The sequence below is a fragment of the Nicotiana tabacum genome, chromosome 21, assembly GCF_000715075.1.
Source record: "Nicotiana tabacum cultivar K326 chromosome 21, ASM71507v2, whole genome shotgun sequence".
Lineage (NCBI taxonomy): Eukaryota > Viridiplantae > Streptophyta > Magnoliopsida > Solanales > Solanaceae > Nicotiana > Nicotiana tabacum.
In genome coordinates, this window is record NC_134100.1 from 41,175,194 (window position 1) to 41,247,282 (window position 72,089).

Consider the following 72,089-nt stretch of genomic DNA (forward strand, 5'->3'; position numbering starts at 1 on the left):
CTGCGGGCAACTACCCGCTCCTGTGCGCTCGCAGATGCGCACACCCACTCGCACCTGCGGGTTTCCCTAATCCAACACACTTCCGCACCTATGTCAATCCCACCGCACCTGCGGCGATACCCACGCAGGTGCGATTACACCAGCAATAGGCTAACTTCAGCAATTCTCCAAACTTTAAACTTGATCCGTTAACCACCAGAAACACACCTGAGGCCCTAGGGACCTCAACAAAACATGCCAACAAGTCATATAACCTCATACGAACTTAGTCGAACCTTTGAATCACTCAAAACAACATCAAAACACCAAATTACACTCGGATTCAAGCCTAAGAATTTCTAAACTTCCAAGTTCCGCAAACGACGCCGAAACCCACCAAACCACGTCTGAATGACCTTAAATTTTATACACACGTCACAAATGACACTACGAACCTACTCCAACTTCCGAAAATCCATTTCGACTCCGATATCAAATTTTCCACTGTCGACCAAAATCGCCAAATTTTTAACTTTCGCCAATTCAAGCCTAATTCTACTACGGACCTCCAAATCACATTTCGGATGTGCTCCAAAGTACAAAATCACCTAACGGAGCTAATGGAACCATCAAAATTTAAATCCAGGATCGTTTACATATAAGTCAACATCCGATTGACTTTTCCAACTTAAGCTTCTAAATAAGAGACTAAGCGTCTCAATTCACTCCGAAACCGCTCCGGACCCAAACCGACTAACCTGGTATAAGACAATACAGATGAATAATATAAAAAGAAGTAGAAATGGGGGAAACGGGTCTATAACTCTCAAAACAAAAGTTGCCTCAGCGTCGACCTGTGATGATATTGGGTGTTTTATTTTGACAATGGGGGTTCGAATTTCCTACACACCCCATGTCAAATGGGACATAAGAATGATACTTGGGGATATGTCGCCGATTGTTGATGGAAAGCTCCACATCCGTCCTCAGAATCTGCCCCAGTTTATTTGCTTGAAGATAGTTCCACATTGTGTCGCGTCTTTTATCAGTTGAATTGATGATGTGATCGGAGCACTTTGAATGAAAAAAGGAAATATGTGCTGAGTACCGATCTGAAGTGATCGGAGCACTTGGATTTTATTAAGGAAATTCGGACTGTGTACCGGTCCGAAGCGATATCGGAGCATTTAAATCTAAGATAACCGTATTAGAAGGTGGGCATCTGTGAAATTGATCTTGAAATAAAATGCCCATTGTTCAGGAGGGCGCCTGGAAAATTGGCTTTGAAAGGAAATGCCCATTGTTTAGGAGGGCGCCTGAAAATTTTGACTTAAAATAAAATGCCCATTGTTCAGGAGGGCACCTGGAAAAGCATGAAGCTATTTTTTCTATGTGAGAAGATTGATGAATGGGGTTCTGTTATTAATGATTCAGGCAAGCAATAGATGCAAAAAGATAGAATTTGAAATGATATGTCCGAGTCTGACACAGACTACCGACGTACCCCAATGGAATCAGACCAAGATGTAGTTCAATTGCCAAAATGACTGAATCCGATGTGGATTGCCTACGTATTCCTACCAAAGGAAATCAAGTCGCGGCGTAGTTCCGAATATATGAAAATGATAATTTTTTTGGTTTTCTATTACAAGAGTGGGATCGGACCCTACGTGGGTTGCCTACGTTTCCCCCGGTGGGAAGTCAGGTCAGACATAGTTCTATTATGACAAAACCTAACCCTATTGTCAACAAAACTTGACTCTTTTTGGGTTATGTATTTTTGTTGTTTTGTAGATTTTGTAGAGAGTATTTGAAAGTTTACAGAGTGAAGAAAGACTGCAATTTATTGATCGATCATTATTTTTTACTTGACTTTGGTTGGTACTAACAATTAGTTTTTTGCATAAGAATTTCCATCATATACTTTCCAACAAACCGTGATCAGCTTATGGGTAATTCTTATAGCTTCAAGTGGTACCTCAAGTATACCTACGTATCGACAAGATTTGTTCGTCTTGCTTCAATCAAAGGTTTGAATTCTGCCTAACTCATATTTCAAGTTCCCTCACCACAAAGAAAGTCCTAATTTTCACACATATTTGAAGTATTTTGTATTTTGGCTTTAAGACGTTTTGCGGAGCACACTCACACTCAGAAAGATGTTCAATGCATGTAATTAAGATACCATATGCTTGGCCTTTATGTGAGTACCCACTAATGTGAGAACACTTAAAATAAGATCATGTAGGGCTTTGTTATCGGCTTGTAATATAGGCTTGAGGTGGGTAGGATATTCATTTGGGTTAAAAGTGACTAATTCCTCCATAAGCACTGCACTACATCCGTGTCTTCAGAGTTCAAACCTTGCTTTGGCGCTTGATCTTGTTTGGCTCGACGTCCCTTTCTTTGCTTTGACTTCTTTTGAACTTTTAGGAGGTTCTTCTTCCGTTTTTGGAGGATTTGTTTTCTTTTGTTTTGAGGTTTCTACTGCTTTGCAAGAGTTTTTCCCTTCTTTTTTCGTCGGGGTTCCTCCTCTTTGAATTTGTGGAGTTTTTCCCTTTTTCTTCTTATTTATTTATTTTTTATTTGAATTTGTGGAAGTTTTCTCCTTCTTGTTGGATTCTCCTTTTGAATGGTGGAGTTTCCGCCTTCTTTTCTTGAAGTCATGTCTCTGATTGTCTTAGACTTTGCATCTTTTTACTTTTCATGCTTGTCGCCTTCACTTTGGTATTCATCCAAAGTTACACGTTTTTAGTGCGCGCAGGGAGGTTGGGCCAAGAGAGAGGTCGTGCATTTGAGTATAAAAAGGGTATAGGATAAGATATATGGTTGTCCAAAAAAAGGCTTTAGGCACAAAGGGGGAATGCTACAGATTGGTGTCATTTGGCAGGCTAGAAAGGCTCAAATGAGTCAAAGAAGGCCTACGATCCTTTCCCAAACCAAGCGTTACTCAGGATTTTGCCTCAACAGACATTCAGGCAAAGTTCTAGATCTACAATGCAATGCAATGAATTTTGATCTAGGCTCACCACACAATGCACATGAAATGATAAGGTCGGCTTTGTTCTTGCCCTAACTGTAAGCACGAGATTTTTCAAGCATCACTAAGGTATAATTAAGAGATACCATAAGAGTCTATGGCTAACCCGAAGTTGATCCTCTCTATCATACCAATTAATATTTGTTCTTTCTCATGCACACTGCTAACTATTTTGGTACTAACCATTGTCGCGCCCTATTTTCTCGCAAAAGCGGGTTTTGACATATGACAACTCTTTTAAATGGAGGATAGGTATTAAAAGAGAAGAGTCACCACCTAACAGTTTTTAAGGTGCGTTAGGGCACTATTATGCAAATAACTCTATTTGACTAGTCAGCGTCACCAAAGATTGGGTAAGGGCTCAAATTACCTCAAAGAGAAGGTGTTAGGCACTCTTCGAGGTCCACAACTGTGGGTCCCGACCGAACTTAAGATTATGTGGATTACAATTAGGCTAAGTGATCAAATAAACAAAGCAAATGTAAAGGTCAAGGAATTTCATTACAACATGATTAGTACAGATCTTAGTACGAATATAGGGATACAACTATTTGGATCTAATAACAACATATAAAAGAGGGAGAGGAGGGGTCCTAAAGATTTTTAGCCTAAAGGATCACTCCGTGCAACATAAATAATACTTCACAACTCCCTTGAAATAGGGAGTTACATATATTATTCAGCGGGCATAGACTATCATCTCATTCTACCCGATTACTATGTTAAAGTTGTTTACCTTAAGCGCGCTAATTTAATTCTAAGTCGTGCTCTATGCGTGCACTACCGTCCCATTCCTATGGTCCAGGAGGTATTGGACCTCTGCTAGGGTGGTTCTAGACCTTACTTAGGTGGCTCAGAAATGTCAAAACTAGGAAATATACAAAACACATATTGGACTTCAAATATGGGCAGTTAAGGGCTCAAGTTAACCTCCACACTTAAGCAACAAATGCGCGTGAAACAGGTTTTCATGTTAAGCCGTTTCAGAATTAAGAACCTTAAGCCCTATAGACATGATTTCTATGTGACTATGCATTAAAACATACAAGCAGTTTCAGAGGCTAGGCGCTGCTTATCTCCAAATAGTTATATGATTGTTGCATGTTGATTTGAGATTGCAGATTTCCAGTTATGTAACCTATAGATACTGTGTCTAGGTGATTTACGCACTAAGTGACAATGAAATCTATTGGAGGAAAGCCTAGAATTATTCATGCTTTTCGAGCAGCAAACAGCGTTTAGAAAATTAACACTTTTTGGCGAGTAGTAATACCCTATAGGTAGGATCTCTAACAATTGGTGATCCGAACCAATTCTATTGCTATATTTTAACCTTATAGGCATGTTTTCTAGGTGAACAGTGCAATACAGTAGTGAATGAAATGACTAAAATCCTATAGGCATGATTTCTAGTGGATATGCTGCAGCGATGCAAATTGAAGGAAAATTCAATGATATTTATTTCCTATGGGCAGGTTTTCTAATAACATGTAGCAGCAGGGATAATTGAAGCATTTGAACTCATGCTTTGCTAGTAGACAAGTAGTGTGAGTGTGTGCTTTTCTTAATGCCATGATTTCTACAGTGCACATAGAGATTGAATGGCATATATAGAAGACGAATCATTGAATCCTATAGGCATATTTTCTACCCTTGCATGCAAACATCAGAATTTACCATCCCCCATTTTTACTAACACCCCAATTATTTATTACAAAGTTATTACAGACCCAATAATGAATATGATTATAAATAGTATACAAATAATGATAGTAGGCCCACAGCAGGCCCAAAAGAAATACCCAGCACTGTTGGGCCTTCAACAATTCTCCCGTGGTATACCCAGATTTTCAATAAGGAACCATATTCATCAGCAAAACTCATAATCCATAGAAGAGCTCAAAGCCAAATCACACAACCATAGATCAACCATATTACCCAAGCATTAAATCACTTAAACCAACCAGCTTACATGTTCATTAGACAATAGGAAGAGGGAATTGGGTGGGGTAGTTTAGGTCTCAGTAGTAGAGAAAGTGGCTAAAAGATCCCAAACCTTAGTGTGTCAGAGTTCACAAGAGTCTCAAATGGACCCCGAGCAGTGCTCACACTAGGGAGGTCAATAGCAAGAGTCTTTATGGCCTTGGCTTTTAGCCAGCCAAAAATGATAGGTTCAGAATAGCGTAGGTAACAAATGAGAGAGCATGGACAACGGTTAAGGGATAGAAGTTGAGGAAATGCACTTATAGCTTAAACTAGACATAGCAAAGTTGAGCATACAGAGCGGCTAATCAAGCAGATCACAAGACTTAGAAGCAGGTTCAGCAGGACTTCAGCACTTAGCAAAGTAGCACATAAGCAGCCACATATTGAAAGAGTTGAGGGAGAAACAAGTTTGCAGGATTGACAAAAGTTATCATATACAGGTTCATAATACCAAACAAGTTTAAGTAAGGCACTGACTTAGAGATTTGAAGCCTAAAGGTCCTAATTATGCCAAACATGATATGGAAACACAAACTAAGATGGCCATTCTAAAGGTTTCAAACAGTCATTAAGGATATAAGACTAAGCAAAACAGAAACATGCTGTGAGGAAGTAGATCATAGTTGATAGAAAAGGTCTTAGCACAGACTAGAACACATTACATATGCAAGACTATCATTACAGAGATTCAGAACAGAGCAGGTAAGCATATTCATTAACAGTCAGGCCCCAATACACTAGTTAAACGAGCTTAGGAGGGTTCAGATTATCCAAGTTAGACATAGACAATCTCAGAACTAGCAGCATTAGGAGAAGTTAAATGCTAAAGAGATTTAAAACGAGTGTAAAACTAACAGAGTTGTGCATAAAGTAGCCCAGAAACACATTAAGCCATAGATTTCAGAAGCGAGAGCACATGCAAATCAAAGACACATAAAAATAAAATTGCAAAAGGTAAAGCGACTTACCAGTTAAACGGACAATAATAAAGAACAAAAATTCCACAAGAACTCAGAATCTCAATGTGTCAAAGTTCCCAAGAGCTTCAAAAGAACCCTAGGCAATGCTCGCACCAAGAGAAAGTTCAAATAATAGAATCTCAGTGGCCTTGGCTTTTAGCCAGCCAAAAATAAAGTACAGAATAAGAGAATGAGGGAATCACAGAACAAAGCTCTAATTTTTAGTGAAAAGTTTATATAGTGACAGAAATCGAACAAGTAAACAAGAAAACACTGTAAAATCAAACATAAATATGGAAAGAAAGTACCACATGCTATCAGTAATGGAACGGGTAAAAGGAAAAGTATAAAATTCTGAACCCTAATTCAACAGAAATCAAGGAATCGACCAAAGGTTTTGGTGAATCGGCTTCATATCGCCTTGCCATGAATGTATATAGACGGAATACCGTCTAGATCTTGAAGATTGAAGACGGTTTTCACATGATTCAAGCTTGGTAATTATATAAAATGAAATAAAAGTATTTGAAACATGTATTATAGGTGCAAATAATAATTTTAGATAATTAAGTCATCACAAATTAATTTGAAGGAGTAATTAATAAGTATTCAAGTAATTTAAATGCAAGAAAATCGATTCTAAAGTTCTAAAAAATATGGCAAATTATAGAAAATTCTTGTATAGATTTTCGTAAACTAAATAATGATGTAAAAATAATGTTTTGAAAGTATATATATTATTTGTAAAAAATATGAGGGCAAAATTGGGTATCAACAACCATGTCAATATTTGGTGATTTTTCCTCCTTTTGTTTTTGATTTTTTTTTTATAAAAGGGACTAATCCCGAGGAAGGGTTCCTCCTTTTTTGGATTTTGAATTTTGGCCTAACAATTTTTTTTTACTTTTTGACTTAATCATTTTTTTTGTGATTTTTGAAAAATGAGACTGAACCTGAAGGTTGCCTACGTATTTTGTGGAAATGAGAATTAAGTCAAACGTAGTTCAGGAAGGGTGGAAAGAACATATTTTTAGATTTTTATTTTATTTCTTTTATCAAATTTTTGAATTAAATAAATTTTGTGATTTTTGATGGAGAGAATTAAATATAAAACGGGCTTTGTAGTTATCGTACCGAGGCTATATCAAAGCATTGAAAGTTAGTACGGGGCTGGGTACCATTCCGTTTAGGAGAGCTAACAGGAAAGTAAAATAATGGGCTATATACCGTTCCGTGTAGGAGCATTGTTAGTACGGGACTGGGTACCGTCCCGTTTAGGAGCGCTGACATGGAAATAAAATTACAGGCTATATACCGTTACGTATAGGAGCATTGTTAGTATGGGGCTGGGTACCGTTCCGTTTAGGACTGCTGACAGAAAAGTAAAATGATGGATTGTATACCGTTCCGTATAGGAGCATTGTATAGGAAAGTAAAATCTCCGCACGATGGGAGCATTTTTTGATGTTTTGAAAAATGAGATCGAACCCGAGAAGGGTCCTCGATTGATGATTTTTTGAAGAAATGGGATCGAATCTAGAAAAGGTCCTTGATTGATGATTTTCTGATTTGTTTTTGAAAAATATGATCGAACCCGGGAAGGGTTCTTGACTGATGATATTTTTTAATTTTTTTGAAGAAATGATATTGAACCCGGGAAGGGTCCTTGATTGATTGTTTTTTGATTTTTTTGAAAAATGTGACCGAACCCGCATAGTTTGGGAGATTGGAGATAAAAGGGAGATATTTTGAATTTGTTTTTGAAGTTCCTCAAGGAAAGAGGATGGTATTTTGGATTTTAATGTCTCACAGAGAGACTTCTGGAGACGAAATTGTGTAGGTCTTTATATATATATATATATATATATATATATATATATATATATATATATATATATATATATATATATATATGTTTAATTTTTAATTTTTTGGAGATGATCCTTTCGTCATATCTTCCGATTATATATATATATATATATATATATATATATATATATATATATATATATATATATATATATATATATATATATATATATATATATATATATGTTTAATTTTTAATTTTTTGGAGATGATCCTTTCGTAAGGATCTCCGGTCAACCATGACCCAAGTGCCCAGGCTTGACCGATTCGTCCAGTAAAGAATGAGAAAAACTGGACCCATGACAGGTTGCCTACGTATCTTGACACGAGATCAAGAATCAGGCACGCGTAGTCCGTGAAGATTAAGGACAGAGGAAGATGTTTCGGATTTTTAAATTTCCTCAAGGAGGAATTATGCAGGAATATGTTTTTGGATTTTGATTTTCCTTTGATGTCTACAGAAAGACTTCGAAGCACCAGGGGAAGACATATACATTTTATTTTATTTTTCAGAGATGACCCTTTCACAAGGATCTTCAGTCAACAGTGACCCAAGTGGCCAGACTTGATCAGCTTGTCCAATTAAGGGTGAGGAAAATCGGACCCATGACGGGTTGCCTACGTATCTTGACACAAGGTCAAGAATCAGGTACGCGTAGTTCGTGAAGGTTGGAGAGTATGAGATGTATGAGTTTCAACACTTATTTTACTCTCCTATTTCAAGGCGTTGCAACTAACTATATTAATTGCGTCAAAGATATGTATGAAATGCAAGGGTATAGACAAAATCAGAGTGATACCTCATTGTACCCATGATTGGGTGTTGTGTCTCTGTAGTTGAAGAATGTCTCCCTCCAGAAGATCTGTCACAGCTGCTCCTTTGAATAGTTTCTTCAATGCCCCTCACTGTTTGCGAGACAGTTGTTGTGGTTGTCTTCCAATTGACTGGAGGGATGTTTTGTTGTGACCTTCCAGTTGTCCACAGGAACCTTTTGGTGATCGTCCCCGCCTATTAGCCGGGGCGATAATCTGATCAAGATATAAAAATATTGTGAGAGTAGTGCCGTCATAAATAATGGAATCAAGAATTGTAACTAACACTCCCCTTATTGTTCTGTTGATGTTCTACAGTGTCTGATGTCAGATGCTATTTCCCGTGCAGTCCCAGGATGATGCTCCTTTCGGCCATCCACATGAACCATTTGATGATCATCCCTAGTTGACAACCGGGAACGATGTTATGATCTGAATATAGAAAGGTGGTGAGAGCAGTGAAATCATAAAAATTGATGTAGTTCATTGTAAAACTACTACTCCCCTGATTATATGACTAATGCTCCACCAAGTCTGAGACCAGATGTTATCTCCCGTGAAGTGTCCGAGATGATGTACCTACAAAACTCAAAGGAGAAAATGCTAGAGTCCCTCTCAGGTGAATTTATAACATTAAAAGGGTGTAGAGTTAAGTCGTGTGGCCAGTGATGTAGTTGATGGTGGATGAAAACTTGATGTTGACATTCCGTGACATTTCCAGAGATGGTGTTGTCCTTCTTACGTACCAAGAAAAATTCTTAGTTCAAGGGAAGGGAATTGATTCATGTTGCCTTGACACTTTGCTTGTCTTTCTTCGTTTGTCCAAGTCGTGCGAGCATGACACTTCTCGAAGGTTGACTAACAACTTGCCCCTGCAACAAAAGTGGGTTGACTTGTATCGAATCCCTGAATTTGGAAAGTGGTACTGAACACCACGGCTCTATAGCCAGGTGTTCGAAGAAAGGATTTACATCCCATATGTTGGGATTTAAGTCAAGTGAGGGTTAGAGTAAGGTTGATGTGATATTTTGATGTTTGGATTTTTGGGTGAAATTTGGTTGACGCTCTCGGAGATATCTGGGTTGAGAGCATCATTACACTATTCCAAAAGAACTGCCCCAGTTTCCAATATTGATGAAATTCATTTGAAATAGTGGGGAGACCGAATCCTTATGTAGGGTTGCCTACGAATCCTGGCAGGGCAGGAATCAGGTCAAAACATAGTTCGGGCCAACTACTGAAATTATGTGATTTGTATGATTGTCATGGATGAGTTATTATTCCTTGAGAAGGAATGTGATTATGAATGAGAATTCTTGGGTGGATGGGTGGAGACTAGTAACCTTTAAATAAGAGATAGACGATAGCATAGCGTATGGATCTGTCTCAAACGACGAAGTCAGCGAAAATATGAGATGTATGATTGAGAAGAATACATCAAATTAGTGGAAAATGGAAGAAGCTAGATTGACGTATCTTTGAAAAAGATGGTATAGTCCAAATAATGGTAGGATTATGGGAATGGTCATGAAGACCGGAATGGACATGTGTATTTGAAAAGTCAAGGTTCAACACAAGTCAACCAGAATTTAGTCAGACAAAGCGAACCCGATAGTGGATAACAAATATAATATACATGCAATAGATAAAGAATATATAAAAATAGCAGACAAATAATATATAACAAATATACAAAGAATTTGTAGCAAGTAAATTATGCAAGGATTAATTCAGCTAAAGCAAGCTGCAAGATTGTGTGTACAGTGACCTAGGAATTCTAAGAGTAGATTTACCTAGATTCGGACATGAATTAAGGACAACTGCAAGATGGTACGTAGTTAACCTCGTATGCCAATCTCTGAAACTAGAGAGTTTTGAAAGAAAATTTGTAGGGGTGAAAAAACAACCCTCGCGTGACTTGTGTGTGATTGTGTACGACCAAGTGTCGACAGAAAAATGATGACAATTCAATAAAGCAGCACGAAAGCATGTGACGACGAATATACGACATGGGCATCTGTGAAAGCATAAATAACATGAGCATGACAAAGAATATACGGCCTGAAGTATGTAACAGAGAATACACGACTTGAAGCACGCAACAGAGACTATGCGGCTTGAAGCACACGATAGAGAATATACAACTCGAGGCAAATGACAACGAATATACCGCTTGAAACGCATGACAAGCAATAGACTAATTGAGGCATGCGACAAAGCATATGCAACTTGAAGCAAAGAATATACAGCTTGAAATAAAGAGTATACAACATGAAACAAAGAATATACGAGTTGAAACATGTGACAGAATAAATAGAAGTTGGAGTATTGGAGAACCTGTAATCCCTCAAATAATTGATCGAATCCGCTGTGGTTGGAACCTGAAGTATCCCCAGCAGAGTTGCCATGTTGTTGCACCCTATTTTGCACAAGACAAAATAAACTACAACTTATAGTATTCGACAAGGTTAATTAAAGTTTAGAATCGCCACCTAGTATTTAAGGTATATTAGGATACCTATACTACACTATGTAATGTACATTTGATTATGGTCTACGAAACCGTTGAGATTCTGAATAACGGTTCAAGTTATCTCGAGGGAAAGGTGTCAGACATCCCTCAAGATCCACAAAATATGATTCCTGCGGACTCAATCAAATAAGGGAGGAAAGATTCAAAAGAATGATTAACTACGTCACAAAGGATTTCTATCAAAGAATAGTCAATACAATTGTTACGTAGTGGAAAAAATATACAAAGCAATATTATTTCATTTATGGCAAAATATATACAACAAGATATGCAAAGCAAAGTAATAAACAAAAATTTTTGGGATTTGATTGAAAGAATTGGGTTCAGAATAGAGTATAAAGAAACTTTGACTTGCAATTAAAGCCAAACAATTTAACTATACAAGATTAGTTTTAATTGAACTCGTGTAATAAAAGGATAAAGAATTATCTTTGAATAAAACAACTATCAATTAGCTTAAAGAAATGATAAACTAAAGTAGGGAAAGTTGTCGTAAATAGGGGAGTATAAAAGGAAAATTATCCACATAAATCTTACATATAACAATGGAGTAATTAAATTAAATATAAGTAATGTATGTCAACAAGTGAAATGTTCTACAAGAGTTTGAATAAACTTGAAAAGGTTAATTTATGGTTATAGTCAAATGGTTGCTACAAGCCTACAATGAGTTGTATTAAATATATAAGAAAAATCTGTTAAAAAAATGAATAAATAATAGAGAAAATTATCTTCAAAAATGAGTAAGTATTTTGTAATTCACTAAAATGCTTGACTAGAAGTTAAAGAGTATAAAGGTTTGTCAAGATGTCGAATTATAAAGGAATATTAATTTTTATGGCAAAAGAAAATTAAGACCATATAAGAAAGACATTAAAGTTTGTTTTAAAGGATTGAATAAACAAGTAAATACTAATAAAATGCATATATATACAATCAAACAAATATACAAAGAGGCTAAGGATATTATAAACCCTGTATAAGAAAATCATAAAAGCTTATGAAGAATGTTGGCAATTATCAAGTTGGACCTAATATGTATGCAACAACTGAATTAATCCTAACATGGTAGACCCAATTATGATTTTCACAAGTCATAGCTACTTTAAGTAATATAATCAAAATAATTTACAAAGAATTTAGTTTAAAAGAAAGATCATGCTACTGTAGTTATAAAAGGTAAGGTTATCTATTTTGAAAAGGAAATGATATGCCTTTCATTTATTCATGTAGGCATCTAATTCACATAAGTATTTGCATAACAATCCTAATTAATCGACTAATATATATTTTGACATTCTAAATTCGTATATACAACCTTGCAAGAAATACGTAACGCACAATATTATAGGCTAACCAGATTATTAACTAAATGCAATCCACCCTAAGTATTTAGCAAGTAGGTAAATATCCAACCAGGCAAGCAAACACAACTTCTGTCTATAATTTTATTTTACTTTATGTTTTGGGTACATCCGAGAACGGGAAGTACGAAGCGGGGATTTTGACGGGGTTCGTCTTCGTCTCCGAGCGTCATCTTTCCAAAGCGTTTCAAATAAAATACCTCGCAAGATAAGAGAAATAAGATTGTTAGCGAAATAATGTAACGAAAAAGACGAACCAATAAAATGACATGTTTTTGAAATGGTTTTTAAAAAAATATTTTTTGGAAAATTACTTTTGAAAATGATTTGAAATTGTTTTTATTTTCGAAAGAGTATTTTTAAAAAAATGTTTTTGGGAAATTGTTTGAAAATATTTTTGGGAAATTATTTTTAAGAAATAATTTTGAAAAATAGTTTAAAAGATAATATAGGAAAATACTCTTTTGAAAATGATTTAAAAAATATTTTTGGAGGCTCGGATAATGTATGTCATATAGCAATAAGACATTAGAATGCGAACGCCGACTTGGTAGCAACTCTGGTGGCCAATCGTGTTGCCTCCTGAAGTACAGACATTCACATTCTCGTCATTTATTTTTCCTTTGGTTTTCGACATCGCCTAATAAAATATATTTGTTCCATTTGCGAGGGACGGTGTAGTATCTTGTCCTTTATCAGTCAAAACATCATCACAAGGCCTCAAAATTTTTAAATCTTTTCACAAGCCTAATTGCTCAAACCAGCCAAATCCTACACAAAGAAGGATTAGAAGAGGTAGTGGTACTTCTTGCCAAGATCATACACAAAAGGCGTTAACATCTCAGAATCGGCATTTTGCAAACTAAGTAACCCCAACTTGTGAAATAAGCTCATCACAAATCAAGTGGTAGACGGGCAACAGCAGCAGGATTTAAATGGAGTAATAAACTCCAACATGTCAAAATACATGAAATGACATGCCCAAATTGGCATAGGCAGTGTAACATTCCCTTAAACGCCACAAACAAACGAGTAAGTGATCTCAACGTACAAACGGCCTAATAATCCAAACCTTCCAGATTTTAACAAAATAACAAGAAAACAGTCAAAACAACACTAAAATGTCACAAAACTTCAGGAAAACAATTGGCGATTTCACCAGGCGAGTAACAGTAAACTTACGATATGCGTTCCACTTCTCGGGGAATGGCATGAGTTTGGAGGGAACCAAGTCTTCAGTCTTCACTCAAACGAAACGCCCCTGCCAGCCCTGGTCCTCATCGATGCTCGAGAATGGGACTTTGCTGGCCCGGCATGTGAGCTTTATTAGTCACCCTCGGAAGATTCGGGGACTATATAGGCGGAGTAAGTAATCGATGGTGAATTGACGGGATTCGGTCTTGTTCACAAAAAATGAAGGAGGATCACGATCCTCCACAGCGACAGATAGATTTGACAGAGTCATACTTCGTACCTCTTACAGAAATTCAAGATAACCGGATCCACCGGGCCCAAGGTGAAGGGATAAGTGTAAACACTTAGATACCCCCCCACGTGGGTAGTGATGGTGTCTGCAGGCCCGGGGACTACTGCATCCCCACCGTCCAATTACAGTCCTCTCGGACCACGAGGAGGACGTCTTCGGTAATGGAGCATATATATATTGATACTCCTTCACCCTGGCCCTGCACCGACGAGAGCTTCTCAACCTTAAAGTCATCGGCAATCGAACAACCCTCGGGAACGAACATTTTTAATGGAGGCTCGGCAGCCGGTTCATCAGTAGCTGTGCCAGGAGCAGACCTCTCGAGGACGACCACATCGGGAGTGATCTCCTCGATTTCAGCGGTCGGCTGCGAAGAAGAAGAAGCGGCATGTTGGGGAACAAATTCGAAAGTTTTAGCCATTATTATCTAGAAAAAGCTTGAAAAATATGAAGAAAGGTTGAAAGATGAAAATTCAGGTGCGTTGATTTGGATAAAAATTAGGTAAAAGCTTGCAACTTACTGAGTAGTCTTGAGAAACAGAGATAAAAATATTAGAGTGTGAAGAAGGGTAGTGGTATCGTGAAAACCTGAAGGTAGAAGCTTGGCCAAAAGGTAAAAAATGAACAAAGGAGGAAAGTATTTATAGAGGTTTCATGCTGTTTCGCATTCAGGGATGACCCGCCGATGGCTGATGCATGTTTGAAATCATGACGATATGACTGACGGGACGTTTTAGATTCTTTGTCATTTCTGTCATGGCGTATTGAAGAAGAGATCGAAGTGCATATATCGTTTCTCATCGTTTCCGTAAACTTTCTCTCCGAGAAATGAGGGGAATATCTGTATACGGGTAAACCGAGCCCGTTGGACACCTCGGTTCTCGATGGGGTAAATGGAGCAGAGACATGATCATAAAAAACTGGAATCTGAGCCACATTCCCCAGATCCGATTCGAACCCCAAAACTTCGGAGAGCATTACCAGATAATCGAGCACGACTAGCAAAGGGTCGTGATACCCACACCCAGCCGAATGTCACGGCGTGAATCTCGGCACGTATCGGCACAAAATCTGTAATTAGCAAAACGGAAGATTTTTATCTTTTATGGAATTGTACTTAGGGTAAAACTCCCCTACTATATAAAGGGGAGTCTGACTATTTATTAGACACATTGTAATACGCATATCAATGTAATATATTATTATTTTCTCTATTATTCAAAGTTCTTACTTTTGTTCATCAGTTCTTCATTGTTGTGAGTCCGGGATCGAAGGCAGGCATTAAATTAAAATGTTGCTGAGTCCGAGATCACTCTCCTTAATTGTTTGACAATTTAATACATCCTTATCTATTTAATCTAACGCTTTTTATTATTTGTATTAAATTAATTCGCATATCCTTAAAATCATATATAAATTCAATTGTTATCCTTTTTAGAGTAAACATCAACGGTGTAATATCTGTACAAAAGAAGCGACATTAGTAACGAAAATAAAAGCAAAGAGAGTAAGGGTCGCCAGAGTTCATGGAGGTCGCCGAAAAAGTCAACGTTGCCGAAAATTTGAATCTGGCCAGATCTGACTCCTCAATCTAAGTCCTTTAAAAAAATGAGAAAGGGATGAGTGGGGTAAGTAAGGAAACAATAGCGTCAGTATCTTGCCAAGCCATCGTCGGTGGTCAAATATGGCGGGTGGCAGAGACAAAAGGACCGAAGCAGCAACTGCTATGATAGGGGATAGAGAGACATCGCCGATGGCATTGTGAGAGATGAGAGGGAGCAGACATGGTCTCTCAAAAATGGGAGATTGAGGAAGCCCCAAAAATGGGGTGTGCGACTATGAGTTCTCTCAATGGAGAGTGAGAGATTATTTAGGGTTTGGGTTATAAAAAATCTGATGTTGTCGTGTTGTGGTATGTGTAGTATTATTTTATGATAGTGTGTATTTAAAAATACGTGGACTACATTTAGCTAAATATAAAAGACAATATAAAAGAATAAGATGTGGTAAAAAATAAGGGAAGGTCATGTCACATCAATCACATCAAGTCACATCATGATGTCATGTCGCGTCGATGTCCTGTCGCGTCAATGTCTTGTCACACCAGATGTTGACGGAATATTGAATTTAACCAGACCTGATCCGTATTTTGAAATCAATTCTACTGGCTTCCATATAATTAATATACTGTATTATAAATTAGAAAAATAATTATTTAATTGGAAAATCATGTAGTATTTATTTGAAAACGTAACTACTACAATTGTGTCGTAGTAATTATTATATTTATTTTTATTTTTATTTTTTGAAAAAATAATAAATTGATAGAATATCCTGATATTTGAAAAATAGGATAATAACTAAATGAATACATGATTACTGAACTACTAAGATACCGAACTAAATTGGTACTGAACTGAATGACTACTGAACTGACTGAATACTGAGCTGACTGAATACTGAAAGACATGGAGATTAAAATATAAGGTTTAAATGAAAAGGTTAGTTATCTTCAATATTTCTCCAAAACAACTACCAGCGAACAGAGCGTAACACAAGCCTCACAAGGCATCATAATACGCGTAACATGAAACAAATACTGAACTAATGTGGATATATGAATACTGAACTAGCACTAATATCTGAGTACTGAACTGACATCAATATCCGAGCACATAGCTGGCATGAATATCTAAGTATTGGACTGGCATGAGTATTTGAGTACTGAACTGATATGTGCATATGAGTACTGAACTAACATGAGTATCTAAGTACTAAACTGACGTGAACATCTGAATACTGAAAACTTGAATGTTATAATATGACACGTGAAAAATTGGGTGTACATCCGCCAATTATGGTGTCAAATCTACCTCATAAGCTACTTGCCTGATCTTTCATAGGATCATATACGGCCCGATGTATCTAGGTCTGAGCTTTCTTTTCTTCCCAAATCGTATAACACTTTTCATAGGCGAAACTTTCAGAAACACCCAATCATCAACTTAAAACTCTAGGTCTCTATGCCACACATCCGAATAGGACTTTTTGCAACTCTGAGCCGTATTCAAATACTCTTGGTTCAGCTTGACATTCTCTATAGCCTGATAGACCAAATCTGGTCCCAACAACTCTGTTTCGCCAACTTCAAACCAACTAATTGGCGATCTACACCTTCGCATATACAGAGCTTCGTACGGTTCTATTTTGATACTAGAATGGTATATGTTATTATAAGCAAACTCAATGAGAGGTATGTGATCACCCCAATTAACTTTTAAATCGAGGACATATCCTCAAGTGTCTGAATAGTGCACTCTGCCTGGCCATTTATCTGAGAATGAAAAATTGTGTTGCGGTTTACTCTTGCGCCTAATCCTTTCTGAAAAGATTTCCAAAAGTTCACTATGAACTGAACACCACGATCTGAGATGATGGACAAAGGAGTCCCAAGAAATCTGACATTTTCCAGGATATAAAACGTGGCATAATCCTCTGCTTAATCTGTAGTCTTTACTGTCAAAAAGTTCGTTGACTGGGTAAGTCGATCTACAATCACCCAATCAAATCATGCTTTCAAAATGAGTGAGATAATCTTGTTATAAAATCAATATTTACCATCTCCACTCAAAAATATATGTAGTCTGTGATAAAAAAACTGGGCTTTCTGCTGTTCGAATTTCACTTGTTGATAATTCGGACACTTGGCCACAAGGTCTGCTACGTTCTTTTTTATGTTGTTCCGCCAATAAATCTTCTTGAGCATGATACATTTTTGGGGAACCTGGGTGAATAAAATACCTAGAATTATGGGCTTCTAACATGATCCTCCCTTTTTAAGTCCATCTATGTGTGGAACACACAATCCATCTTGGTACCTCAAAGTACCATCACCCCCCTCCCCTGTTCGAAAGTCGTCGTCTTATGTTTGTAAATATCCTCTTTCAGCTGCAACAAGTAGGGATCATCAAACTATTTCTCCTTCACTTCGGCTATTAAGTAGGAACAAGTCATGTTCTAGACAACAACACCACCATCTTCAGATTTCAAAAGTCGAACTCCTAGCTTGGTTAAGAGGTGAACTTCTTTCACCGCAATTCTATTGTCTGCCTCAATCATGAGCTATACATTCAATACTTAATTATCTTTTTAAGTTACTTCCTAAAAATACTTATAGTATTGTTGTGAGCTAAGTCTTTGACTAGTACTCCGAAGATTAGAGTTTCATGCAATGGCACTACACTCGTGACACATAACTGGCATGATTTTATAGTTTTTCCGTGATCTATTTATCAACAATAACTTGTCTCGATGATCATTCTACTCACTTCATGTTTCTTACACACGCTAGGCACATTCCTTGGGGTAATTATATCATTCTTCCCTCATTACTGAACTGATTTTTTTATATCCCATGCTAACTATTTGGGTTTCAAATCTCCAACTGGACTTACTGGCAATTTGCACATCTCCCCCTTATATAAAAGTTTAAGGTCTTGTACTTGCGGATCCTTCTCTTTTATTGGGATCCAAACAACCTTCTTTATCTTCTACAATTATTTGTACTTTACGTCAATGAAGACTCATCTTCCGACTTACTTCTGAACAATATTTCTTACTAGGAAAAACTAAATTACTTACATAACCAGAAAGCTAATGTATTCACAACTATAATATACAATCTTAATAATTTAACTCTGCTCACACTACTAATCTTAGGGAAACCCCTTTTTGATAACTTTTAAAGGCTATTTTTCTGTAGCTTACTCTCTTACTGCCTAGCTAATTTTTTTTCTTCCACTATTACTGTACTTTGGGTTTAACTTAAACTCTTTGGGTTCTAACACGTGTTCGATATTTTAAACTTTTAACCATTGACTAGTGTTAACCTAGCTAAGTAAATTAACTCATAGCTCTACTAGCTCTACTGAAATTGCTAATTCACTATATCTACTAAAGTGAAGCATAAGGTTATTCATAACTTCCCTCACCAACAGACCCTACTCTACGGTGGCATACTATTTTTTTTGAACTATGTACATGGATCACACTTAGGAAAATTTCATCTGTTATAAACAAAGATGGAATATCTAACCCCCAACTTTCTATACACTTCAAAATAATATGAGATTATAAACATCCGGAGTAAATATTTAGTCATATAACCTAAGGGGGGAGTGTCATATCTTTTATCTCACAATAATAGTTGCTTCTTATAGTAACTTATTAATGTGGTACTTTCTAGTTCTGATTTGAATAAATCTGAATAACTTAAAATCATCCCCTAAAATTCAATATCGCCTTCTCTTGGTTCTCATTTTGTACTTCACATCACCTTATTTATTTTGCCCTTAGGCTCTTTTCTGTCCAAAACTATAGTGATCAATTCTATGCCCGCTGCGATTAATTCTTAACCTATTATACCGTGGGGTCTAACATCTGAACAATCATCATCCAACCTGTGTCTCCATTTCCAAGAATTAAAATAAAATTATTTTGTGAGTTAAAACATATACGGATACACTACCATACACAAACTTATCCTTCAGAGTATACCATCATCTGATAAGTCACTTCCTGCACCATCCGACTAGTCTTGGGTCATAAACTGGACCTAAAACATGCGAAGATTTTGCTATAACCAATGTTACTTACATTTTCTTTTAGCACCCATAGGCATCATTGTATACTCACAAGTCACCAGAATTTGGATACATTGAAAATTAGAAATCTGGTAACTAAATAACTGAATACTGGCATATTGAATAACCATAAACTTGCTAGCTAAAAGACTGTATAATTGGTAACTGAGGTAAACTGATAACCATAAAATATGATAATTACTTTTGTAAATTCTGATAAGGTTATGCTCTAATCTGTACTACTATCCATTGTATCTCACTTTCAATATCCTCTCAAGTCTCATTTGCTACCAACATATACTCCATAATTATACCCAAATGGGTAATCATCCTCTCTAGGACCTTGGTATTTTCTTGCATGTTGCTTGGGCATTTGATACGTCTGGAATTCGATAGGAAGAGAAGGTTACCTATTTCTCTAAGATTCATGGCGCAATCTAGAGTATAAAGAAATGAGACAATCCTGAATATCTTGGTAGTTAACCATTTATATGCATGGCTGGCACACACAAATAAAGGAAACTCCACTGGACACGGCTTCATAGACTCCCTATAATACTTAAACCTAGTGCTCTAATACCAAGCTTTTTCACGTCCCGAACCTGGGCCTAGATGTAACACGACACCCGGTGCCTGACTACATGTGACCGAGCGAACAACCTGGCTGGCTGAATCAACATGTGATATCATAACATACTGAATGCGGAAGATAAACCAACACATGCTGATACACTGAAAGTCTGAATGATATAAATCAAGTGCTAAAACACTAATATAAGTCTGAAACATATCTATAGCCAACATTGCTTAACATGAAAAGTCTGCGACTCTGTCTAACTATTACTCTACTCTATGAAGCCTCAAATGAAGTACTGAAAACTCTAACTATCTGAAAATACTGAAAAATTGTGAAGTAATGATAATTCCCCAAAATAACTAGGGCTCACCAAATAGTTGGTACGATAATCCTAGCATTCTGAATTGTCAACCTGTAGGTCGTTACCTCCATCGCAAAATGCAGGCCCCAGGCAAAAGGGACGTCAATACATTTGAATTGCACTGGTATGTAAAGAAACTAAAACAAAGAACTGTAAACGCTGAAACTAAAACTAAACTGATAACGTATAACTGAGAACTGATAACTGAACTGAACAAAGGAAGTAAGGATATGAATACTCCCTCTTCTGAATGATGAACCACCTATTTATCTAAATAAATAAATTGCCTCATGCCCAATATATGTACACAAGATGCGCCCTCGGGTCCGAGTATACGTATACATAACTACGACTTTAGGCCCAAATATGCATAAAGCATAAACTGCACCGCCAGGCCCAAATACAGGTGTTCAACATTCAGGGATTTAAAATCAAGAACTGAGAATCATACTACGATAAATGATGCTGAAATACTGAACCATACTGAGTTACATGATACTAGAATGCTGAATGGAACTAGACTGAGACATGTATTCATGAACTGATTAGAAAACTGATACTTTAATTGTTTATGACATGCTGAGTAATCTAGACTAAGATTCATGGACATCAAACACAAGTTTATATTGATTATGTACTGAGCTCACAATGTTCAGAATGAAGGTCATGAACGAGTTATGAAGCTAGAGAATAGAAGTTTTGTAATTATTTAAGGAACTAAACTTACTTATATTTCTGAGGCAATTAGTAATGTTGTAGAAGAAACGTAATGTATGGAGAATCATTAACATTCACAATCATAGAGAGATAGCCTCACATATCTTGACTCTGTCCTTTTTAAACGTATCACAATGTTTGTCACCTCTTTCAATAACAATCTATGACAATATATATCAAGAGGAGCCAATATTAGCACTAATGCTCATGTTTTAGTCACTTAGGCATTTTATCAAATACTTGGTGGGAATAAAGCTTCATAGCCCTTATTAATGGTGTTTTTACACCCAACAACTCATTCTCTTGCTCCTAGATAATTCTAAGATCTCAATTTTCTATAATCAATACCAATCACCCATAAGATAAACAATACCCTTAATCAATAATCAATAATTAACAAACCAAACCTATAACCGTTCATACTTTTCTATCAAACCCATTAACTCATATCTCATGAACTTAGAGTCTATAATCTTTAATCCAATGCTTTAATCAATTAGAGGGTGAAGATATTACCTTTTTTTTATGTCCAATCCTCTTGAATTCGAGTTCTAGGGTTTCTTTCTTAACCATGATATCTCCCATAGAATTTCTAATAGTTTTAAGTGTTTTCTCATGTTAATAAGGTATTGGAGAATTGAAATTAACTTAGAATAATTATTAGAACTTACCTTGAACGATGGAGGGACCTTAGAGGAAGTTGGGTTCTTGAGATCTTTTCTTCCTAGAGCAAATTTTTGTGTTTTGGGGTGTAGGGGACGAGGTAGGGATTTTAAAATGACATCCTGGGTGCGCTTCCATGCAGATGAAGGCCCAACTGCACACATGGATGCATATCAAAGGAAGTGGCACTTCCACAAGTGCGCTGCCGCACACGAGATAACTGGGTGCGCACTTGAACGCACAGACTGCACATTGTCCCGTAAAATACACATATAATTTTGCACAGAGATCCGTTCAGTCTCCACAATATATCATTGGAAAGTTATTTCAAAGAGATACAACTTTAATATTTTATATTTTCTCCAATTCCTAACAGATTTTCAATAACTCAGGCTGGAAGATAGACCTTCCGAAATCTTAGTCGATTCTATAGAATCGTATGCACCTCATTCTCTGTTTTGATTCCAATACAACTATTTCTATCCATACATTTCCCGGTAGGACTTCACATATTTAAAATTTCACATTAATACTCATCTAATACATTCACACCTAATCCAAATTTACGGAATGTTACAAACATACAATCATTTGGACAAACATGTATCTTGATATAATTAAGGCCAAGTTTGTTGATGGTTTTCTTGGCCTTTTCAAAAGAAACAGGATCTTGGCATCTTCAAAGGCATCTTTTAACAATTCTAGTATCATGCCCATTGCTTTAATAGTCATTCATATGTGATACAATTTGACTAGAAAAGATAATTTGGAATACTTTGTGCACCCTTCATATAATGGTAAATTTCCATCTTCAACCAGTTCATAGAACTTTGCATATTCTTCATTATAGCGATTAATGTGATCTTCATTAAATATTTTTTTCTCTATTTATAGGCTCACAAGAAACTAGGCTCCTTGGCATTGTTTTCTGTGAACCAAAATGCATCATTGATCATTATTTCCATTGGATCATGGTGCTGCAGATTTTCTTCTTTTATATGTGTGCTGTGAGAAGTTTGTGGCATAGTTGCATTTGATTCTTCACCATGAAAATACCAAACTTTAAAATTTTTAGGAAAAGGCTTACAAGACAGGTGCTCTTCAACTATATTTCTTCTCTGCCACATATTAAAACCACATTCTGGATATGGACATTTAATTACGCGCCCATCGATAGAACCATGTTCAAAAGCAAAATTCAAAAATCTTCTTAGTAAACATGCATGTTCAGGTATGTTTCTTGATTTGCTAATCCAAGACTTATCAATTGGCATATCTAGAAATAAAGGCATAAAATAACATCAAAATATCAAAACGAAAAAAGTTAGTTCATAGATTTTGAAGAATCTGTAAATGGAAACCAAAGCGAGAAATAAACAATGAAGGGAACAACTTATTCAGGGAAAAATAAAAAATACAGCATGCAAGAACTACCTAAAAGAAAGGACAAATTTACACTAATAAGTGCTATACCTATTAAATTGTTTACTAGACGTCGATCCCAGTAGCTTCATCTACATATCAAGCGCTCATATAATAATTTAGGTTAGTTTTAGACTGAACAACAACTAAAAATAACAAAATGTGCATGCAATATGAATACAATCTAAATATCAAACTAATTTAATAGAAAAATAACAAAAAATAGACTCAAAACTAATAGAAAGAAGAAATAAAACCATTAGCACAGAAATTGAGGAAAATCACTACACTCCTAAACATGCATGAACCTAGCAAATAGAAAAGAGAAATCAACAGCTAAAATAGTGAAATTGACGACTAAATCAGTGAAATCGGCTGCCAAATCGGTAAAATTGACGGCTAAACCAATGAAATCAACAGCTAAAATCAGTGATTTAAACTGATCTTTATCCAATACACACACATGCACGCCTTAAATCATTAAAATCAATGGCTAAAGCAGTGAAATTGAAAGCTAAATCAGTAAAATTGACGGCTAAAATTAGTACTTTAAATTGATCTCCATCCAATACACATATATGCACGCCTTAAGTCAGTAAAATCGGCAGCTAATATAGCATTTTGAAAGGAATTACACAAACAAATTGAAACAGAAAATAAATATTTATCAAAAAAAGGCTATATATAAATGAATTACCATGTTTAAATGAATCGAAATCTAATTTCCTTACCAAACGCTAAATGAATCCCATGACCTCAAACGATTTGGGAGAATAGCCTTTTTAGAGAGAGATAGATAGAGAGAAGGCGTATAGAGAGAGAGAGAGAGAGAGAGAGAGAAAAGAGATGTGTTTTTGATATTATAATAGCGGAAGTTCTAAATATGTCGAGGGAAAAGAATTATTTAAAACTGATAGATTTAGCGATGGTTCACTAATGGCGTTGATGTTCGGCCAAAAGTATGTATTTTTGTATATGAATCGCCTCATATTTTGCTCTATTCTGAATTTAATGTGTTATATCAATGGGTTGAGCTAATATTTGGTGTTTATATGTGTAAGAATCAATTGGGAGTGAAATGGTATGAATAAGCATGAGTTTGAGCTAAAGAAGATGAAAAATAGACAAGTACCGAATTCTAGCATCCAGGGTAGTGCATCGCGCTACCCGTGGCGCAAATTACAAACCTGAAATATTTGGCCAACAGGCTAGCGCTACCCTGGACACTAAGTGACAAGATTGTTTTCCCCCTTCGCTCGGGAAAAGGTTATCAGTCCTACACCCTCCCTCCCCCTCCCCCCCAACTCGTATAAAAAGAAGTCTAAACCTCTTTTGAAGGGAGGGACTCCACTTTGAGAGGAAAACACACACACGCAATACTCAGGAGCAAGGATTCTCAGTTTTTCTTTATTTTTCTTAGTATTTTCAACTATTCAAACACATGTGAAATTATCTAACTTTATCATGAGTGGCTAAAACCCATAAGTTCTGGGTTATGATTTAATCATGAATATTGTTGTTCGAAATTGAATTTACCTTGATCATAATTCCCTAATATATGGTTATTTCTTTAATTCTATGAATAATTGCTTAATTGTCTGGCCAACAGTTAGGTTCTATTTACTATCTATGCTATGCTTGGGAAAGCTATGTCTAGATTAGAAAAGAATTAAAGAGAGCATGATCTTAACTCTGAATGGGAGAGGGGAGGGGGGGAGGGTTGTGGTTAGGATAGGAATATAGCTAGCCACCATGCTTAATTTAATATCATAATCTTAATGCGTTTTTAATAGGTTGATTCCATAGGAATATAGGCATTAATCTATTTTGAATAGGTGAGTAGTAATTCGAGAGAATTTACTTGATTAATTAGCAACCATGAGCGAATCGTATGAAAGGGAGAGTTAATTAGAAAGCAATAGGATTGGTAAAACGATCACAACTCTGGAATGTTGGGGCTGAGACCAAGAGAGAAGTTTAACCTCAAGAAACTTGTACATGGCACTGTATCTATTGTACGAGTCGGCGTCTGGGTACGCATTGTTCTTGGCTCATGGAATTGATGAAATTGGGCAAAACACGGAGGCAGTTCGTAGCTCCATTACTGATCTCAGTCGGTTCGTGAAGGTCGTAAAGATTGAAGCTTTTATCCCATTTGAGTCAGCCCTGGACGCCCTCAATCAATGCAATGTTGTTTCTGAAGAGCAAATGACTGAGAAACTAAGGAATTTCTTAGAGCGAAGTCTCCCAAAATTCAAGGAGGGTAACAAGGCTAAGTTCAGTTTAGGATAGCCTAAGCTTGGGTCTCATATCCATGAAGTAACTAAGATTTCCTGTCAAAACAATGAGTTTATTCTTGAGCTTCTGCGTGGAGTGCGCTTGCATTTTGAGAAGTTTATTGAAAAGCTAAAGCCCGGAGATCTGGAGAAAGCTGTCACGACCCAAAACTCAACTTGTCGTGATGACGCCTATCATGGCACTAGGCAAGTCGACTACTCAGACATTTCCAACACTTCAAATTTGAAATATACTAAAACAGGTTTAGATAAGTAAAAATCTCATAAAAACTAATAAAAAACGTCACAACTCGATACAGGAGTTTCCCAAAACCCGGTTGTCACTGAGTTCATGAGAATCTATACAAATACAAAGTTTGATACTCCGTCTAAGCAAGCAAAAACTGAATAAATAAAACTGAGGGATAGGGGAGGAGAGTCAAGGTCTGCGGACGCTAGAGCAGCTACCTCGAAAATCTTCGAATGACTGAGCAACTCTGAGAATCACCAACCACCGTGTCCGAAAATACTTGAATCTGCACATAAAGTGTAGGGTGTAGCGTGAGTACAACCAACTCAGTAAGTAACAAGTCTAACTATTGGGATGATAGCAGTGACAAACTTCACATGGTACAATTCAATTACGGAAATACAATACAGAAAGGTAGACATGCTTTCAAATTTAACAGATAAAGCCCGAACAGATAGGATACGCCAAATACAACTGAGATAAGAAATGATACATCTCGATATCTCAAACAATAATGAAATCATATGCATACTCTCAGAGTATCAATCACTTAGTCCTCCCATTCACTCCATCCTCACGGTCACTCATTCCTCACAGTCACTCCATCCTCACAGTCACTCAATCCTCCCAATCGCTCGACACTCGCGCTCGACACTCAGTAGGTACCTGTGCTCACTGTGGGTGTGTAGACTCCGGAGGGGCAAATCCAGCCCAAGCACTATAATAAGCCAATCATGGCATGAATCAATAAAACATGATGCGGCGTGCAACCCGATCCTACAAATATCCTCACAATCAGGCCCTTGACCTCACTCAGTCATCAATCTCTCCAGTCTCTTGGGCTCACAAGAATCATGATAATTAGCCCAAACAATGATGATATGATGTGTAAATAAATGGAAACAGAGACTGAGATATGATATGCAAATAATAGATGCGACTGAGTATATAAATTTCAAATTTAAGCAAATAACTCAACATGTAACTTGACCTCTGTGGGTCCCAACAATACCAGCATGTGGCCTAAGCATGATTTCTAACATGACTTGCAACTCAATTTCTCTAACACATAGAGGATATACAGATAACGACAAGATTATTCGACTATACAGTTTCACAGAATCAACCAAGTCATAATTTCTCCGGTGCACGCCCATACGCCCGTCACCTAGCATGTGCGTCACCTCAACACCAATCACATAATACGAAATTCGGAGATTCATACACTCATAGCCAAGTTTAGAAGTGTTACTTACCTCAAATTGAGCAAATCTCTACTCCAACAAGACCTTGCCTCGCGAATCGGCCTCTGAATGCCTCGAATCTAGCCACAAACTATTCGATACAATCAACTCAAGCTATAGGAATTAATTCCATATAAAAATGCTAAGTTCTTAATCAAAAGTCAAAAAGTCAACCCCCGAGCCCACGTCTCGGAATCTGATAAAAGTTACAAAATCCAAACACCCATTCAACCACGAGTCCAACCATACAAAAATTACTCAAATCCGATACCAAAAGCTCGCTCAAATCCCAAAAATGCAGCCTAAGAAGTTTCTTCCATTTTCCCCCAATCTTTCAACCCAAATCACTAATTAAATGATGAAATAAGATATAATCATAAAATTTAACTAAAACTAAGTAAGAATCACTTACCCCAATCACTCCCTTGAAAATCTCTCCAAGAATCGCCTCCAACCGAGCTCCCAAAATCAAATTTTGTAAAATGACTCAAGCCCTCATTTTTGAAATATTTATGTTCTGCCTAGATGTCCTTAATCGCGATCGCGAAGCACAACTATGCTGCCCCACAAATCAACCTTATGCGAACGCGATGCACTGGCCCTCAAACATATGCGATCGCGAACGACTTCACGCGTCTGCTATGAACAAATGCGTGTGACCGAGCTTCTGCCTCATTTACTCTACGCGAACGCGACCTTAGCCACGCGTTCGCGATTCACTGCTTCACTCAACTATGCGATCGCATCCCTCAACTCGCAATCGAGCAGAAAAAAACCTTAGCTGCCCAATTTAGCCTACGCGATCACGGACCTGCCCACGCGACCGCGTATAAGGAAACCAGACCTGTGCACCAGAAAAAACGTCACCAATCTCCCAAGTCCAAAATTTGATCCGTTAACCATCCGAAATCCACCCGAGGCCCTCGGAACCCCAACCGAACATACCAACAAGTCCTAAAACATCATACAAACTCGCTCAAAGTGTCAAATCACATCAAACAATGCTAAAATCACAAATCACGCATCGATTCAAGCCTAATGAACTTTTGAACTTCTAACTTCTACATTCGACGCCGAAACCTATCAAATCACGTCCGATTGACCTAAATTTTTGCATACAAGTTATAAATGATACAACGGACCTATTCCAACTTCTGGAATCGAAATCCGAGCCCAAAAACTACAAAGTCAACTCTCGGTCAAATCTCTCAACTCTCCAAACTTCTAATTTTCCAACTTTTGCCATTTCAAGTCAAAATCACCTACGGACCTCCAAATCACTATCCGGACACACTCCTAAGTCCAAAACCACCCAATGGAGCTAACGGAACCATCAAAACTCCATTCTGGAGTCGTTTACATATAAGTCAATATCCGGTCAACCTTTTCAACTTAAGTTTCCAACCTTGAGACTAAGTTTCTCAACTCATTCTGAAACATCCCAGGAACCGAACCAACTACCCCGTCAAGTCACATAACAATAATTGAGTGTAAAATAAGCAGTAAATAGGGGAATGGGTCTACAACACTCAAAACGACCGGTCGGATTGTTACATCATCCCCCTCTTAAACAAACAATCCTCCTCAAACGGGTCTAGACACATACATGGAGTCTCAAATAGGCATGGATATCTGCTCCGCATCTCCTGCCCGGTCTCCCAAGTAGCCTCCTCGACTGGCTGACCTCTCCACTGCACCTTCATTGAAGCTATGTTCTTTGACCTCAATTTTTGAACCTGTCAATCCAAAATGGCCACTGGCTCTACATCATAAGTCAAATCACCATCCAACTGAACTGTGTTGAAGTCCAAAACATGAGACGAATCTCTGACATACTTCCGGAGCATAGAGACACAAAACACTAGATGAACCCTTGACAAACTGTAAGGCCTCGTAAAATTTTTCCTAAAAACCCGGATTCTGTGATGCCAAAGTAGGCGTGGAGGTTAATAATAGTAGAAATTCTTCGCGGCGAGCAAGCTCGCCGTGGTTCAGACTTTTTGGATTGATCAGTACGCTGGGAGTTGAAGGAAAATGCTGGGCAGAAGTAGGCATTTCTGTGGCCTATTCTGCGGCTGTAGAACCACTCTGCGGATCACAGACTGGTGGTAGAGTGGGGTAGTTTTCTGGGCCACTTTTGATGTCAATTTCGCGGCCATTATGCGACCGCATAACCATTTCACTGGCCGCACTCTTGTCGCATATCCCGCTTTGGGATTATTTGGAGGGAGGTTCTGCGGTGCACTATGTAACCGCAGAACCGTTCTGCGGTGCACTATGCGACTGCAGAATAGGTCTGCGGGCCGTATAGTGACCGCAGACCAGGTCAGTTTCTTTTCGATTCTTGCACCCATTTTCGCGGTCATTTCGCGGACTGCATAACCACTATGTGGTCGCATATGCATCCGCAGAACCCGTTCCGGAGCGTCATTTTTGGGATTTTTAAACCCGACCCTATTCCGTTAAAACACCTACCTTGGACCATTTTGATCATATTTTTTGATATTTTTAGAGAGAGAGAGAGAGAGAGAGAGAGAGAGAGAGAGAGAGAGAGAGAGAGAGAGAGAGAGAGAGAGAGAGAGAGAGAGAGAAAGAGGGTCCTAGAGGGAGAAAGTGATCTTCATCAAATTGCTCTTCAATTCTCATTTAAAACCTTAAAGATTATCAAGAGAGGCACCTAGGTATTCTTCCTAAGAGGTAAGATTCTATCACCCAGACTCTTAATTTTAAAATGTAACTAGAATGGGCCATTAGTAAGGTAATTCATGGGGATGGGAGTGCTTATCTTGCATGCATGTATCCTTGAAGTATGTGGGAAGATTATGAGCTAAAAATGATAGAAAATGGGTTGGGGAATGATGGAATCTTCAACAAAAAGGGCCTTAAAACATTGATGCACACTTAGTATTTGATAATATGCTCAAATGAGCTAGAATCATGATCATCTTCCTAATTTTGGTTTAATTTTGTTATATTGCTAAAATAGATTAAAGTTTCTAATATTCCAGAATATCTTAGAGTTTTAAGAAGCTCAATTGAGGTATGTTGGCTAAACCCCCTTCTTCTTAGAATCGAATCCCATGGTGTTCATGTAATTGGAGTACGTCATTGATCATTATTGAATTGGCTATTCCTAATGTGGTTGTGTTGAAGGATATTTGTTCAATGTTTATTCTAAATGCTTCATCATGTCATCTTGACATTTGAGAATATGTTCAAAATGTGGAATATGTGTTAGGAATGTTAAGACTTCATGGAAAGATCGAAATAAAGGTTGTTATGCCAAATTGTATGAAAAGCCTTTATGTGCCTAAGATTCCCAAATTGCTCATATGTGAATCTAATGTCTTGAATGGGAAGCTTTATTGTTGTGGATAATGATAATAATATTTGAATGTGGAAAAAGGGGACTAGAACTATGAAATACGGCCAAGTGCCAAGAATGACTTTGTAATCGCAATCACTAGTGCAATGAATTGAAAGTATATGAAAGAAATACAATGTGAGATGATTGACTGAAAAAGGTAATGTCTCAAATGAGATGTCCTAGCCGATCGGGCCGAGATCGGACTCCGTATAAGAACACAGTGGTATTGTGGATGCAATTGTGAAAATGGTTGATGTCTCAAATAAGATGGCCTAGCCGATCGAGCCGTGATCGGATGCCATGCCGCACATATAGTGGTACTGTGCTGGAAATTATAACGAAATTGTGGTAATGTCTCAAATGAGACGACCTAGCCAATCGGTTCGATATTGGACCCCGTATAAGAATACAAAGGTATTGTGAATTGTGGAATATCGGTACTAAAGATCATCCAACCTAATAATATGGATATTGACTTTAAAACGTATATGATCCTTAACTTGTTGTTTTAATATTATTTGAAGCCCTTATTGAATTGTTGAATGTTCCTCTTGTATTATTAATATTCATTCTATTGAGTTGGTGTTTAGCCTTACATACTAGTGCTATTCGACGGTACTAACGTCCCTTTTGTCGGGGGTGCTGCATGTTGAAATGGATGCAGGTGGTTACATAGCAGACAGTGTTGTTCACAGATAGAGCTACATCCTCTTCTCAGTGGACTCGATGAGCCCCATTTCATTCCGAAGTTATGTATTGAATCTTTTGTTTATATTGTGGTCACTTTTTGAGGTATGGCCGGGGCCTTGTTGCCGACACCATCTTTACTCTCTTTTGTGTCTTTAGAGGCTCCGTAGACAATATGTGGGTTGTATGTGGGTGTTGGGAATGTTAAACAAGTATATGTTGTGTTTGATCACTTGTTCCACTCAGACTATAAGAATCTGTGTATTTTGAGACTTAAAGGCGAAATAGCTAATGAAACGGTTTAATGTTGTACGTATGAACTTCCTTCTATCTAATTAATGAAATCACGTCTTTTCTTGATCATGGGTTAATTGGGTAGAAAGTATCTAACAGGCTTGCTCGGCCGGGTTCACTCGGTTGAGCACCGGTCGCGCTTCCCGAGGTTGGGGCGTGACAAACTTGGTATCAGAGCCTAAGGTTTTAAAGTGACCTAGGATGTCTCGGAGCCGTTTCTGGTAGAGTCCTTCTTATCGGTGTGTTGTTGACCACATCTATAAGTTGGAGGCTACTTGGACATTTAGGAACAATACCCTTCTTTAATATTCTGGATCGTGCGATGAAACTAATTGTGCAATTGTTCCTCCTCTAACTCGTGCATTCCTTTAACTTTCAGTATATGGCACCTAAAAAGAGAGCAAGAACTGGCCAAGGAGCCAATGTCGCCTTAGGAGTGGCAGTTGACCCTTTGCTTGGTGAGGCGGGTGAATACCCGAGGGGTGAGGATAATCCCCTGACTGATACACTGCCCGATTCTACTACACCGGACCAGGCCACACCAGTTCCTACACCTACTGAGGGTGCAACGGTTCCTCCACCCGATATTTTGATTCCACCTCCAGCCCCAGCTTTCGGTTCTGGTATTTCTGATGGGGATCTTAGAGGAGCTATTCAGATGCCGACTCAGATAGTGGCTTCTCAGGCCCAAAGGTCGAATGTTGCACCCACATCTTCTAGCCCACAAGGGGATTCTACTAGTTCTAGGGTGAACAGATTTCTGCAGTTGGATCCTCCGGTGTACACGAGTGCTAATCCCGAGGAGGACCCACAGGACTTCATTAATGATATGCATAAGACTCTCTAGGTTATGCATGCTAATGAGACGGAGGGAGTGGATTTGGCCGCCTACCGCCTGAAAGGGGTGGCCTATTCTTGGTTTGAGTTGTGGGAGGACTCTCGGGAGGAGGGGAGCCCTCGAGCGAGGTGGAGTGAGTTTGCTGACGCCTTCATGGACCATTTCTTGCCTGCCGAGACTAGGGCAGCCCGTGCCGCAGAGTTTGAGAATCTTAATCAAGGGAGTAAGAGTGTGTGGTAGTATCACCTCGGGAAATCCAATGTTATGGCAGATGCTCTTAGCCGGAAATCTATGGGTAGTTTAGCACACTTGGAGGTATATCAAAGGCCATTAGCCAAGGAAGTCCATCGATTGGCCAGTTTGGGAGTGTCACGACCCAAACCGATGGGCCGCGATGGGCACCTGATACCTTACTCAATCGAGTACCAACATAACATATCATACTATCATAGATAACTGAGGCGGAGAGGCTACCGTGAGATAGGTAGAATACAACATGTAATACCAGCTTATACATCAGACATATGGGCCTCTAAGACCAAAATAACAACTCGTACACTGAACATAGGCCGACAAGGCCATATAATCTTTTACGTACACGACACATGTCTACAAGCCTCTAAGAATACATATTTGTCATAAAGGTCGGGACAGAGCCCCGCCATGCCAAACAATACACATATAAATCACACTGACCAAATAAGTAACTCCGGAGCAAATGGAGTGCACCAACATTTTTCCGCTGAGCTGATCGCCTACTTGGAGGACTCTCGACCTGTCTATCGAGACCTGGGGGCATGAAAGGCAACATCCCCAGGCAAAAGGGACGTCAGTACAAATAATTTACCGAGTATGTAAGGAATGAAAATCAGTAAATAATAGACAAGAGAGAAACATGGAGTAAAAGACTCGACATGTATATCTGAATAATTCTATGAATCACTTCAGATTTATAATGTTATTCATATGCATATAAATGTCATACCATTCATAGATATATGTGTTCATAACATCATCAAGCCACTAAGGGCATCCCATCATATCATCTAGGCCACTGTGGGCAAAATTATCAACGTATACTAGCTGATCAGGTGGTGGTGCGTATATAACGCCATAACCTTTTCCCATATCTCATATACATATAATATACGCGTATATAACTCCATCTGATCATGGGTCAATGTACATGTATAAATACATGAAATGCATAAGAAATACGTTAATACGATTTTCTCGGAATGTCATAAAAATAATATACTTGTCGGATAAATTTTATCAAATACGTATTTTTCTGAGACCCATGAACATAAGATATAATAATAATTCATATGGGGAATCAAGAATATAGACACCCCTAATATTTTTATGAATAGTCATTTATGAAAATTGTACATTTGCTAGTTTCATTCGTTTCATATAGATCATGCCAAAAAGAAAGACGGGATAGCCTTAAAATACCTGGAGTAGGAAAAAATCCGTGTGATATCCTTGAAAAGGGTTACACCGTACTTCCTTAAAATTATAAAATTCCGTTGCTATAACATTACGTAATCTCGTATGATTGTTTTGTAGCAAAAATCACATTGCTAACATGAAGTCATTTATGAATGAGTTTGCTGAAATTCCTTTGTGCTTGTAGAGACTTGAAATGAATTTAGAGAGGTTTATTTTGGTCTTTGGGTGTGGGCCCCACTTATGTGGTGACTTAGCCACACCAAACCTTCAAAATATGCCACCTTTCACATGAGTTTAAGAGTCACTAGGTGGACTTAGTTGGCTGCCACGTGAAGGTTTATTAAACCTTATTCAATTAACTTAATTAACTTGGTAATTCTTCACTAATCAATAATTAACCAATTACCCACATAATTAAGAATTATCTCAAATTACTTAAAATACTACTTATTTTTAATACACCTTATACATCATACTATCATGGTCATATGGTACCTTGTATGGTACTAGTCCATAAACGCCGGGTATTATGGATCGGATCATATTATATCCCAAAATTGATTACCTTCGACAAAACTCATTTTCTTTAATTTATTTACCTTTTATCCTTCACGGCACTTACTCATCACTTGTTTGAAATAGCATAATGCTTATAATCTCAAGATAATCTCATTCCCGAACTTATGTCGATTAACTTACGATGAAACTTTAACGTACGAAAATGCAGGATGTAACATCACATTTTTCGAGCTTTCATCAATTTATATATGGCGTACTTTCACGAACAAAAAAAAAATGGGGTGTAACAGGGAGTTCGTCTTACTGACTCTAATGAAGGAGGGGTAATTGTGCAGAATAGGGCTGAATCATCGCTTGTTGTGGAAGTCAAAGAGAAGCAATACAACGATCCATTTTTGGTGCAATTGAAGGAGGGGATTCAAAAACATAAAACTATGGCTTTTACTCTTAGCATAGATGATGGTACACTAAGGTACCAAGGGCGACTATGTGGTCCGAATCTAGATGATCTTCGGGAAAGAATCATGATCGAGGCTCACGCTTCTAGGTATTTCGTGCATCCAGGTTCTACGAGGATGCATCACGACCTCAATGAAATCTATTGGTGGAATGATATGAAAAGGAATTTGGCGGACTTTGTGGCAAGGTGTCCTAATTGTCAGCAAGTGAAGGCCGAACATCAACGGCCTGGTGAGTTGGCACAAAACATAGAAATTCCAATGTGAAAGTGGAAGATGATTAATATGGATTTTGTGGTAGGATTACCACGCACTCCGCGCAAGTTTGACTCAATTTAGGTTACTGTGGACCGACTCACGAAATCAGCATACTTTTTGCCTGTTAAATCTACCGACATAGCGGAACAGTATGCTCAGTTGTATATCAAGAAAATAGTCAGGCTACATGGAACTCCAGTCTCTATCATTTCCGATCGAGGGGCTCAGTTCACGGCCAATTTTTGGAATAAATTTCAGCAAGGTTTGGGTACTCAGGTAAATATTAGTACAGCCTTCCATCCACAGACCGACGGGCAAGCAGAGCGGACTATTCAGATGCTTGAGGACATGTTGCGTACTTGTGTTCTTGATTTCAAGGGTAGCTGGGATGATCATTTGCCATTCATAGAGTTTTCTTATAACAACAACTTTCATACAAGTATTCAGATGGCACCATTTGAGGTATTGTATGGTAGGAGATGTAGATCTCCCATTGGGTGGTTCAAGATTGGGGAAGCAGAGTTGATAGGGCCAGACCTTGTACATCAGGCTATGAAAAAAGTTAAGATCATTAAGGACGATTGAAAACTGCTCAGAGTCGTCAAAAATCCTATTTAGATGTTCGTCGCAGAGACTTAAAGTTCAAAGAAGATGATTGGGTATTCTTGAAGGTTTCCCCCATAAAGGGTATTATGCGGTTTGGGAAAAAGGGAAAATTGAGTCCGAGGTATGTTGGGCTGTACAAAATCATCCAGAGGATCGGTAAGGTGGCTTACAAGCTTGAGCTACCACCCGGGATGTCATTAGTGCACCCGGTATTCCATGTGTCTATGTTGAAGAAGGTAGTTGGAGATCCGTCAGCTATTGTGCCGGTTTGAGACCATTGAGGTTAATGAAGAATTGTCATATGAAGAAATTCCGATTGCCATTCTTGATAGTCAAGTCCGAAAGTTGAAGAATAAAGAAATTGTCTCCGTGAAAGTGTTATGGCGAAACCAGCAGGTTGAACAGGCCACGTGGGAGGCCGAAGAAGAAATGAAGAAGAAGTATCCTTAATTGTTTGAATAGCTGTGTAACCCTTTCTTTTATGAACTTGTCGCCTATGAATTTTGTATCACTTGTTCAGTTAATGTAAAGGTGTTCCTTTTGATTATATATTACTTATGAGGTCGCGGTTGGTACTGTTATGAGTTTGTTATGTCGTTGGGTTGTGCATATGTTTGTAATATGTGTTTCTAGGGCTCTCTGGCAGGTGGATAGGCCTAGTTGTGCATATGGTTGTGCATATGTTTGGAGTACGTCCTTGATCATTATTGAATTGGCTATTCCTAATGTGGTTGTGTTGAACGATATTTGTTCAATGTTTATTCTAAATACTTCATCATGTAATCTTACCATTTGAAAATATGTTCAAAATGTGGAATATGTGTTAGGAATGTTAAGACTTCATGTCAAGATCGAAATAAAGGTTGTTATGCCAAATTATATGAAAAGCCTCTATGTGCCTAAGATTCCCAAATTGCTCATATGTGAATCTAATGTCTTGAATGGGAAGCCTTATTATTGTGGATAATGATAATGATATTTGAATGTGGAAAAAGGGGACTGGAACTATGAAATACGGCCAAGTGCCAAGAATAACTTTGTAATCGTAATCACTAGTGCAATGAATTGAAAGTATATGAAAGAAGTACAATGTGAGATGATTGACTGAAAAAGGTAATGTCTCAAATGATATGTCCTACTCGATCGGGCCGAGATCGGACTCCGTGTAAAAATGCAGTGGTATTGCTGATGAAATTGTGAAAATAGTTGATGTCTCAAATAAGATGTCCTAGTCGATCGGGCCGTGATCGGACGCCATGCCGCACACATGGTGGTACTGTGCTGGAAATTATAACGAAATTGTGGTAATGTCTCAAATGAAACGACCTAGCCAATCGGGTCGATATCAGACTCCATGTAAGAATACAGAGGTATTGTGAATTGTGGAACATCGGTACTAAAGATCAGCCAACCTAATAAAATGGAAATTGACTTTAAAACATATATAATCCTTAACTTGTTGTTTTAATACTATTTGAAGCCCTTATTGAATTGTTGAATGTTCCTCTTGTATTATTAATATTCATTCTATTGAGTTGGTGTTTAGCTTTACATACTAGTGCTATTCGACGGTACTAACGTCCCTTTTGCCGAGGGCACTGCATGTTTAAATGGATGCAGGTGGTTACATAGCAGACAATGTTGATCACAGATAATGCTAGATCCTCTTCTCAGCGGACTCGGTGAGCCCCATTTCATTCTGAGGTCATGTATTGAACCTTTTATTTATATTTTGGTCACTTTTTGAGGTATAGCCGGGGCCTTGTTGCCGACACCATCTTTACTATCTTTTGTATCTTTAGAGGCTCCTTAGACAATATGTCGGTTGTATGTGGGTGTTGGGAATGTTAAACAAGTATATGTTGTGTTTGATCACTTGTTCCACTCAGACTATAAGAATCTGTGTATTTTGAGACTTAAAGGCGAAATAGCTAATGAAACGGTTTAATGTTGTACGTATGAACTTCCTTCTATCTAATTAATGAAATCACGTCTTTTCTTGATCATGGGTTAATTGGGTAGAAAGTATCTAATAGGCTTGCTCGGCCGGGTTCACTCGGTTGAGCGCCGGTCGCGCTTCCCGAGGTTGGGGCCTGACACAAACTAGGCGGCAAGGCAAGCTTGTAAGCCACCTCTCCAATCCTCTAAAGCACCTCAAACGGACCAATGTGCTGAGGGCTAAACTTGCCTTTATTCCCGAACCTCATAACACCCTTCATGGGTGAAACTCTGGGTAGTACCGTCTCCCCAACCATGTAAGCAACATCCCGAACCTTCCGATCAGCGTAGCTCTTCTGTCTAGACTGCGCCGTGCAAAGCCGATCCTAAATCAACTTAACCTTATCCAAAGCATCCTGGACCAAGTCAGTACCTAATATCCTAGCCTCACCCAGCTCAAACCATCCCACCAGAGACCGACACCGTCTCCCATACAAAGCCTCATACGAAGCCATCTAAATGCTCGATTGGTAGCTGTTGTTGTAGGCAAACTCTGCGATTGGCAAAAACTAATCACAAGAACCCCCGAAATCTATGACACAAGCGCGTAAGCATATCCTCCAATATCTGAATAGTGTGCTCGGACTGTCCGTCTGTTTGAGGGTGGAATGTTGTACTCAACTCAACTTGTGTGCCTAATTCTCGCTGCACTGCTCTCCAAAACTGTGATGTAAACTACATGTCCCGATCAGAAATGATGGACACCGGCACACTATGAAGGTGAACAATCTCGCGGATGTAGATCTCAGTCAAACGCTCCAAAGAATAAGTACTCCCAACTGGAATGAAATATGTGGACTTGGTCAACTGATCCACAATCACCCAAATAGCATCAAACTTCCTCAAAGTCCGTGGGAGTCCAACTACAAAATCCATAGTGATACGCTCCTATTTCCACTACGGAATCTCAAGCCTCTAAAGCAATCCACCGGGTCTCTGATGCTTGTACTTCACCTACTGACAATTTAGGCACCGAGCTATAAATCCCACTATATCCTTCTTCATCCTCCTACACCAATAGTGCTGCCTCAAGTCCTGGTACATCTTCGCGGCACCCGGATGAATGGAATACCGCAAACTGTGGGCCTCCTCAAGGATCAACTCACGTAGCCCATCTACATTAGGCACACAAATTCGAACCTGCATCCTTAACACCGCATCATCCCTAATAGTAACCTCTTTGGCATCACCGTGCTGAACCGTGTCCTTAAGGACAAGCAAATGGGGATCATCATACTGGCGCTCTTTGATTCAATCATATAAGGAAGACCAAGAAACCACACAAGCTAGAACCCGACTGGGCTCCGAAACATCTAATCTCACGAACTGGTTCGCGAAGGACCGAACATCAGCTGCAAGCAGTCTCTCACCAATAGGAATAAATGCAAGGCTGCCCATACTCACCGCCTTTCTACTCAAGGCATCATCCACCACATTGGCTTTTCCGGGATGATACAAAATGGTAATATCATAGTCCTTTGGAAACTCCAACCATCTCCGCTGCCTCAAATTTAAATCCTTCTGTTTGAACAAGTGTTGGAGACTTCGATGATCCATAAATACCTCAAGACACACCGTAGAGATAATGCCTCCAAATCTTCAATGCATGAACAATGGCTGCCAACTCCAAGTCATGAACATGGTAGTTCTTCTCATGGGGATTCAACTAGCGCGAATCATAAGCAATCACTCTACCCTCCTGCATCAAGACACACCCAATACCCATCCAAGAAGCATCACAATACACTGTATAACAGCCTGACGCCGAAGGCAAAACTAGAACTGAAGCTGTGGTCAAGGCAGTCTTGAGCTTCTGAAAGCTCTCCTCACACTCATCCGACTACCTGAAAAGAGCACCCTTCTGGGTCAATTAGGTCAAAGGTGATGCAATAGACGAGAAACCCTCCACGAAGCGACGATAATAACCGGCCAAGCCGAGAAAGCTTCAAATCTCCGTAGTTGAGGACGGTTTGGACCAACTCTGAACCGCCTCTATCTTCTTTGGATCCACCTTAATCCCCTCACTGGACACCACGTGCCCCAAGAATGCCACTGAACTAAGCCAAAACTCACACTTGGAGAACTTGGCATAAAGCTTTTCCTCCCTCAACCTCTGTAGTACAATCCTCAAGTGATGTGCATGCTCCTCCTGGCTACGTAAGTACACCAGGATATCATCAATGAATACTATGACAAATGAATCAAGATATGGTTGAAATACATTGTTCATCAGATACATGAATGTTGCTGGGGTGTTGGTCAGCCCAAAAGACATCACAAGGAACTCATAGTGACCATAACGGGTCCTGAATACCGTTGTTAGAATATCCTAGTCCCGAATCTTCAACTGGTGATACCTAGACCTCAAATTAATCTTGGAGAACACCCTCGCTCCCTGAAGCTGGTCAAATAGATCATCAATGCGCGGTAAAGGATACTTGTTCTTGATTGTAACTTTGTTCAACTGCCTATAGTCGATGCACATCTGCATAGTACCATCCTTCTTCTTCACAAACAGAACTGGTGCACCCCAAGGCGACATACTAGGCCTAATAAACCCCTTATCAAGAAGCTCCTGAAGTTGTTCTTTCAATTCCTTCAACTCAGCGGGTGCCATACGATATGGAGGAATAGAAATGGGCTGAGTGCCCGGCACCAAGTCAATACCAAATTCAATATCCCTGTCGGGTGGCATGCCCGACAGGTCTGCAGGAAACACATCCGAAAAGTCTCACCTGGCAGGAATGACATAGAATCGGGCTTGACCACCACCTGATCAGCCTCCCCCTCTAGGGCAACCTCTAGTTGTATGGGCCCCACCCCGAGCTAGCTGGGCGAGTGGTGAAGTAATTGGTGCGGAAGTCATAGCCTGACCCCTATACTGAACTGGACCTCCCGGGCGACGAGGACATTGTCTCCATATATGCCCAAACTCCTCGCACTCGAAGCAACTCCCCACTGGTAGTGGTAGGGACTGCATCGGGGCCCGAGTACCCGAATAATTGCTAGAAGAACCTGGTGTAGATGAACTCTGAACCGAAGGTGCACAAGATGAACTCTGAGTTGGGAGAGCACTGAGACATGACTGACCCGGACGTGCGCTGTACGAACCATGGCTGGATGATGCACCACGATGAACTGGACGAGCCATTTGAGCGAGCCTATAAGGACGACCCCTGCTGTGGTAGAACTGACCCCTAGAAGGAACACCACTGAAACCACCCGAACCACGAGGCCTATTAGCCTCCCTCTCCTCATGCTCCTAACTACGGACCATCTCTAGACGCCGAGCAATATCAACCACCTTGTTGAACGTAGCACCTGATGCACTCTCCCGAGTCATAACAAAACACAACTGATAGTGGAGGCCATTAATGAACCTCCTAATCCTCTCCCTCTCAGTGGGAACCAACCAAACTACGTGACAAGCCAACTCTGAAAATCTCATCTCATACTGGGTCATGAACATGCCATCCTGACACAGCTGCTCGAACTACCTGCGCAGCTCCTCCCTGCGGGTCTGTGGCACAAACTTCCCCAAGAAGAGAACAGACTACTCATGCCATGAAAGAGGTGCTGCACCAAATGGCCTACGCCTCTCATAGGCCTATCACCATCTGAAGGCAGCCCCAGTAAACTAGAAAGTAGTACATGAGACCCCACTGGTCTCTAGGATACCCGCCGTACGAAGAATCCGCTGGCACCTATCCAAGAAGTCCTACGCATCCTCTGACTCAGCTCCACTAAATGATGGAGGATGGAGTCTCCCAAATCTCTCTAGTCTCTTCTGCTCATCATCACTCATAACAGGGCCCACCTGGGCCTGAGCAACTACAACCGACTGGGCTAGTAGTACCTCTAGTTTCTGAAGTCCCTGCATCACCTGCTTTAGAGTACGGGTGGTGGGAGTCTGAGTGCCTCACTCGGCTTGAGAAGTGGTTGGCGCGGTCTGAACAGAAACCTCCTGAGCAAGGCTAGTGAACAAAGTCAATATGTGAGCCAAAGCCTCCTGAAGGCCTGGAATCACAAAGGGCAAAGCTGGTGCCCGAGCTGGCCCCACTGGCTCAACCACATCTGGTACCTGCTCCCGAGCTGGAGCAACTGGTGGATCTGCAGGTGCTGCTCTAGCTGTTGTACGAGATGCACCTCGGCCCCTACCGCGACCCCTACCGCAGCCCCGACCTCTCGTGGCCCTAGCTTGTGGTACTGATGGCTGTCCGTCTGGTCCGGTAGCACGTATCCTCACCATCTGTGAGAGAATATAATAACATAAGTTTTAGTTCCCAGAATCAATAAATTCGCACGACAAGAATACAAGAATTTAAAGTTTTCCTAAGGGTTCGGCAGCCTCTCGAAGATAAGTACAGACATCTCTGTACCAATCCGCTAGTCTCTACTAAACCTGCTCATGACTTGTGAGATCGATGTAACCTAGGCTGTGATACAGACTTGTCATGATCCAAAACTTAACCTGTCGTGATGGCGCTTATCATGGTACTAGGCAAGCTGACTACTCAGACATTTCCAACACTTTCAAATTTGAAATATACTAAAATAGGTTTAGATAAGTAAAAATCTCATAAAAACTGATAAAAACCGTCACAACTCGATATAGGAGTTTCCCAAAACCCGGGTGTCACTAGGTTCATGAGAATCTATACAAATACAAAGTTTGATACTCTGTCTAAGAAAGCAGAAACTGAATAAATAAAACTAAGGGATAGGAGAGGAGAGACAAGGTCTGCGGACGCCAGAGCAGCTACCTCAAAAATCTCCGAATAGCTGAACAACTCTGAGAATCAACAACCACCGTGTCCGAAAATACCTTGATCTGCACATGAAATGCAGGGTGTAGCGTGAGTACAACCAACTCGGTAAGTAATAAGTCTAATTATTGGGCTGAAAGCAGTGACGAGCTTCACATGATACATTTCAATTATGAAAATACAATACAGAAAGGTAGACATGCTTCCAAATTTAACAGATAAAGCCCAAACAGATAGGATACGCCAAATACAACTGAGATAAGAAATGATGCATCTCGATATCTACATGTCAGTTACGTATGCCAACTGGAGTACAAAATAGTGATGAAATCATATGCATACTCTCAGAGTATCAATCACTCAATCCTCCCATTCACTCCATCCTTACGGTCACTCATTCCTCACAGTCACTCAGTCCTCACAGTCACTCAATCCACCCAATCGCACACTCAGCAGGTACCTGCACTCACTGTGAGTGTGCAGACTCCGGAGGGGCAAATCCATCTCGAGCGCTATAATAAGCCAATCATGGCATGAATCAATAAAACATGCTGCAGCGTGCAGCCCGATCCTACAAATATCCTCACAATCAGGCCGTCGGCCTTACTCAGTCATCAATATCTCCTGTCTCTCGGGCTCAGGCTCACAAGAATCATGATAATCAGCCCAAACAATGATGATATGATGTGTAAATAAATGGCAATAGAGACTGAGATATGATATGCAAATAATAGCTGCGACTGAGTAAATAAATTTCAAATTTAAGAAAATAACTCAACATGTAACTCAACCTCTGTGTGTCCCAACAGTACCAGCATGTGGCCTAAGCATGATTTCTAACATGACTTGCAGCTCAATTTCTCTAACACATGGAGGATATAAAGATAACGACAAGATTATTCGACTATACAGTTCCACGGAATCGACCAAGTCAAAATTCCTACGGTGCACGTCCACACGCCCGTCACCTAGCATGTGCGTCACCTCAACACCAATCACATAACATGAAATTCAGGGTTTCCTACCTTTAGAGCCAAGTTTAGAAGTGTTACTTACTTCAAACCCAGCAAATCTCTACTCTAACAAGCCCTTGCCTCGCGAATCGGCCTCTGAATACCTCAAATCTAGCCACAAATAATTCAATACAATCAACTCAAGCTATAGGAATTAGTCCCATATAAAAATGCTAAGTTCTTAATCAAAAGTCAAAAAGTCAACTCAAAAGTCAACCCCAGGGCCCACGTCTCAGACTCCGAAAAAAGTTACAACATCCGAACATCCAACTAATCACAAGTCCAACCATACAAAAATTACTCAAATCCGATACCAAAATCTCTCTCAAATCCCCAACATTCGGCCTAAGAAATTTCTTCCATTTTTTCTCAATTTTACAACACAAATCACTAATTAAATGATGAAATCAAAGATATAATCATGGAATTTAAACAAAGCTAAGTAATAATCACTTACCCCAATCACTCCCTTGAAAATCTCTCCAAGAATCGCCTCCAACCGAGCTCTCAAAATCAAATTTTGTAAAATGACTCAAACCCTCGTTTTTGAAATATTTAAGTTCTGCCTAGATGTCCTTAATCGCGATCGCGGAAAATGCTTCGCGAATGCGAAGCACAACTATGCTGCCCCACAAATAAAACTTACGCGAACACGAAAACCTTCACACGAACGCGGTGCACTGTCCCTCAAACTTACGCCATCGCGAATGACTTCACGCGTCCGCTATAAACAAATGCACGTGACTTAGCTTCTGCCTCATTTACTCTACGCAAATGCGACCTTAGCCACGTGTTCGTGATTCACTGCTTCACTCAACTACGCGATCGTATCCCTCAACTCGCAAATGCGTAGAACAAAAACCTCATCTTCCCAATTAAGCCTACGCGATCACGGACCTGCCCACGCGATCGCATATAAGGAAACCAGACATGTACACCAGAAAAACTTCAACAATCTCCCAAGTCCAAAATTTCATCCGTTAACCATCCAAAATCCACCTGAGGCCCTCGGGACCCCAACCCAATATACCAACAAGTCCTAAAATATCATATAAACTCTCTCTAAGCGTCAAATCATATCAAACAATGCTAAAACCACGAATCACTCATCAATTCAAGCCTAATGAACTTTTGAACTTCTAACTTCTACATTCGATGCCCAAACCTATCAAATCACGCCCGATTGACCTCAAATTTTGCATACAAGTCATAAATGATACAACGGATCTACTCTAATTCCCGAAACCAAAATCCGAGCCCTATAACCACAAAATCTATTCTCGGTCAAACTTCTCAATTTCCTAAACTTCTAATTTTTTAAATTTCGCCATTTCAAGCCTAAATCAACTACGGAACTCCAAATCATTATTCAAACACACTCCTAAGTCCCAAATCACCCGAAAGAGCTATCGAAACTATCGAAACTCAATTCCGGAGTCGTTTGCACATAAGTCAACATCAGGCCAACCTTTTCAACTTAAGCTTCCAACCTCGAGATTAAGTGTCTCATTGCATTCCGAAATATTTTCGGAACTGAATCAACTACCCCGGAAAGTCACATAACAACAATTAAGTATAAAATGAGCAGTAAATAGGGAACGAGGCTACAACACTCAAAATAACTGGTCGGGTCGTTATAAAAGCCCAAGTTGGTCTGAATCATAGTTACAGCAGAGCAAAGATCAAGTTCAATGTTAATTGTGTTGACAATATGGTTACTCAGGAAATTGTCCTACTTGATACTCTTGATAAAGATATTAATACCTTTGCCATGAGAGTCAGAGAATGGCACTCTTGGCATTTCCCAGAGTTGATGAAGATTGTCAATGACAATTATCTATATGCCAAAGTAGCAAAATTTGTTGATGACAAATCCCAATTGTCTGAAGACAAAATTCCAGACTTAACAGAAATCGTTGGAGATGAAGATAAAGCAAAAGAATTTGTAGAAGCTGCAAAAGCATCTATGGGCCAGGATTTGTCGCCAGTTGACTTGATTAATGTCAAGATATTTGCATAGAGGGTAATGGACCTTGTCGAATATAGGAAGAATCTTTATGATTATCTCGTTCCTAAAATACATGACATAGCACTAAATTTGGCTTCTCTAATTGGTGAAGTTGTTGGTGCTCGTTTAACTTCTCATGCTAGTAGTCTTGATAAATTTGGAAAAGTGCTCTTCTTCTACCCTCACTACCAAAAAACAGCAAATTTGGGCCCGAAAAGTTTTGACCGAAAAAATTAGTCGGAAATTTTCAACTTATTCGGTTAGAAATTTCAAAAATAATATTTGTTATATTTTTTTAAATTCTTTCAACTATGTTTCCTACAACATTGGTCACAACGTTTGGCGCAAAAATTCGGGATAAGAAATTCCGACAGATTCGGTCGGAAACTAAAAGTCAAACTATTTTGTTTTACCATTTGCGACCGAAATTGATGCAACCTTATTTAAAATTTGGTTAACTTTTTTTAAAAAATTTGCGACCAAAACAGTCGCTATTATTGCGACGAAATCAGTAGCAGAATTCTTTTAAACCCCCAACCCCGCCCCCATTTCTTTCTTCTTCTCTTTTCTTTCTTTCTTCTCTCTTCTTCCTCCATTGAGACCCCCAGAACCCCCTCCCCCCCACCACCACCACCCAGCCGTCGACAACCGCTGCTCGTCGGAAAAGGTACGTCACTCACTTTTCTCTTCTTCCCCAACCCTCCTTTTTGTTAAATCCATCCCCTATCCGCCCCCTTCCCTCACCCCTTCGTTCTACTTAGATTATGTTAATCTATGTTTTAGTTTCTCTAAGTAATAAATGTTTTAGCTTGCAAGAATCAAGATTTGATTCAAACTCATTTTTTGCACAGCTGCTTGTGTGCTTCATTTGCGTTTTTCAATTCATGTTTCCGGTCCTTTAAATATTATCGTAGATTTTTCTTTAATATCAGATTAAATATAATCTCTTGTATTCTTCTTGAGGAATTCTTTTTCTTTCTGTTGTTCTCATTCTTTGCTAGATAGATTTTATTCTTTACATAGAGTTTGGTATGAATATCGCAAATCATACAAGAAGGTCAGGCAATATGTTTGTTTTTTGGATTTTGTTTGTTGCTATTACTAAAAGTTGCTATCATATATATATGTGTGTGAGAATTTGGGTCTAGGGATGTAAGACAAGTCCTTTGATATCTTTCTGGTCTGTTCTCTATTCTCAGATAACTCTGATTGACTCGAATGAATATTAATTTTAGTGAAATTAGGAGGTAGTTAACACAAGTCTCTGTGGGTTCGACACTCTTCTTATCATTATATTACTTGTACGACCGCCTATACTTGCATGTGCGTTTGGGAGCGACAGGCATCTGGAATGCCGCCGTATTGTGTTCCATTTTGCGGCGGTTTCTTTCAACCAACCACCGTAATTTAACCACCGGAATAATCCTATTTTTTATAGTGATGTTATATCTTCACATAACTTTGGTGTCGATTCATTTTGTTCCCAAAGGAATAATAATTTCTTACATTTAGAGCCAATTTAACTTTAAATTTCTTATTTTATTTTTAATAACGTAATATAATAGCCACATAAATCTCATGGCATATATAAGATCACAAGTTCTAAGAATATTTATTTCTTCCTTAAACTTCATGTATAATCGAACAGGTTTACAAAACTAAAATGGATGGCACATTTGGTGATCTGCCTAAATAAAAAACTCATGTATAAATTATATAGTAATAGAGCGCAAAAGATTAGACCCAATAGAATTTTTCATTCTAACACAAGGTACTCTTATTTGTTCAATGAGCCAATATGGCAAGTAACCTTCGCCTGCAAGTAAAGCAAGCTAATACATGCGCAATAATCTTTCATTGCATGAAAGTGAAGTTTGGTTTGGCACCAAAATAAATGATTATGTCCCCGAATTTGACACCTAGTAAACTCAACGATGAAAATGTCATGTAACTATTTCCTGCAAACCATCAAAATTCACAAGACAACTATGGACTAACGTTGACAGATAAAAGGACCTTCAAAAACATTACGTACACTCATCTCTGCGGTTTACACAAATGGAAAAAGTTGAAATTTGGAAACACCCTCGAACATTTACATCTCTATAGAGTTTGTACCTCATTACAAGAACCTTCACTTTTATTTTTCTCCATCAAGTTCACAGGAACAGCCAAATTCTTGGTGTTCCTCACTTGATTAAAACTAAAGAATTTTACGAAAAGTTTCAAGAACAAAAAGGTCGTGGAACTGCATACATCATTGTTGACGGACTTCATTTGGGGCAGAGGTGCTCAACTCTATGGTACTAGAGTTTGGATGTGTAAGAGAAGCCTCAATGTCTTTTGCATCTGAAGAATCTACAAATTTAAGATATTGCTCAATATCATTGGCATCTGAGCTGCCAAATCTTCTAAGATGCCATAATCCAGTTGTTTTATGCCTTCTTTCACTAATTGCAATTGAAATATCATTTGGGAAGAGGTCTCTCAGAACAAAGGCATAGATGATAGTTGTCACAAGCAGTGCTGTTACTGTGAGTGTAGCAAGAGAGCAAAGTATGACTGCTAGACACTTTGTCGCTGTGTTGGTAATGGCTGTTGAGTACCTGACAGTGGCAATAGCAGCTCCGGTCATGGGGAAAGTATACGCCCACCACGCCAATGAAAACCTGAAGTTAACAAATGAGACAAGCATTTCACATTAAGCCAAAGGTGAAGAGGAATAAGAGATTTCAGGACAAAGGCAAATTACTCATACCTGAAGCCTCGGAAGAAATTAATACGAACAGCCTGTAAAGGGACAAGAATAAAGGATTAGCCTAACACTTGAACATCAAGTATTTTGATAACTAAAGTGAGCAATATGATTCTCCTTAAGCTCAGAAACTTGATATCAAATCTTGTATCTTCAATTTTCTATTGCTAGTGACAGCACAACCCTCCTTGTATGAAGTATGAATTCTACAGTAGCCTAAAACTTTACTAGATTATAAAATATATACTTCAACGTCATTAGCTGCATTACGATAGACAGAGAAACCATGTTGAAGAGTTCAATAAGCCTCATATTACCTAATCACGTTGCTAATAGTTTGAAGAACTTAATATTATAGAACTGAAAATGTGAAATAGATAGACTGACTCTTAAGAGATAGAAAGCATCAAAGGACCATAGAAAGAAAAATAAACATTGAACCTTCTGAACTGCATTCTCACGAATAGTATAGCTTGTAACTACTCATAAGAACCTTGACAAAGAAACTGTCAATAAACCTTTCAGAAATAATTAGAGATGTTGTTCTACTCCTAGCTGACTAGAATGGTTAATGATGTATTTGAATGCTAAATCTGCCCAGCATAATGACTTACCAGTGAAAAATAAAGGAAGAGGGCAATGAAATAAGAAATCCGAGATCCATAATCAAAGGATCCTTGGATTGCTGCCCATGCCATAGAAGCAACACTAGGTGCAGCAACAAATAGAAAGAAGACCGGGTGAAGCTCCTTTGGCAGCGTCTCATTTGTTGGAAGTCTTTGGTAAAGAGTTACAAATAGGACCAAATAATGAGCCAATCCAACAGCATAGAAGAATATTGGGCCTTCTTTTAGTCCCATGGTTGCACCAAGCAAAGCACCGACGAAATTTCCAACGACAGAGAGATGATTTACGGGACTGGCAACCTTTGACAGCCTTCGCTGTCCTCCAGACATCCATTGTCCATAGATCTTCAGCTCTAAGCAAAAGATTGGGGTCATAAGAATGTACCACAGAGATGTGTGCAGGTTTTTCGTAACTGATGGTGGAACTCCTAGTGCTAAGAATAGAAGTGCTATCCAGGGAGCAAAGAAGAAGTTAACACGTATCGGGTGATAGTATTCCCGACGAACTGCTTCGAAGTAGAAAATGATTTTCAGAGCGTAAATGAAAGCAACAATGGCCATAAGGGCCACAGATATGCACCAAAGGACAAGATTCATGTTCAAGCTTATGTGGAGGAATTTTGTTGAGGGAGAAGTGGCCAGAGCTTTCCACATAATAGCTTGGCTACTAACACCAAGACAGATACCGAAGGAAGAAATAGGGAATCGAAGAAGAAATGGCCATTTCCTGTCCTCTGGAAGAATACTTTGCTCAGAAGCCTGTACAGGAAAGAAACATGTGTTACCAACATTACCATCTCGATTCAGAATATTTGTGTTTTCGAACTAAAAAGGAAAGAAATAAAAGACATTTCATGTGTAGAAGTGCAGAAATGTGTATCTCAAAAGCATCAGTGCAACAAAAATTAGTATCTTTTAAGCAATATGAACTCAAGTTCCATTTTAGGCATGTAACTTCTTGGCTTTAAAATCAAAAAAGACATACAGATACATGGATTTGCTCTTACTTTAGATGAAGAAACATACCATCACAAAATAAACTACTTATAGCTGAGGATAAGTTCATCCTTTAATATCAATGCAGGTTGCATTCATTCAACCAAGTGATGAACGTCATGTACAAACGGGTGCACAATATCAATACGGCATGTAACAGACCCTCAAAATGCTTTTCATTTTTTTCATTTTCTTTAGCAATGGTTACTTGAAAGATCAAAACTGCAAATGCATTGATACATTCATGATCTCACATGCTAGTAATCTTTAAAGATATCTTCATCTGAAGCAAATTTCAGCAGACCACTAAAATGGGTGGGCGAAACCAAGGAGAAAAGCTTACCCGTAGAGTGTCCAATTCTGGTCCCTCCAACGCATCAAAGTATCGATGTACAGGGATATTTTCTCTCTCTGCAGTATTCGACTCTTGCTGTGCTTCCTGGTTCTTTCCACGCAAATTTGTTAATTGTCTCTCAAGTTTACCAGACCATGTTTTGAAAGAGTTGAACCTTGGATCCCTTTTCTTAATAATCTTGGGATTCATTGATGGAAAGTCTGAATAACTGGGAAGTTTCCCAATAGCAGGAGGCTCAGGAAATGCAGTATTTCTTGTCATTGGCTGAGAATAAAACTTGACCTTTTTATTATGTCTGGTACCAGCATCAGTTGATGTAGCAGCAAAATCGGAAGTGTCAATATTTCTGAATATAATCTCATTATTATCACTGAAGACAACTCTTTTTTGGCCTAGTGAGTGAGCTGCCAAAGGAGAGGGTGGCATGCTAATGGAAACTGAATGCTTCCTTTCATGCTGTCGTTCAGCAGCGGCTTCAGTTCCCTACAAATATCAATATAGAGTATTAGGCAAGTCAAATGTCACACTGTACTACAGAGTAATATCAATGATTCAAAGATCAGAGATGTAAAGTGTTTCAAGATCAGAATATAATAGACAATATGTCAGCAACATATGCATATTAGGGCCAGCAGAAAACTTCCGATTAATGGCTGAAATTAATCTGACATTCAATTCCCTAGCCATAACATTCGTTCTGGTTTATTTTTTTCTTTGACTTATAAGCTTTCACATGCAAGTTTATCCTCGCTTAATCAGGATTTAATATCTGAATGCCTTGAGTGAAACTAGTGCAAAATGTCCCTTCCAGCTTGTGGTCAACTCTGAAATGACTAAAAAGAAAGGGAAAAGAATCTTGACGTGTGCTTCTGTTACGAAAAGTTTTAGATAGCAATTTTTGATCTCACAGAGTTCAAAAATCAGCCATTTAAATGTAATTTCTGATGGCTTCTATGACTTTGATCTTTAGCTACCTATTATAGGCACAGTCTGTCTGGAAAGGTTTTTTTGTTCTGTTCTTTAAAATTCTAAATGTGATCCTTAAAGGCAACAAAGTTGTTTTTGTTTTTGTAATCCACATGTTGGCTCATAACAGTAAGTTGAGACTGCCAGAAGTAGAACCTGACAACCTTAATTGAGTGGTCCTTCAAACATCCATGAGCAAAAACAGCTGGATTAGAAACTATCGCAAGATACGATGATTCATCAAGTCCATCGAGACGTGGATAAAATCAAGAACAACTGAAGAATGCAGACTACTTTTCGAGGATTAATAAGAACAAAGACTTACCCCGATAGATGAGTTCACAAAATTAGATCCAGTTTGATCAAGATGATTATTAATATGATCATTATCTACTATGATATCAAAATCATCCATTTCATCTGAAATGAATTTGATAAGGGGTGGAAGTACTTCAGTAGAATCATCCCTAGCTGAATTAGTCACTTCACTTTTTTCCATGGCTATACTGTAGGATCTGCAAGAGACAGTAATCTTATTAGTAGGTACGTGCTACAAACACAGGAAAAGATAAACATTATTTTCGTATGCAACGAGCATAAAGAAGGAAAAAACATAGTGTAAGATATCCGTCGAATTCTAGGGTTGGATCACCCCAAATAACAAAATCTGTAGATAGTGTATATGTTCCATGGATCTCATATGAGCAGACATTCTCAAAGGTTGGCTTGTGCCAATATCATAGGATGCAAAATGTCATTTTTTTCTCATACATGAGTTCCATAACAAATTTAAACAGAACTTTTAGAGTTAATTAATTAAAGATACAGAAAAATCCAATCTATTCACGTTTCTTTAATTGATTCTCTCTATAACTGTGTCATCTTTTACTTTGCACAGACCAGAAGAAAATGAAAAAAGGATTCCTCCCTAAAACAGAAGTATTTGATACGATTTGTAGCCACTAGAAAGAAACTATTCAATCAATCTGTTCTATGACAAAAAATATACATTTGATATACTTTGCAAAATCTATTGATTACCATAGGTCTATAGCCAGAGATATAACTTCGACAAGCCTACCTCCTATGTGTTCCGCTGATTCAATGAAGACAATTTATGGAGTTGAAAATGGACCTTCAAGCAGCCAAAGTACTGAGATTGAATGAATCTCTCACTCGTAGCACCAGAAAGACATGAATTTTTCTCTGAAGGGGATAAATGACAATGAAAGATCAGCTAAAGGTCGACTATTAACAACCAAGTTTTGAGGGAAAACATAAGTCTGCAAGACACAGCTACATTATAAATAGGAAGATTCTTGCAAAGTTCTTGGAAACATACATTAGTCATATCATATTCGTTATGGATACAGCTGCCATGTATGAAGATAATAATATCCTTTTTAGTAAGAAAATAAACAAACAATTAATATGAGACCAAGAAAGGTCAAAAGTGTAAGATTTCCATGTTATACATGGTTAGGTGAAAATAGCAGGTACAGGCTTGAGTATTTGTCCTCCATTCTATTGACGGGTTTGATTTGCAACTCTTTGCCAGCTAATAAGCTGAACAACACGTATAATTGTTGAACACTTTAGGAATTAAAAGAGTTTGATAAGAATTTGTTTTCTTTATTTTAAATTTCTTATCATTAAAAAGGGGTTAGAGAGAGCAGTGTGAGATAGAACTATCCACCTACCAAAATTTTAAAAGGTTAGGGATCTCACCAAATAATCTATCTGAATTCCCAGTTAACAAAAACATAGAACATGGACCGTTGGAACGCTTAATATCCATATTTACCATTAAGTAGATTAAGTAGATGATGAACATTTCAGTAGGATCATACCCCTTAGTGGGCCTACTCGGATTGCAATAATTAGTCCAGCCACTAGGGTTCAAATAATTGAAATAAAGAAGTAAAGAACAAAGGGCGTTAGATTGGATGCTAAAAAGAGAAAAGAAGACCAAAAGAGCGAGAATACTACTACTGTGGGACTAATGCCAAATTAAAACAGATACACAAGACATCATCAGAGTCTAATGGCAACCTGCATATGACTTCATACAATCTCAACACAAAAGGTACTAAATCAAACAATGTAATAAATTCTTAGCAAACATCACATAAAACAAAGACAGACCAAATATAATACTTAGGCAGCTTCTGTCCTTTCGGCAAGTAATTCAATTAAGTCAATTTCCATTCTGATAGTTTTGGGTACGCACTCATAATTCACTCAACAATTCTCCACAAAAATAGCATTAACGAAATATAATATAACCGACCTTTTAATGTCAAACGATTGACAAATATAATAGAAATCAAGGGTATTAACAGATGCCAACAAAATAAGACGCTGGGACTAAATTATATTTTTCAGCTTGATATAAAATAGATGGACACAGCAACAGATATGACATAAAACTCCAGGCTTGATTATCAGCTTGTAATGATATATTCTTCTAGCTGCATTTAAAAACAATAGGTGATGAAAGAAAATGAAATATGAGGAATTCAAACCGAATTTGTATACACATTTGGTTATTTATTTAATTTCATTTCAAATCAAAAATAGACAGCCAAGGAATAGGGAAAGCATCTAATTAAGCATCTTCGAGCCGTCGATTAAAAGACTGCCTAGCAACCAATTATATACAAAAGTCAAAAACATTAAAAAATAAATCTTCAAGTCAAGCACGACATATACAATTGTTTATACTTATGGAAAGTGGCCCTGCATACAGCAAAATATTTCAGCATTAAACGAAACCGTGGCTGAGATGGTTCATTAGTACAATCCACGGCTTTTCTTGGGATGACCACTCTAATTTGTTGCACAAGACACCATATAATATAATAAGATTTTAACTTTTATACATTGATGGTGTAAAGAGTTTACATAAAAAATAAGTAACTGTCAATAATAAGATGAATCTATAACTTTTAAAATAGAAAAAAATAGTTCGGTGCACAAAGTATTCCGCGTTCACGAAGGGTCTGAGGAAGGACCGCACCTCAAGGGGGTATGATCCAGGCAGCCTACCCTGACGCAGGAATCAGTGACTGATTCCACAGCTCGAACCCGTGATACACGGGGACAACTTGACCATTACTCCAAGGCTCTCCTTCAACTTTTAAAATATATAACCTACTATAACAGATTTAATAACATTTATAGTGTAAAGAAATTTTACAGTATTACTAGTGCATATAAGCTAAATCCTATAATCAATACACTAATAAGTTTTTGGGAGAGCCTTTTAACTTGCCAAAGCAATTTTGATTTCTTTCTTTTTAGTATATACATTTACTTGAAAATGCATAATAAGTAATTAAAAAAACAATATTCAAGCAACATGTTGAATTAAAGAGAGAAAATGACCCTCTATAGCCGCTCAAAATTTTAATAGCCCATGTTTTTCCTCATTGACACGAAATGTCCCTTCGGCCCAAACATATTATATTTAATAGCCCGAAATATCTATTTTATATATTTTTTGTATAATGACAGTCTATTTTGTAAATTTTTTGTATAATGAAAGTCTATTTTGTATATATTTTGTATAGTGATAGTCTATTGTATATAAATTGTATAGTGACAGTCTATTTTGTATATAAATTGTATAGCGAATATTTTGTATATATTTTGTATAGTGACAGTCTATTGTATATTTTTTGTATAGTGGCAATTTATTTTGTATATATTTTGTATAATGACAGTCTATTTTGTATCCCGAGCACTTTTATCTATCTAACTTGTATAGACTGTTGTATGATGTATAAAAGTGTATATTATTCTTTTACCTTAACCTTATCTATCCAACGTGTATAGATTATTTTGTATAAAAATTTATAATTAAGAAGCTGCTGACATTTCTATTAAAACAAAAATCAAAGAACGGTAATGAACAAACACAATAGGTCCACTTCACAAAAAGATTAAAGTAATTCTATTGAATCACAACTCACAAGACTCATGTTACTCTAATTAGTTTTTATTTATTTAAATTTTTTGCTATTTTTTAGTTTCTATGAAACAAGCATAAATTTCTTTCTGCTAATTGTAAGTGTTAGTAAATTTAAGGAACTCATTATTCGTAATATGAAAAACTGGGTATCTCTCTGATGAATAGTTAAAGAGTATTTTACACCTTTTAATTTTTATCCATAAAACAGGAGATTGATTCAAAATGGTCAAACTTGACCTTAAAAAGCAAAATGTGACACTTATTCAGATTAGAGGAATATAAAGACGAAACCTTTAGAAGAAAAAAGAAGAGAGAGAGAAATTAAAACTTGCGCATTTCACCATAAGTTGGTGCTTTTGGTTTTAGTTACATGAAATTTTTATTTCATTTCTCCATTTCATCAGTTATTAAAAAAGAAGTGATATCGACTTTGAAATACCTTTCAGTTGTCTACTAAATCCTGCAAATCAAATGGAGTTAAATAAGAAAATTAATTAATTTTTAAAAATTTAACAATTTATGGTGGAGAAAGAATGAAGAGTAGTAGATCAGAATAGATTAAAAAGTATACTTTGCAACTTGAAGAGTTGATCAAATAGGTAGGCGCATTTCTGTGTGTAGCCAATGTAATAAGTTTTTGGCTATAACTTGCAATCAAATTTAATAGACTAGCGATTGTCTTAATTTAGTGCCGAACAGCCATAAATGAAGTTGTCTCAAACCAGTAATTCATACATTTCAATTCTGCACATGAAATAATGAATGCGTCCAAAATAAGTAATGTGTACAATGAATGCCGTGGTTCCAACTGGATGTTAGCTTTAATTTTAGTCCTAGGGACCTCATCTCTTTCAGCATAATTTAGCTCCGCGAAACATGAGAAAACATGTTAGCTGTAAGTTGACCACGCAAATACGTATGCTTAATTTGAGAAAGAGAGAAAAAGGAAGGAGATTTTCCTTTATATAAAATTATTCTCATAAATAATACTCAACACTCTTTGTTTATTCCAAAAATAACAGTTTAAATGATATTTCTAGCAACTAATTTGAATTTGAATTTACAATAAGTTGGGGGTTAATTTCTTCCTTTCTTTTCCCTTAAACCTAATTTCTATCTATTCCTTTCGTATGGCGCCTCTCCAGCAGCAACTATGTTCCGCAAACATCATGGAAATCTCAAGAAGATACAAAGATCTTCTCTTGCACTTTTTTCCCGTGCAAGCTAAACCAGAGAAACTTTTAAATGAAGGTGGTCTAACTTCTTGGACTTTGTTGTCCGTGGTTGACGAGCACAAAATTCAGTAATAAAATATTAGAGCTCGCTAGTCAAAGATAATATAGTTTATGTATCATATTCATAGAAATTAGATTAAATAATATTTTAGTAATTTAAGGCTTAACACTATTCAAGAGGAATAAACCTTTGAATTGAGACGATTAATACAACTAACAAACTAAAATTATTACTAAGTCAAATTGATCACAAAAAAACTGAGAGATGAGCAACAATGGTTAACTATCAATATGAGAAGTACGGATTATGAGAAGATAGGTACAAGATTACTATTCAAGATCTAACTCCGTTTAAATTTACTTTTAAGGTTCTATATTGATTCTCACGAATTCAATAGGTGATTAGCTTATTCTTACGGTAAAGATTCTCCTCTCGGATAAAGCTAAACTTTATGAAATAAACCTATGTAAAGCACAATGAAAATATACAAGAAATCTCGTTTATAGGAATGGTCTAAGAGAAACTTCTTGCGAACGTATCTCATTCTTAATTCAAATTGTAAATCACAGAGTCTTTCGATTACTTTAAAGAACCACTAAAATAAATTAATGCATATATTGCAACAATATTCAATAAAGTGTTCCTCTTTCGATTAAACAAGATAAAGAAAAAAAAAACACAACTAATATTAAAGCTTCTCCAACTAATTTAAGCAATTAAACAAGAGTTAAATCCATGAACAACAATAAAGTCAACAAATCATATCAAACCCTAAAGTAAATTGCTCTATAGAAATGGAGAAAGTCATCACAAAATAGTTAAGAAACATAAAAATTGTCCAAACTAACTTCACGATACAAACTCTCATATTGAATCGATCATTGGTGAGAAAATTGATGAATTCTTGTATTTCCACGCCTTAGCCTCTCTCCAAAGCTCTTCTAGGTCGAACCCCCTCTTCAAATTATGTTTCTAGTGTATTTTATACCATGTAAAAATAACCTAAGACCGGAATACCCTTAATAAGGCGAAATATAATACTTAGCCATAAAAATACACTACCTCCTCGCAGGCCCCGTAGCGTCAGTCCTTTTTTCAACTTTTCGTTGATCCCTGAACTCGATCCCGGATGAATTTCTTAGACTTCAACTCAGGCTTTGAAGCTTTAAAGTGCATGTTTTAGCTCCAAAAATACTCCTTAGCTCGAACCCAAGTCATACACAACAAAACTCATGTCATAAGTATCAAATGTTCACATTCAAACTCAAACACGATTAAAGTATAGTATATAATAGGTGAAATATAGTAAAAAAATTATGTTTCTAGCCTACCTCATACTTAAACCATTGCTCATCCTCGAACAATATAAAATACACTTCAAACAAGGACGCCCTTTTCAAGCAACTCTTCTAAACTTTTCATGCCACGAATATTAAAATAGATAAAGCACCCTAGCATAACTTCCTAACCTCAAGACTCGACTCAAAAGCACAAATGTTTCAAGACTCGTTCACTTACTCTAACAAAAAAGCCAAAGACATCACTTTTTCCTTGAAAGGCATGTGCCATTCACAATAACAACAGTGAGTAGTCTCACACACATAAGATTCAAAAAGAATTAGGGACTTACAATAGAAAGAATTCACTTACTATTAGAAATAAAATTCACGTGCCACACATGATGTACCATCGGCTTGCCCAAGGTATAATACTCTACCAATTCAAGCTCACTCAGTCAAGGATCAAGTAGAACATTATTTGATTGTAATGTATGCTACGGGACAGGTATGATGCAATTTGAATAATAGTCACTACACCTCCCTAATCACTTGATACATACAACTTCACCAATTTAAACCATTTTTACATGAGCAACATTTCCCCAACCTTCAAACCAAAATAACATCAAGGTCCCATTTTCGTTAAGCACAAATAAAGAAAGAATTATGCCAAGCAAGGAATACTATTTTTTTCTAATATTTAAAACACCAAGTCGTTTTTCTTTCTCTAAGTTGTAATTTTCTTCCTATATGCTTTCTCCTTTTTTTTTCTTTTACAATTTCCTACAAGTGGTTCTCACAATTCTTTCAAAATAATGTATCTTTCTCCCTTTTTGATAGTTTCACTTAAAGTCCAATCTAACCTCCGCTTAACTTTTTACAAGCTCATACCAATTTCAAATGCTCAAGAGAGGTAACGGGTTCAAAAATATGGTCAATTCAAACAAAGTGATTAGGTTTGTAATATGGTTGCCAAAGAATCAGGATTACAGGCTCAAAATAGCATATTAGGATACACAATATTTAGGTGGGTAAAAGACATATATCTGGCTAAACAAAAAAATACCTTTATCACTTTCTCTACTGAACAAGACTTACCATTTTGCTTTGCAAACACTTGGGGTAAGTTTTAGACATGAAATGACATGCACATAATATCAACAACATTCTTACACACACATTGGTATACAACTCACTCAGAACTGGATCCATTTCGACTCTCTTATCAGAGCAGTTAAGCAAAATTAAATAATTTAAGGCACTTAAAATAAGTCAAGACATGAGCCTAGGCGTCAGAACTAAGGCACTTATGACTCTCAAGGCATAGAGAAAATCATGAAACATTCTTCCAATTTACACATTAACACAAGATTCTCTACTTCTAAAAAGTTAAAATCTGTCTATACCTGGTTCAAGTAAAATCCTTAAAAAAGATTCGCGGCATAAAAAAAAATCAAGGGGTAATCATTACACTATCTCAAAAAAAAAAAACAAAGAAAAAAATTAAAAAATACAAGCCATATTTTTTATTTTTAAATTTTTTCTTAACTTTTTTTGTTTGTTATATTTTTTGAATTTTTTAGACAATTAATAATGAATGAAATAATTACAAACACATATATACTTCCCCCACACCACACTTTAAATTGTGGTATGTTTCCATGATACACAAATAAAAGGTAAGAGTTAAAAGGAACTCCCTTGAATTTTTTTCTTCTCCGAAAACTTATGAACTCAACCCCTAATTTTAAATTAATTTCTCATTTATGCTTCTTAGAATTTTTTATGGAGCTCATTAGGCCAAGTTCTTTCGAGGATATCTACAAGACATGCTCTTTTTTTTTCTTTCTTGGCATTACTTTGATCGGCGGATTGTCTATGCAGGATGGTCCTCAACTTATTTTTGTATTCTTTCACAGGATCAATCCATGCATCTTCCTGTAAATCTCCAAAAATAAAATTTACACTATCAAGATTAGAATAAGAAAATACAGGAAAAAAGCCATGAGAATTGTAATGACTCGACCGGTCATTTTGTGTATTCGAGCCCTGTTTTCCCATTTGATGCTTCCCATATGGTTGGTTGTTATTTTGTGACTTGCACAAATGGTTAGTTTTGTTCCGGAAAAGTTTTGAAGTGAATTGGAACACTTAACTCTATTTTTGGAAGCTTAAGTTATAAGAGTTGATCAATATTTAACTTTTATTTCAACGACCTAGGATTCGTTTGTCGCGCCCCATTTTCTCGCAAAAGCAGGTTTCAACATGTGACAACTCTGTTAAATGTGTATTAAAAGAGAAAAGTCGCCACCTAATATTTTTGAGGCGCATTAGGGCACCTATTTGCAAACAACTCTATTTTAACTAGTCTGTATTACCAAAGATCGGGTAAGGGCTCAAATTACCTCAAAGAGAAGGGGTTAGACACTCTTCAAGGTCCACACCTATGGTTCACGGGTGAATCTAACACTATGTGAATTATTGAATTATAATTACCCTATGTGATCATATAAATTAGAGCAAGGAGTCCAAATATCTAATTACAAGATGAAACAAGCATTAAAAGAGATTGCACATATGAAAGAAGTGGGTTATACATTAATAAGTGATTGGTGCAATATTTTGAGGATTACAAGATAAAACCTAGTTTGAGCTAAGTTCAATAAACAAGTGTACAAATAGTAACCACATATGGGGGTCCTAAATCTTTTAGCCTAAAAAATCACCCTGTGCAACATAAATAATACTTTGTAAATCCCTTAAGTATAAGGGTTGCTAATATTATTTAGCGGGCACAGACTATCATCTCCTGCTATCCAATTATTATCTTAAAATTGTTTACCTAAAGCGTTCTAGTTCAATTCTAAACCGTGTCCTATGCGTGCTTTACTCGCCCCATGCCTATGGTCCAGGAGGCTTTTGGACCTACTATTTTGGTAGTTCTAGACTTCCCTTAGGCCTCTCAAAATGAGAAAACTAAGCGCGCAATCAAAATAAATAGGACTTCATATAATAACATAAAATGGCTCAAGTTCACCACATCATATAGACTCATGTGCACGCAATTAAGCAAACAATTATTACTTATACTAATTATATTCAAGATTAGTTAAACGGGCAGCTGTGGATAGGCAAGCTTGGAATTAAGACATGCTAAATTGTTTCCTCTTATAGGCATGGTTTCTATGTGATTAAGTAATTCCAGCAGTTAGTGTAAAGTCCTATAGGCAGGATTTCTAGGTGACCAATTTTGACGAAGAAGTTGTTTTAACATAATTCCATTAAAGGATCCTATAGTCATGCTTTCTAGGTGAATAATGGCATCCTATAAACATGATTCGCATCTGGTAGTGAAGTCATTGAGAGTGAACATTTATTCATTTGTCCCTATAGGCATGCTTTCCAGGCGGGCTATGTAATAAGAAGAGAATAATGGCAATATCAACTTTGATTACTTGAGTTGAGATCCTATAGACATGGTATCTAGATGAGTCACATAAGTACCAAAGCATGCAGTTTTAGTTATTATGTTAACGTCCTATAGACATAGAATCTAGATGTAGCAATGAGCAATCAACAGGTCCCATTTTAGCTCCTATAGGCATGCTTTCTAACATTAGATTAGCCCTAAGTCATATTTTCTAAGTGAATAGGCAAGCAAATCAGCACATGGTACAGATAATTCCCAAAGACGGGGCATGGCAAGCAAATAAACAGTTAAATCCCTATAGACAAGTTTTCAACCCATTCATGCAAAGGATAAAGTATACTAGTTCACCCATTTTCACTAATCTCGCAATTTGTTCGTTATTACAAGTTATTACAGGTCCAAAATGAAATAATACAAACTCAAAGATTACAAACTGAAACAAGTACAAGCCCAATAAAGCAGTTACAAGCCCAATACAAAGGTTACCCAGGGATGTCCTTAGGCCTTCAATAGTCTTACTCTTCGCACAACAACAGACCCAAATCCCAAGATCATAAGGATAATAGAGTAGGCCTGAATCCAATTTCCAGGTTGTAACGACCCAATCAGTCATTTTGTGTAATTGCATCCTGTTATCCATTTTATGCTTCACACACGTGTGTTTATGATTTTATGACTTGCGGGGTTAGTTAGTTTTGTTTCGGGAAGCTTTCGGGTTGATTTGTACCCTTTGATTCTTGACATAGAAGTTTAAATTAGAAATATTGACCAAACTTTGACTTTTGTGAAAACGACCACGGAACTGTATTTTTATGGCTCCGATAGCTTCATATTGTGATTTCGGACTTGATCATATGTCCGGAATTGATTTTTAAAGTCCGTAGGCTGATTTATGTTGATTTACCGAAATTTGGTAATTTTAGGTTGAACGATTTGACCATAGGTTTTCTTTTAGCTATCGAACTCAAAATTTGATTTTCAGACTTAAAATAGGTCCGTTATGGTATTTAGAACTTGCCTGCAAAATTTGGTGTCGTTTGGAGTTGATTTGATAGGATTCAGACGTTTAGTTATAACTTTAGAAATTCTTGAACTTTACATTGAAATTCATACGTTTTAGAGTTTATGTCATAGTTTTAGATGTTATTTTTGTGTCTTAATCATGCGAGCGAGTTTGTATGATATTTTTAGACTTGTGTGGAGGTTTGGTCTGCAGCCCTAAGGGCTCGGATGAGTTTCGGACATGTTCCGGAGTGTTTTGAACTGAAGTTGGAAAAAATCTAGTGTATGTGCCTCTGGTGTCGCAATTGCAAACACCAAGGTCGCATTTGCGAGCTTAATATGGGGGCCTCAAGTGTCACAATTGCGATGTCAGGCTCGTAATTGCGAAGTGGTCTGGGATTTGGGGTAGTTCGCATTTACGACAAACATGTCGCTTTTGCGAGGGCAGCAGGGTTCGCAATTGTGAACCCATCTTCGCATTTACGAAGAGCAACCCATGCCTATCAGTGCCACAATTGCAAGATTATCTTCGCAATTGCGAGGGTCCGCAATTGTAAACCCATATTGCAAGTGGGATAACTGAAGCTGAACATAAGGGCTGAAAGTCGAGATTTCATCTCTCATTTATGAACCCCTAGACTTGGTAGGAGGCGATTTGAAGAGGGGATTTTCACCTACAAACTTTGGGTAAGTAATTCTAATCTATTTCTAATCATATTCCATCAACATATCTTAGATTTTAATATCAAAATCATATGAATCAAAGTGAAAATTTGTGAAACTTTGTTAAGTTTTTGAAAAATAAGAAATTGAGTTTTGAGAGTCGATTTGGACTCGGGTTTTGAAACTAATCGCATATATGAACACGTGGGGTCATGGGCAGTGGGAATCTACCATTGGACCCGGGTTTTGACCGGGCGAGCCCTAAGTTGACTTTTGTTGATTTTTTAGGAAAAGTATAAAGATCTTAGCTTTATCTAGTACAATTGATTTCCCTAGCATTGTTTCATCATATTAAGTCTATTTTGGTTAGATTTGAGCCGTGCGAAGGTGAAATTTAAGGGAAAAGCTATTTTCGAGTGTTGAAGTGGCCTAGATGAGGTAAGTGTCTTGCCTAACTTTATGTGGGGGAACTACCCCTTAGGATTGGTATTGTTTGATTCTTTGGTGTTGAAGTTGTGAAAGATGTTATCACAATGAGGCAAAATTGTTATTGTTGAAACACCTTCCTTGTTGAGAATGTTACATTAATTGTTGTTGTTGATATTCTTATACCCATTGTGGTGGAGCCGTGGACTATTATTGTGGAAATATTAATATTGTTGATTGTTGGAAAATTGTGATATATAGGCACTTATTGTCACGACCCAAACCGCATGGCCACGACGGGCACCCGGCACCTTACTCAACTGAGTACCAACGTAACATATCTTTTTTATCATACCATTATGGGAATGTGGGCCAGAAGGGCCGTCATGAGATAACTAGAATAAAATATAAAGGAATAATAGACATAGGATGACCCAATATGGTATACAAACTCATACATGTGACATACGGGCCTATACAACAGAAATGATCATTTGTACACTCAAAACATAGGCCGACAAGGCCATACAATCATCCATATACATGTTATATGTCTACAAGCCTCTAAGAGTACCTAAACATCATAAAGGCCGAGACAGGGCCCCGCCATACCAATCTATACATGTCCAAAGTATACTGACCAAATATGCAACTCCGGAGCAAGTTGAGTGCACCAACACCTTCCGCTGAGCTGATAGCCTACTAGGAGGACTATCAACCTATCTATAGGGACCTGCGGGCATGAAACGTAGCGTACCTAGGCAAAAGGGACGTCAGTACAAATAAAGTACCAAGTATGTAAGGCAAGAACATAGGCAACCCTAGTACTTCTAAGAATAGAGTCACTTGTGAAAGTTGCATGTTTGCTCGTTTCGTTGTATCATATGGATCATGCCAAAAGGAAAGAAGGGATAGCCTTAACATACCTTAACTACGTTGAGTCCTTAATACATTCCAAGCAATTCTTCAAAAAACTCAACTCAGTCTACCATAGCATAATGAGATTCAAAATCAGTGCTGAGTAAAGGCTAAGTCCGCAACTTAAACTAGTAGCTCGTTTATGTAAATTTGGGCAGCATCTCCCCTGTAACAAGGGCCTCCTCCAATACCATATACCAACAACAAAAACCAGAGCAATACAATAAGAACAACATCAACAATAGGGTACAAAATATTTCATTAATAAGTCATTAACATATCACGACGAGCGGCAAGCTCGGATTGAATCCCTTTAGCACCCTTCAATCCCATTATAATTTATTATTGAACTTAGTAATATATACAGTATAATAACCAATACCTTTTAAAGGATTTCCAACCTTGTACTCAATTTCAAAGTTACTTAAAATAGCCTAACACAAGATAATATCACTATGGACAACTTTCGAGTGCTTTATAGCCAACCGAAACTGAAAACACATAATAGAAATAAAAATATGCTCTCCGTACAGGATGACTACGTGCTACAATAAACCCGTAGTGCCTTTATGGCTGCTACTCTACCGTCCGGCGTTCAAAATCCAATGGACCGTTCGCAAAAGAACCCCCTAGCCATTGCGCACCTTCCCCAATTGGTTTCATCTTCAAATTCTAACCCAGTTGCTGCAAATCTTCAGAATGGTAGCGCGATTACTGTAGCAAAATTTTTCTTGGGAGCATCTACAAATTTACAGGTTGATTTTGGATCAAATCTTGCAATTTCAAGTAGTGGGGTTTGTTCTTCACATCAAGAACTATCTTTCCGAAAAAAATCACGCGATTTCACTCTCGGAATAGTGAGTTCAAGGTATGGCGATTTGAGCCCTTTCATGGCTGCCAACATCTCTGCTCAAGCTTTGGTTGTGGGAGAGGAAACATCAAAACCTTAATGAAGCAAATCAAAACCATAGAAATAACGTCACATATGCAGGAAATTTTAATCCAAAACAATCTGCCGCAAAATTTTAAAAAACAAAATTGAAGCTCATTGAACATGTTCACGGAGTGCCTACGATACAGTTTTCAATGGATGAATGTGAATATTTTGCAAAGGAAGAACGATTACACCAGGCAGTGGTGACTAAACTATCAACAGGCGCACCGAATTTGCAAATTTTGAGGAGCATTCTGCCGAAAACTATTGGTATCAAAGGTAATTGTTTATTAGGATTATTGGCCCAGAGGCAGATTTTAATTCGTTGTGACCAATATGAAGATTTTGTGTGTTGTTTAGTAAGAGCTGTGAATTACTTTCAACACAATGGAAAACTTCATCAATATAGAGTTTTTGTTACACCCCATATTTTCGTACGTAAAAATATGCCATAAGTAAATTGATGAAAGCTCGGAAATGAGATATTGCATCCCGCATTTTCGTACGTAAAAGCTTCGTCATAAGTTAATCGACGTAGACTCGGAGATGAGATTATTTTTGAGGTTATATGCAATTATACTACTTATAACACGTGATAAGTAAAGTGCCGTGAAGGTTAAAGGGTGAACGAATCAAAGATAATGAGTTTTGTTGAAGATTTACGATTTGGAAAAACAAATATGGGCCGAGCTATAATACCCGGTATTTATGAATTAGTGCCATACAAGGTACTATGTGACCATGATAGTAAGATGTATAAGGTATGTTAAAAGTGAGTAGTATTTTAAGTAATTTGAGATATTCCTAATTATGTGGATAATTGGATAATTATTAGTTAGTGGGAGATTAATAAATTATCAATAATTTGGATAACTTTAAGAGGGCAAAACGTGGCAGCCCCTCCCTTAATATTTAGATGACTCTTAAAGTCATACTATTATGTGGCAAAGCATAAAACGTGAGTCACACATCCACTTTCAAGAAAAGATTTACAAGTCCATTCTAAATACATTCATTCTTAAGAAAGAGATACATATCTTTCTAACCTCTTAGAGAGTCTCAGCCAAGAACGTTACTATACAAATCACTTTCTAAGAACATAGAAATGTTAATTCATTTTCCAAATAGCAACATGGTTGCTAAGTTCTTAAGGAAAAGTTTTGGCCAAAATTTTCTTTGCATAGCAACGTGATTGCTTTGAGCTTTTCATATGATTTTCTCCATATTTTGTCGCATTTAATATGTGTTAGAGGATTGTTAAGAGAATCGACTCAGGTATGTTAAGGCTATCCCTTCTTTCTTTTGGCATGATCTATATGACACAAACGAAATGAGCAGATGCACAATTTTCATAAATGGCTCTATTCATAGAAATACTAGAGATGCTTATGTTCTTGATTCCCCATGTGTCATATTATTCTATTATCTATTCATGGGTCTAAGAAAATACGTAAATTGATAACGTTTATTTCATGACTTTAATCAAAGGCATAATGGTCCTATTACGTTCCGAGAAATTTTATTGACGTATTTCATATGCATTTCATTCATTTATACATGTACATTGACCCATGACCAGATTGCGTTATATACGCGTATATATGTATATATATGTATATGGGATATGGAAAAGGTTACGGCGTTATATACGCACCACCACCTGATCAGCTGGTATTCGTTGATGATTTGCCCACAGTGGCCGAAATGATATGATGGGATACCCTCAGAGGCTTGATGATGTTATGAACGCATATACCAATGCATGGTATGGCATTCATACACATATGCATGACATTATAAAAATGAAATGATTCACAGAGCTATGTAGAAGTACATGTCGAGTCTTTTACTCCATGTTTCTCTCATGTCAATTATTTACTGATTTTCATTCCTTACATACTCGGTACATTATCTGTACTAACGTTCCTTTTGCCTGGGGAGGCTGTGTTTTATGCCCGCAGATCTCGATAGACAGGTCGAGAGTCCTCCAAGTAGGCGATCATCTCAATGAAAGATGTTGGTGCACTCCATTTGTTCCGGAGTTGCTTATGTGGTCAGTATGATTAGGACATGTACTGATTAGTATGGCAGGGCCCTGTCCTGACCTTTATGACATTTATGTACTCTTAGAGGCTTGTAGACATATGTCGTGTACGTAAAAGATTGTACGGCCTTGTCGGCCTATGTTTTGAGTTTATAAATGATGATGTTGGCCTATTAGGCCCGTATGTCACGTGTATATGATGATGTAATAAGAAAGATACGTTACGTGGGTACTCGGTTGAGTAAGGTACCGGGTGCCCGTCGCGGCCCATCGGCTTGGGTCGTGACAAAAGTGGTATCAGAGCAGTTCTGTCCTAGGGATTCTATAAGACGTGTCTAGTAGAGTCTTGTTTATGGGTGTGTCGTGCACCATACTTATAAGCAGGAGGCTGCATGGCATTTAGGAATGTCACTCTTTCTTCTTACTCTAGATCGTGTGGTAGAGCTCAGTTGTAAGAGCTCAATTTCCTAAACTCTATCTTCTTCGTAATACAACGATGCCTACATCCAGAAAGACAGTTGGTAAGAGATATAGCTGTGGGAGAGTTGAGTCAGAGGAACTCAATTTTTGCATCATTCTTATGATGGATAAATATGAGGTATTCAGCAGATCATGTGTACACTAAAACGTGTAAGCCTCTTGATAAGGAACCTTAAGGCAAGAATATTTATCCACCTTTATGGTGAAAGACAATGAGAGATTCAGAAGATAAATACAAGTTTCAAGAAGTAAAAGAAGCAAGATGAAAAAGGGTACGAGGTATCCAGTTAATAAAGATTATCATTATTTACCATTCAGGAAGGGAGATATAAGCATTTTGAGTTACTTTCAATAGTGACAGATGTATGTACAATCGGCCACATCGATCTCAGTTATGCCCTATGGGAGCTAACAGACATAGTTTAAGAGAGGAACGAGTTATTAGGATCCGGCTGGGGATAGAGTAACCCAAAATAGTGGATAGATTGGTAGAGTTAGTTGACGTTTCCGAAGGATAAAGCAAATGTGGTAATGGATCTCCTTGTGAGACACCTCGATGGTGCACCCTAAAATAGTACAACTAGATATGAGTACTACAAAGATAAGCACTGGAAGTTTGGAAGGGATAAATATTACCTTAGTGTGGCTCCCATCCCTGGTAGAAAGAGAATGTTAGGCAATTCGAGGAGCCAATGGATGGAGCAAGAGGGGCTGAAAGCAAAAGAATGTTTTGTTCGAGTTTTTAGAATAAAGTTATAGACATAAATGTTAGCAGGAAAATAAGAACAGAGTTAATGGAGCAGTATGAGTAAAATGTGGTACATGGATGACAACGGTAGATCAAAAAAATGATAGTATTACAGAGTCTATAGTCAAGTGAAGTAAAAAATGAGAGGTGACAGGCCTTGAGACAACAAAAGAGTATAGGCCATAAAGTCATATCCTCACTTCGAAAAATAAGTTCGTGACTCCAACGCAACTACCGGGAGGAAAAGTTAGACCCCGGAATAATAGAAACCAGTATGGGCTGGTGAACAAGATAAACTAAACATGAATTAAGGACTGAGTGACTTGATAATAGTCAGCATCATGAGAATTTCAGATTTACATTCCGACGATAATAGAATGGACAACAGAAGACGATTCATGAGAGATTCAGAAAATGGTCATTCAGGAAGACGCTTCCCTAAAGCAAGAAATATGAGAAAAGTTAAGCTTAAGTGATTGTATGTGCCAGTTGCACTAAGTGTCACCATTGCGAGTAAGGGAATTTGTTATCCTTGGTACAGAGGATTGCCGCAAGATTAAGGGTCATTGATGTTGTGAAACGACGCCAAAGATGACGAGGTAAAACATCTATAGGTAGATCCTCGTGGCTTCAGCTCTTAGTACTTCCCTAAAGGTGGGAATATGGAGTGATGTGGAATTAAATCGGAATTAAGTGGTTCTAGTGACTATGGAATGGTAAAGGAAGAATGCAATAAAAATAAAAGAGGAATGAGATGGCACTTAATCAAATCCTACAGATATGCTATGATTTCAGAATATTGTGCAAGCACGACATCAAGGAGAGGAAGTAAGGGTTTCTGCCCTAGCTATTATTAATAAATAAGTAGTCAGTGCGAGACGTAAGTTAAGGCAAAGAAAATAACCCAAGAAAGATTACGCAGAATATTAAGATGAGAATGGGCCAACGAGTAGTTAGTAATTGATCAGGAAGAGCCTAGTTATGGCTAAATAGGAGGTTACAGACGAGTCAGCAGATCGTGTAAGATAAACATAGTAAAACACAATATAGTGAATTCAGCCTCGCAGTGGTGACATCGTGATCATTGAGAAATATTTAGATAGGATTTGGGGTAGTTAAAGGTACCATATGAGTGTTACGGAGATAAAAGAGAGTGCCATTGGGAAGTCAGTCAAAATATCAAGTTCAGAAGCAACCCTACAAGCACACGGGGGTGGAAGTAAGTAACTACAGATAATTATAGGAAAGGAAGGACATCAAAAGGTCCGTCAAGTATACAATGTAATAAGCTCACAGCTTTACAAGAGTCAGAGGATCCTCCCTAAATACTACAATGAAAGACTACTTGAGGAAGTAAGGAAGAAGGCTTCAACCTAAGCTCAGTAACCTAAGAAGGAAATGGTTGTGTAACAATAGTCTCAGTACAAAATTGTATGCACTCCAAAAGAAAGTGGCACCTACCATAGCTAATGAGCGGGGAGTAAAATTAAAAGTAATATTCGAGAACATATGAGTTGCAGAAAAAATATTTCGGCACACGTGAGAACTCAGATAAGCTAAGTATGCACGCAACAAGGGGATAAAAAACCCAGGAAAAGCAAGACAGGAGGTAGCAACAGTTACGAGATTGGAAAGATCTTGACCACAAGTCGTGGTATGAGAAAGAGGACTAAATGGGGGAATACCCTAGACTTTGGATTTATTCAAAGAGCAGTTTCCTACATGGCTAGAAGAATATTAAAGTATTTGTAAAGGTTATGGGTTATGTGAATGATAAGTGCATCAGTTAACATTCGAGGACGAATGTTCCAAAGGGGGGAATGATGTTACACCCCATGTTTTCGTACTTAAAAATATGCCATAAGTAAATTGATGAAAACTCGGAAATGAGATATTACATCCCGCATTTTCGTACGTAAAAGCTTCGTCGTAAGTTAATCGACGTAGACTCGGGGATGAGATTATTTTTGAGGTTATAAGCATTTATGCTACTTATAACACGCGATAAGTAAAGTGCCGTGAAGGTTAAAGGGTGAACGAATCAAAGATAATAAGTTTCTTTGAAGATTGTTGATTTGGAAAAAACAAATATGGCCCGAGCTCTAATACCCGATATTTATGGATTAGCGCCATACAAGGTACTACGTGACCATGATAGTAAGATGTATAAGGTATGTTAAAAGTGAGTAGTTTTTTAAGTAATTTGAGATAATTCCTAATTATGTGGATAATTGGGTAATTATTGGTTAGTGGGAGATTAATAAATTATCAATAATTTGGATAACTTTAAGAGGGCAAAACATTGCAGCCCCTCCCTTAATATTTAGATGACTCTTAAAGTCATACTATTATGTGGCAAAGTCTAAAACGTGAGTCACACATCCACTTTCAAGAAAAGAGTTACAAGTCCATTCTTAATACATTCATTCTTAAGAAAGAGATACATATCTTTCTAACCTCTTAGAGAGTCTCAGCCAAGAACGTTACTATACAAATCACTTTCTAAGAACATAGCAATGTTAATTCATTTTCCAAATAGCAACATGGTTGCTAAGTTCTTAATGAAAAGTTTCGGCCAAAATTTTCTTTGCATAGCAACGTGATTGCTTTGAGCTTTTCATATGATTTTCTCCGTATTTTGTCGCATTTAATATGTGTTAGAGGATTGTCAAGAGAATCGACTCAGGTATATTAAGGCTATCCCTTTTTTCTTTTGGCATGATCTATACGACACAAACGAAACGAGCAGATGCACAATTTTCATAAATGGCTCTATTCATAGAAATACTAGAGATGCTTATGTTGTTGATTCCCCATGTGTCATATTATTCTATTATCTATTCATGGGTCTAAGAAAATACGTAAATTGATAAAGTTTATTTTATGACTTTAATCAAAGGCATAATGGTCCTATTACGTTCCGAGAGATTTTATTGACGTATTTCATATGCATTTCATTTATTTATACATGTACATTGACCCATGACCAGATTGCGTTATATACGCGTATATATGTATATATATATATATATATATATATATATATATATATATATATATATATATATATATATATGTATATGGGATATGGAAAAGGTTACGGCGTTATATACGCACCACTACCTGATCAGCTGGTATACGTTGATGATTTGCCCACAGTGGCCGAAATGATATGATGGGATGCCCTCAGAGGCTTGATGATGTTATGAACGCATATACCAATGCATGGTATGACATTCATACGCATATGCATGACATTATAAAAATGAAATAATTCACATAGCTATGTAGACGTACATGTTGAGTTTTTTACTCCATGGTTCTCTCATGTCTATTATTTACTGATTTTCATTCCTTACATACTCGGTACATTATCTGTACTGACATCCCTTTTTCCTGGAGACACTGCGTTTCATGCCCGCAGGTCTCGATAGATAGGTCGAGAGTCCTCCAAGTAGGCGATCATCTCAGCGGAAGATGTTGGTGCACTCCATTTGTTCCGGAGTTACTTATGTTGTCAGTATGATTAAGACATGTATTGATTAATATGGCGGGGACCTGTCTCGACCTTTATGACATTTATGTACTCTTAGAGGCTTGTAGACATATGTTGTGTACGTGAAAGATTGTACGGCCTTGTCGGCCTAGGTTTTGAGTTTATAAATGATGATGTTGGCCTATTAGGCCTGTATGTCACATGTATATGATGATGTAATAAGAAAGATACGTTACATCGGTACTCGGTTGAGTAAGTTACCGGGTGCCCGTCGCGGCCCATCGGCTTGGGTTGTGACAGTCTTTCCATGGAG

General features: G+C 37.7%; 1 protein-coding gene and 1 pseudogene across 2 annotated transcripts; one reads left to right on the plus strand and one right to left on the minus strand.

Annotated features, from left to right (window-relative positions):
* Positions 1–25,409: 25,409 nt before the first annotated feature.
* Positions 25,410–46,677, plus strand: LOC142175213 (nucleolar protein 56-like; annotated as a pseudogene).
* A 770-nt stretch (positions 46,678–47,447) lies between these two features.
* On the minus strand, positions 47,448–53,597 carry LOC107772734 (S-type anion channel SLAH2). Of its 2 annotated transcripts, none has more exons than XM_075242197.1 (7): positions 53,437–53,597; positions 52,228–52,352; positions 51,472–51,661; positions 50,169–50,663; positions 48,818–49,588; positions 48,207–48,238; positions 47,448–48,117 (listed from the first exon to the last, which is right to left on the minus strand). In XM_075242197.1, exons 3-7 carry the CDS (start codon positions 51,643–51,645, stop codon positions 47,706–47,708), a joined length of 1,884 nt encoding a protein of 627 aa, XP_075098298.1. In that variant the 5' UTR covers positions 51,646–51,661; positions 52,228–52,352; positions 53,437–53,597; the 3' UTR covers positions 47,448–47,705. The 2 variants fall into 2 exon arrangements, with proteins under 2 accessions (XP_075098298.1, XP_075098297.1); XM_075242196.1 differs by lacking the exon at positions 53,437–53,597 and adding an exon at positions 52,489–52,678.
* Positions 53,598–72,089: the final 18,492 nt, after the last annotated feature.

Coding starts and splice junctions, on each gene's coding strand:
- LOC107772734 (XM_075242197.1), bottom strand. CDS start 51,645: ATGGAAAAAAGTGAAGTGACTAATTCAGCTAGGGATGATTCTACTGAA. Junction 49,589..50,168: donor CAGAATTGGACACTCTACGG/GTAAGCTTTTCT, acceptor TTTCCTGTACAG/GCTTCTGAGCAAAGTATTCT. Junction 48,239..48,817: donor TCTTCCTTTATTTTTCACTG/GTAAGTCATTAT, acceptor GTCCCTTTACAG/GCTGTTCGTATTAATTTCTT.